Source organism: Haliotis rubra, unplaced genomic scaffold, assembly GCF_003918875.1.
Source record: "Haliotis rubra isolate DU_JTF1 unplaced genomic scaffold, ASM391887v1 Scf3, whole genome shotgun sequence".
NCBI lineage: Eukaryota > Metazoa > Mollusca > Gastropoda > Lepetellida > Haliotidae > Haliotis > Haliotis rubra.
Window position 1 is genome coordinate 105,710 of NW_025766968.1, and position 72,089 is coordinate 177,798.

At 39.8% G+C, this 72,089-nt stretch overlaps 2 protein-coding genes and 1 pseudogene across 2 annotated transcripts; 1 reads left to right on the forward strand and 2 right to left on the reverse strand.

The window, feature by feature from the left end:
- Positions 1 to 18,616: 18,616 nt before the first annotated feature.
- Positions 18,617 to 38,802, reverse strand: LOC124282499 (annotated as a pseudogene).
- An 11,429-nt stretch (positions 38,803 to 50,231) lies between these two features.
- Positions 50,232 to 56,291, reverse strand: LOC124282387. Its single transcript, XM_046718361.1, has 7 exons — positions 56,223 to 56,291; positions 54,881 to 55,114; positions 54,601 to 54,708; positions 54,235 to 54,362; positions 53,168 to 53,253; positions 52,685 to 52,765; positions 50,232 to 52,136 (listed from the first exon to the last, which is right to left on the reverse strand). The coding sequence occupies exons 2-7, from the start codon at positions 55,083 to 55,085 to the stop codon at positions 50,858 to 50,860; spliced, it is 1,887 nt and encodes a 628-aa protein (XP_046574317.1). The 5' UTR covers positions 55,086 to 55,114; positions 56,223 to 56,291; the 3' UTR covers positions 50,232 to 50,857.
- Positions 56,292 to 56,449: 158 nt separating this feature from the next.
- Positions 56,450 to 70,793, forward strand: LOC124282388 (DNA-directed RNA polymerase III subunit RPC3-like). The gene is made up of 15 exons (XM_046718362.1): positions 56,450 to 56,670; positions 57,430 to 57,691; positions 59,479 to 59,649; positions 60,105 to 60,181; positions 60,838 to 60,942; positions 62,215 to 62,307; positions 62,632 to 62,712; positions 63,156 to 63,207; positions 63,756 to 63,816; positions 64,451 to 64,517; positions 65,887 to 65,970; positions 66,528 to 66,629; positions 67,346 to 67,395; positions 67,968 to 68,117; positions 70,644 to 70,793. Exons 1-15 carry the CDS (start codon positions 56,524 to 56,526, stop codon positions 70,750 to 70,752), a joined length of 1,611 nt encoding a protein of 536 aa, XP_046574318.1. The 5' UTR covers positions 56,450 to 56,523; the 3' UTR covers positions 70,753 to 70,793.
- The last annotated feature ends 1,296 nt before the right edge of the window (positions 70,794 to 72,089 follow it).

Sequence of the window (72,089 nt, forward strand, 5' to 3'; positions counted from 1 at the left end):
ATGAAGGCTACATAAGATGTTTTGGTTTCCTCAAATATTTCTGACATAGTGCCTGTAAAATAAATATGTTATCCACTGTAGAATAATTACTTCTAAAGCCAGCCGGCGATTCATAAATAATACCATTTATTTCGATCCACTTCCTGACTCTATCTTCCACAATTGAAGTAAAAACTTTTCCTAAAATATTTAAAAAAGATATGCCACGATAATTATTAGGATCCGAAGCGTTATTAGGATCCGAAGCTGCTCCCTTTTTAAATATAGTGACAACCATACCAATATTCCAACTATCTGGGAAAACCCCACTATCCAAAACTGAATTTAAATAAAATTTCAAAATATGGAACAAAGACTACTGCCTTTTTGACGAACTCAGGAGGGATGCCATCTACGCCAGCAGAGCTTTCATAATCTCGCCTTGTGAAATTGGATCAGATAATAAAAAGGTATTATCACAACTAACACAGCACTCAATGTTATGATTGGTTATGAAGTTTACAACAGATTCATTGTGAACAAAATGGTATCCCCCCCCCTCCCTTAAAGCTTAAAGCCGTCATCACACACACACATGCACACACACACACACACACACACACACACACGTGTATCCAATGGCCTTTATGCTTTACAGTGTATACTCTAGAACAGGACCTTCTGTTTTCCTTCCTTCCTGATCACTGTAATACTTTCAAACCATCCACCTTACCTCTAAATTCTACTACGCTCGAGTTTCATGAAAAAAACGCGCGCGATTATTGCAGGGTCTCAGTATTACAGCAACATCCCTCAGTCTGGAGCTTGTCCCAACTAAACAGAGGTCTACCATCTCTGTAGTATGCAGTGGGGTCTGGTCGGTCTCCATGGTGCTGTATGCTGTATTTGCCTACCTCACCAGGGACGTAAGCTGGAGGATTCATCAGTTAGCAGTGGGACTCTCGGCCTCTTACTTTGTATTTCTACCCTGGTAAGTATATCTTGCCTTGGTTTATTTCGTAGCATTGCGTTTCAGCAATGTGACCATTTTTAGTGTTGCTCTATTAAAAATAATTAACCCCCAAAGAGAGTGAGTGAGTTTAGTTTTACGCCGCTCTTAGCAATATTCCAGCAATATCACGGCGGGGGACACAAGAAATGGGCTTCACACATTGTGCCCATGTGGGAAATCGAACCCGGGTCTTGGCGTGACGAGAGGACGCTTTGACCACTAGGTTACCCCACCGCCCCGATTGTTGCTGATTGAAGACAAATTGATCTGATCGTAGCTGATGTCAAGATTGGTATTCAGTTGCTTTGGCGTTAACGGCACTTTGAAGGGTGTTAAAGGTCACATGCAACGTAAAACACAACTTTGCAGATTCTGATACCTTTCGGTATGGACTTACCGAAACAAATCATCAAAAATGCAAATTCAACTTATAAAGTTGAAAAATAACGCGATGAAAAAAAACGCGCGAAATCGGAGTTCAAACGTTTCACTAATTTTCCCCCGACTTTTCTGGGGAAAACGGGTTTCAACAGCTGGGCTGCGCTTATAGCACGTGCGCAGTGAAGTAGGTTCGCGCAGCTTGGAAGCGGTTGTCCGGTGAATACTCGGTGAAGGCTTTGGTCTGAGCTATTTTTCTAATGTTTTGTTGATATCTCACAGGCGCGAGCTTTTTATATGTTATGACAGTAAATTAACTGTTTATATAATTTCATTTGTCTATTTCACCACACGTTCTTCTTACCGAGTAACTTTCTCAGTTCGATACTTAAAAGCAATGCCATTATTTAGCGTTGACAGAATTTCCAACTGTGATATAGATATGTCGTTGTCACAGACTAAACTCAATGTCTTGTTTTATTGACACCTATGTGTCTGCCTGCCTGTCTGCTAATGACAATATTCTATAATACACAGCTGCTATCACTGACCACATGCAATTTGAACTTAACACCAGTCAGGCTATACACCATAAACAAAATGCATTGATTTATGGCCCGAGTTCGGTCTCTGTCACATTATGTAATACACAGACAGGCAGGTGTGATACTTGAACACATGACATGTTATGATGTCTGTTGATTGCAAAATGTTATACACAAAAAATGAGCATGTATTTACAAAACCCAACATCTCTATACATACACACACAATGACCCGTGAGGGCATCTGCAAATGAACCAGCCGTTACACTTGAGTGCACACCCACCCGCTCTGACTGGGTTCGGTATCCCGGCTGCTTCGTTTCTTGGGAAGTAAACCGAAGTACACAATATTGCACTTTTGATTTACGATTGTACGCTTATAATTTTGTTTATATGTTTTTTCATAACCAGCAATGTATATTATATGTCATGAATAAGTGATATTTGTGTTTTAATTATGTTTGATTTTTTGGTTGCATGTGACCTTTAAGTTCCACCACTGCTTGTCAGCACGATCTTGGAGGGAACCTTGGTGCAGGTATCAGACGTTTAGCACTTTGGTGCAACCAGGAGCACGGGTATGCAGCTGATAAACCAAGAAGAAAATACAGGTCAAAACGGGATTCGTCGTCATAGGTTCATGGCGAGCAGAATAGACTCAACTGCAAACCAAAACATGAGTCTCATTCACCATTTCAGACAATGATCTACTTTTCAGCCGATCCGAATTTTCTCATGTGAAAGTGAAAAGAGACACTACAAACAATTGTGGTTACACTAAATTCCAATTCCTTGTTTCATAATAAATGGTATTTACAAATTAATTTTAATTCTAAAGTTTAAAAATATCGTATTTCTATATTTTATGTCGAGGTTTAGGCAACATGTAACAGACTGCCCCTGTTTGAAGAGGTCGTACAATGATTCACAATTCACTTTGCTTACTGGTTACACCTGTTATGTGTTCTTTCCGCTTAGTTCAAAAAATGTTGTAACGTACAATGTGATTGATATAACATCAAGTTCGTACCAGACCGCCAAACTTTTCTAGCGGCCGAGCCTCGTTTTGAGATTTCCACGATTTCCAGATTTCCGTTTGTCAGAGCACGCTACACGACGTGTTTGCAAGGATTAGGAGCGGAGTGTTGCAAGTGATTAGATGTATCAAATAATACTGATTAATATTTATGTATCCAGTTGAATGATTTGGTCTCAAAATTCTGGACTGGTTATTGTACTAAGCTGCGCAATAGGACGGAACCCAGTCAGCAGGAAACGAGACTGTCATGTAACTATTGTTTTGGCTTGGTACAATGAGTGAGTGGGTTTAGGTTTACGTCGCACTCAGCAATATTCCAGCTATATGGCGGCGGTCTGTAAATAATCGAGTCTGGACCAGACAATCCATTGATCAAAAGCAGGAGCATCGATCTACGCAATTGGGATACGATGATATGTGTCAACCAAACCAGCGAGCCTGACCACCCGATCATGTTAGTCGCCTCTTACGACAAGCATGGGTTACTGAAGATCATTTCACCGGTCCGCACGTATGACTGTATGCAGCTGACAATTCAAGAAAGAAAATCCAAAACGGGATTCGAACCTGTCGTCATAGGTTCCTGGAGTGCCCAATAAACTCCAGTATGTACTGCGAATTGACGACTTGGCCGGCCATACAACTCTGGAGTTTGACTTCAAGATTTAAATCTGGTTTGTCTAATCTTGTCTGATAACAGGGGGGTTGGCATACTGACAATTACAATTTTACCTTGCTATTTCAGAATCTTACATTCTGATTTGTCCTCAAATCGACGTCAGGGCCAGTATTTTCTTGTTGGCAGAAACCTCGGTTACTTTAGATAGTTTAAACAATTCTAATGTCAATAACATATAACCAAAACACATCACTTGTTAGTGATATCGAGACACGTTGAATTTGTTTCAAAATCGGAGTATGTTCAGTGAATAAATGAGTGAGTGAGTGAGTAGGGTTTTACGCCAGAAATGGGCTTCACACATTAAACCCATGTGGGGAATCGAACCCGGGCCTTCGACGTGACGAGCGAACGCTTTAACCACTAGGCTACCACACCGCCCCGGAATATGTTCAGTGTCAAATATATATTGCATCCGTTGGGTATATAATGGTATCTCGCTGATCAATACAGGACGCAGTATGACTGTTATTGACCGAGTGTAGTGATTTGCGGAAGATATTATAAACATTTTAAGGGTAGACAAGGTTAGGAATTATATCAAATAGACAGAATTATATGATGTTGTTGCATAACAATGAGTATTGATCGGTTAGTTTCTGAGGCGCTGGTATTCACTGCGTCTTTCTAATTCCAAACTCTATTAATAGTGGGTTCCAATTCAACCTTCGATCCCAACACCTGATGAGTTGTAAACATCTATGATATATATTGGATGGACTAACATTTAGACCCAGAAAGTAATGCTTCGCATTTATAAGCATATATCTATAAAATGCAAAATGAGTGAGTGAGTGAGTTTAGTTTTACGCCACACTCAGCAATATTCCAGCTATATGGCGGCGGTCTGTAAATAATCGAGTCTGGACCAGACAAGCCACTGATCAACATCATCAACATCGATCTGTGCAACTGGGATGTGTCAACCAAGTCAGCGAACCTGACAACCCGACCCCGTTAGTCGCCTCTTACGACAAGCATAGTCGCCTTTTGTGGCAAGCATGGGTTGCTGAAGACCTATTCTACCCCGGATCTTCACGGGTCAAATACAAAATGAAATCCAAAGGAGTCCTGAACAGTGCTAAGGCAAAACTAAATCTGAGGAAATCTAGACCCATCACATCTTTCTAGACATTAGCTGCATTAATTTCTTGACTCATTCTCAGTGACCGGGTTATCCTCTCATTTACAGTACACACGTGTGTTAGCAATGCAATTCTGTTCAACGCGTTTTCAACCCAGACTACTCCCTCATCAATCACTGTTCTATGCTACAGGATATTGGACGAAAGCAACAGGTGGCTAGCAGCAAAAAGGAAATACCATCTCATTGAGCGCAATTTGAAGAAGGCTTGCCGAATTAACCGTGTGGATGAGAATGTTATCATAGCTCTCTTCAGAGAGAAAGTGATGCCGCACAATGTACAGGAACATCACTCACTCCTTGATAAAGACTCCAACCGTGGTCTTGACAAGTCTGCAAACAACGGAAACATTCAATGTGAAAGAACGGAAGAGAAGCTAATTCTGCAGATCTTCAAGGATAGACAGCTACTTCTGGTGTCCGCGATCACGTGGTTTATGTGGTAGGCTACTAATCAGTCATTTTATTTTGGGGATGAAATTGGGTTTTTCGAGGGGTATACTTTTTATCTGTGAAATACAAGCGACAAACACCATTTCAGAATCACGAGAAAGTTCTGCTAAAAGCAGAATCCCTTGCACTATTTCGACTCTATATGAATCGCTATCAAGTAATGATGATACCAGATCCTCGCAACAAGTTCAGTGTCCTAACAACAACACCTGGAGACGAAACGGTGTCCCTTTGGCTGAATCCCTCTACAAGTATACACAGTGAGTGAGTGAGTTTAGTTTTACGCCACTCTCAGCAATATTCCAGCAATATGGCGGCGGTCTGTAAATAATCGAGTCTGGACCAGACAATCCAGCGATCAACAGCATGAGCATCGATCTACGCAATTGGGAACCGATGACATGTGTCAACCAAGTCAGCGAACGGTAATATCTGACATAACCACAGCATTATTTATGTGCATTTAATTATATATATTTATTATATTTATTTTGTATACATATTTGATTTTTAAATGTATTTTTATATTTTATGCTATATGTTATATACCTCAGCATTAATTATGTTTATATCATATTTATATTATGATATTCATATTATGGCATTTATATTTATTATTTCTATCTATATGTATTTATCTTTATGTTATGTTTCATGAATATTATTTGAAATCATTCACCATTATTATTGACACATTGCTGTATACATAAGGGTACATTTGGCCGTGCCTTGTAAGAGTTATGCCCCGTGGTAGTACAAGGATTTTGTTATCTGATCCATCACATCCTGTGGATTTCAAATCAGTGATGACGTCTACGACTGGCATTCCTTCGCATTACGCCAATTGGTCATAGTATAACAGAAACATTGTCAACCATTCTGCATTATTCAGAAATTGAATATTTTCACGAAACCGCGTAGATATCCGGAAACACTTTCTTTGCATTGACTAATATGGAGAGGTCTGTTCACCATCTTAAAATGTTTTGAACAGCGTTTCTGTCATATCAGGGGCGGTGGGGTAGCCTAGTGGTTAAAGCGTTGGCTCGTCACGCCGAAGACCCGGGTTCGATTCCCCACATGGGCACAATGTGTTAAGCCCATTTCTGGTGTCCCCCGCCGTGATATTGCTGGAATATTGCTAAAAGCGGCGTAAAACTAAACTCAGTCAGTCAGTCAGTCTGTCATATCACGAAAACTCTTGCTTTAAAGGGAGCCAACCCAGTAAGATTTTAAGCAACCTCCACTGGGTGTAAGTTATTTACATTTTACGGCGCTTTAAACATTATTGTCAGCTTAGTTTAGGAGGAAAGGGGCGTAACTCGCACAGCAACGGACAGCGTGAGGACTGTGGCGGCTGACCACATTGAAATGAATTAAGTAAAGATCTTTTGGATGTTGAATTTTCATGGATACCTGCTCATGTTGGACTACTTGGAAATGGGAAGGCTGATAAATTGACGAAAGCTGCATTAGACTTTGATGGATCAGAACAGGATGAGACGATATTGGCCTCTCCTGCAGAACTAAGCACCGTCAGTAAGATCCATGCTCATACGAAAAGGCAACAGATGGACTTCATTCTTAAAAGAACGCCATCTCTATGGCATCGAGCATTTTGTGACTAAATCAAAATTGTCTCGAAACAATCGTACAGAAGAGGCTCTTTTAACCAGACGTTGTCTTGAGCATTGTGGTGTTGGTGCATGTCTTAATATTAGTAATAGAGATATTTCTGCACATTGTACAGTGTGTAATCAGCTAGATAATGTGGCTCAGTATTTACTGCATTGCCAAAAATATCTAAATCAACCTACTTGGCGATGGCGGAATCTCTAACAGCTCTCAATATTTACATCTCATTGGCTGGACTATCGCGCTTAAGGAACACCGTTCGCCATGAAGTTCAGAATATCATTCTTAATTATATTAAAGCGTGTGGCAGATTTACTACATTATAAAGGTTTAGAAAATTAGCAAACCTTTATGAAGGGCAAGGTGTAAATGGGCCTAGTTGTTCGAACACCTATAAATGTTTTAATAATCAATTATCAATCATCAATAACGGCGAAAGGTAGGTAAGGCTTCGTGATTTGTTGATTGCATGCCATCATGCCCGAACTGCGTAGATTGTTCCTCCAACTATCACTCATAATTCCCCCTTGTATTGCTGGAATAGTGCTCTGTTCGACGTTAACCCAACACACAAAATGAATGTGTTTCTATTATTTCTCTGTTTTGTATTTTAGGTTAACTGACAGCCTCACTTACTATGGACTTTATCTGAACTCAACAACCTTCCACAGTGACAAATACATCGGTTTCGGCTTGAACTGCATCACGGATGTTTTAAGCGTAATCGCATTTTGGCTCACAGTTGACCGGTAATGATATGGTTCACTCTCAATCTCAATAAATCGCTTCTTATACCACCATGATATGCAGTGTAAAACATTTAGAAAACAGTGGACACATGGCCATGTAGGTCTCGTTAGACTGTGTTTGTTGTTTGACGCAGTATTCAGCATTATTCCAACTATATGACGGCGGTTTGTAAATAATCGAGTCTGGTTTAGACAATCCAGTGATCGACATCACGAGCATGATGATATTATGATGTCGAAGCTGATGTCAAGATTGGTATTCAGTTCCTTTGGCGTTATCGGCACTTTGAAGGGTGTTAAGTTCCACCACTGCTTGTCGGCACGACGTTGGAGGGAACCTTGGTGCAGGTCTCGGACGTTTAGCAGTTTGGTGCAACCCTCGAGCACGGGTATGCAGCTGATAAACCAAGAAAGAAAATACAGGTCAAAACGGGATTCGTCGTCATAGGTTCCTGACTTGCAGAATAGACTCAAGTGAGTGAGTTTAGTTGTACGTTGCCCTCAGCAATATTCCAGCTATATGGCGGCGGTCTGTAAATAATCGAATCTGGACCAGACAATCCAGTGATCAACAGCAGAAGCATCGATCTACGCAATTGGGATACAAGTCAGCGAGCCTGACCACCCGATCACGTTAGTCGCCTCTTACAAAAGGTATGGGCTGCTGAAGACCAGTTATAACCTAGAATTTTACGGGTTGCTCCCATCAATGCAATCTGTTTGATAAAGTGTTTGGGTTTTTTTCTCAGATTTGGACATGCCAGGCCTTTCATCTAATAGCAGGCTTATCGTTGATAGCCTCAGTGCTGTTTGACAACTTGAAAGGTAGGTTAGGGACCGTTCATAATTTATAGGTAGGGGGTGATCTGTGGGTGGGGTGATGATGCCTTGTTCTAGGGAGGTAGTGGGGTCATGATTTTTTTGATTTTTAAAAGGAATGGGGGGGGGGGCTTTCAGCAATTTTGTACGTACAAATATTATGCAATACATATCATTGGAAGGGGGGGGGGGTATTTTGTACATGACATGCAGGTGGAGGTCACTTACTTTGTACAAAGATGTGTATATAGCAAACCCACCCCCCCCCCAGCCATAAATAATGAACGGTCGCTTAATACAAATTAGCTGCTTAAGCATTCTGTCTCTGGTTTGACTATTGCAGACTCGATCTTCTCCTGCTGCTCTGTTATTCAGTTATCTGTCTACACTGTAGTTGGGATACTAGTATTGAGAAATGCGGCGGTAAAAACCGTAAAGGTCAGATCTATCTGCCATGGTCGACAACAGATATGGTTCCTGTACTTTAGTACCGCCTCTCTATGTACAGTCAAACATATTCAGTATACTTTGACCTAATAAAATTACTTTGAAACTGACGTTTCCCTTGGGAAGTTGTGTGGGTAAACTGCACTTTACGGGTCCCCGGAAGTTTCGCTACAGACATGCGCAGAAGCCATATTTACATCGAAGCGAGCACTAACGCTGACGCCATTTTTTGTTTGCTCCAGCGAATAACAACATCGCTGTTTTGGCCTTGTTTGGGCCCATTAAATTACCCTTGGATACTTATCGATAATGTTCTCTAGCCCTTCGTTCCTCAACAATGTATTTTTTTCTGGGTTTGTCAATTGCAATGTTTATTCATATTTTAAAAAGACGCTGACATAAAAATACCCCGTTAATGTATTGTTTCGTTGAAATGAAACATTTTAGCCCTTAGATGCTTCAATGTATCCTTCTTTTTCCATTTTCATTTACAATAAACAAAACAGGTAAGTTTACATGATGTGTAGCACAGCAAGAAAACAAATATCGAAACGCTTCACTTACCTTATATTACAAGAACAAATCTGCGCCTGAATTGAATTGACTTACCTCACAAGAACAAATCCGCACTTGAATTAAATTCATCATCTGTGCTTTCATTTTGGATGGCATTTTCTTTATTTTCAGTTTCAACCATTTTAAAATATTGATGGGGTTTGGGGGGGTCAAATACACGGCGGATAAAAGTAAGAAATGTAACGAAAGGATCATCAGAACAACGTAAATATTTCTTCCTCACAATGTACTCCACAAAATAACTATCATACAATCCTTTCGTAGTTCCATACCTGGGCAGGGACGCTTTCACCGCTCTCCACGTACTCTCAATTTTATTAGTGCACGCACCATTCTCTGCATTCACAAATTCCTTACTATGATTCACTGTCACATGCTCGTATCCCATCTCATTCAGCCTAGCATACGCCTTCCAACAATCAGAATGAATTATCGATCCCGGTCTCACCCACTTTCTCAGCACACTCAAAAGGGTATCTGCATCACGCTTCTCCACAACTTCCAAAAACATCCTGTTACTTTCTTTCTCGATACCCCCAAACACCCACACACCATCCACTCGCCTTCCTCGGTGAAACTTACGCTTCCCAAACTTACTCTCATCAATCTCAACTTCAATCCCTGGCCCACCTATCATCTCATTCTCCTCTTCCATCACAAACAAACACACATCTCTACAATAATTAAACCAGTCAACCAAAGTGTGATCAGACCCCAGACGCAACTGCACTCTCACAAAATTCTCTCTCACTTGATAAACCCAATAAAATGTCAATTTCATAATTTCACTAACGGACAAATGAGACTTAAAAACCAAGAATCACGCCTTGCTACAATTTTATGATTGCATTTTTTATTTGAACAACGCCACACATAACCCTCACTCCGACTCGAATCCTTTCGCTTTCCTATACTCCCACTGTCACACTTCACACTTCCCACTGAAATTTCCAATCAAACCAAACGCTTCCAACCAATCCATCAACTTTCTCTCATCTCTACACAGCTCATACAAATCATCATACACCATTCTCCTTACAGCCATAGCTAAGCAAGTCAAATAAACAAGATTGAAATCAAGCGACAAGCAAAATACAACTCACCAACCGTGCGCGTTAAAGTTGTGGCAGTCGTAGTAACCCACTACCTTATTTGGAACATTCGACACGTGCGTCCACAATTGACCAATCAAATAAAAGGAACGTCATCGGGATTTCCCCTTGATTACTAACGATTGGATTGATGTTTTGGAGCATTACTAAAATTCGTGTTTAAAACTATCGTCTTTCAAATTAAACTTTTGCCAGTAAACACGAAAATGACCTCTAATTTCGTCTAAAATGTCTCCTAACGGAGATCAGCCCGCTCTCGCGTGCTTCTCTATATATAAGACGCGCTGCGCGCGTCACTTACTGCCGAAGGCAGCAAATGCGCCTTCGGCGCGTGCTCGCGCAAAATGCGAGCTATAAAGAATACATTTCTACTTCCGGGTTTGGGGACCCGTAAACTGCAGGTGCGCCAATTGTGAGAATAATTGACCAACAGAAGACTGTATCTGCACATAATATACATTGAATACCTTACTGCAGCTAGCAGAAAGCTTAGGAACTCAAATATGTCCAACAAACTTTCAAAAGACCAGAGGTGTGATAGCAATGATACGCTTCGATAAACGAAGATTCGTAATGGCCGGGCTTGAACTTGGCAACTGTTACCTTAGCAACACCGGAAAAGATGTTTATTCTTTTAAAATACATCTTAAGTAAATGAGTGAAATATTCAAGATAATAATCCGCCTAACAAAATAATTTCCCTGAAATTCACACGTTAAATATAGAAAACTTTTTCTAACGTTAATTCCTAGAAGGGAGCCTACTCTTAACGTTATTCAAAATAATCTCCCTTTGCAAAACCGCTAAAAACGAAAACCATACACTTGTTTCAGCTAAAAAACCATTGGCGCAAATGGGCTGGTCCGTTTTTACATTGCTAAAGTATAATTGGATGTAATTGCTGATATTTATTTCAAGTAAACAATTATTTCCCTCCCGATGGAAAAATAAAACGACAAATAAAATTTCTTTTACGCGGCTGCACTCGGACCAACTGTGTGATATCATCATGTCGAGTTCACTGAGACACCTCTCCTCCAAGTGAATATTTTCATATGGCCATAGAGAACCACCCTTCGCTTGCATGTTGCGCCATCATCTTGAGGGAAACGTGTCAATAACTAATATCAAATCTCGTTTCCGCAAGACTTTGGTTTAAATAGGCGTAAGAGGAAGAGGAAAGTGATTTATTTGCAGATGTATGGAATCGTATTAGTGCCATAGTCTAAAATATACCATCTACGAAGACCATACAATCACATGTGTAGAAGTGAGGGAGGGAGTATTGTTTTAGGCCATTTTTAGCAATATTCCAGCAATATGAGGGCAGGGGACATCAGAAGCGGGCTTCACACATTGTACCCATGTGGTGAAGCGAACCGGGCCTTCGGCGTGACGAGCGAACGCTTTAACCACTAGGCTACCCCACTAGGCTATTTGTGTAGAAGATACTTCACCTACCCACAAGGTACTTCTGTCTACGTAGATGATACACTTACTCATATGACTAAGGAGAAAGAGAAAGTAACATCTACTTTCGAATTATCGACTTAAGCAAACATATTTTCTCGAGTAATTGACAATATTTCCGGGTCTTTTCTATGTGGCCTCTAACTTGACTGATCTTTTTCACTTTTAAACTTGACCTTGTCTTTATTGAGGTACAATCAGAACGTCGAACACAATAACTCTTCATTTACTTGAATCAATTTATTTGAGGTTTATATGTTAACGCTGATAGTTTGACGATTTGAAACGATTACAGTAAGTTGTTAAAATACGTAAAACGCCAAATGGGCTACCAACATGCTACTTAACATGAAATTCATGTTCATAAAATATATCGTACTAGGGTCGCAAGTTCAGAAGACAATATCACAGCCAGAGTAACGATAAACACGATTACAATATCATGAAAGGATATGTAAGGATCATTTACGTAGAAGTCAGTATCTTTTATATAGATGTGAGTAACATCTACATAGTTGAAGGAATCTTCTACGTAAATGTAAGTATCAAACCTACATCTACTTTTAGGATGAAGCAAATAAGCTGTGGCTCTAATGTGCACCCATACAAATCATAATGCATTTGTTACGTTTGTAATACTGAACAGGGATATTTTTATTATGGTGATTGATACCAGTTTTATGTCCATTGTTTTAGCAGACCGTGTTTCATTGCAACTTCCACGTATTTTGCACAAGCCGAGGCTGGCATATAACAAACGTGTAAATACAAAAAAACGTGAAACCTCTGGGTTATTCTCCTTCAGAACTGCTGTTTGTTTATTTGTTGTATAACGTCGCCAATATTCAATCTATGTCCCAGCAACCTGATACAACACAGCCTGGACCAGACAATCTTGTGTTCGATATTATGAGCAACGACGTTAGGGTAAGACGTCCATCTGGTCTTTCAGGATGACACCATATTGCGTCCTGAATTGCAAGAGACTAACGAAGTTACTTTGTCCTCTGTGTGCCCCCTAATTGCAATATTTTGTTTTCCACACGAGTGTTTTCAGAAGTGAATGGTTTTTAGCAACAGTTGCTTTGTGGCTACTTGACAGTTGCGTACAAATATCGTCTTGAACGTGAGAAGCAACCTTTTTGTATGATGTCTTTCAGTGGCATTTAGAAGTTGTACAGTGATGTCCAAGATATTTTATGGATTAAACTTCTTTTTAATTTCTCTCACAACGTTTCGAGACCATCAGTTCACCTGATGAAGGGACCTGGAATGGTCTCGAAACGTTGTGAAAAATTTTGGAAGTTTAATCAACCTTTTGGAGACCTTGTTGTAGTTGCTGCATTTTTCGAAGCAATTTTGGTGAGATTCAAGATTTGTGTGCCGCTTTATCAATGTACCAATATGATTTTTATCATTTATTGAACTCATGACAATAATCCTTTCAACGTTACGAATTTGTTTTACAATACATCGGTTCATGTGTAAACAGTATGGACTATTTTGCCAAATTTAGTTTAGACCAGTTCCCTGAAGAAAGTGGCTATATTTACACTAGTGAGTCGAATATATTGAGTCAAAATAAAAACTTCACAATTCATATTTGTAAATGACCAGGTGCTAGCCTTGGACTTATTCCATTCATGGCAGCACATGGTCAAGGTCTGCACTTTCAACATGACAATGCCAGACCCCATACAGTCAACTTGACCAGGAATTACCTGCAGAACGCAGGGATCAATCTTCTTGACTGGCCATCAAGGTCACCTGATCTCAATCCAATCGAGCACATCTTGGATGCTCTTGGTAGAGGTCTGAGCACTCTCAGGAACCAACCCCAGAATCGCAGGATGATGGCGCTGCTTTGCAGGAACAATGGCGCCGACTCCCCAAGAATGTGTTTACACGCATCAGACAGTCCATGAAGAGGCGTTGCTTGGCAATTGTGAACGGACGGGGTGGCCGTACACGCTACTGAACGTTTGAAACATTAGAGTTAGTTTCTTGTGACTTGACACTTTGTTTACGCCTTTTATTGATAAATTCTGTAACCGGTTTTTGGCAATGTGATTATCCTCAGTTCATCCTATCGACCTTAACAAATAAAGGATAACCTCTATACCACATTCTTGTGTCTTGTCTTTAATATATTATATACGATTGTGAAGTTTCTACTTTGACTCAGTATATAACTGTAATTAAATATTTCAATTATTTTTGGGGGATATTTGTATAAAAGACATTTCCGGTGTTGCTGAGATAACGGTTGCCAAGTTCAAAGCCCCGTTCCCACGATTCCTCGTTTGCAGAAACGCAGCATTGCAATCATATCTTTGCTCTTTTGAACGTTTCTTCAATATATTTGAGTTCCTGTGATTTATTCTTACTGCAGTAAGGTAATTAAACTTATTTACTGTCTGGACATGGTCTTCTAGAGTGCGGGTGGGTGTGCACTCAAGTGCAACGAGGACTTTCATTGGCTGGTTCGTTTGCCGATACGGTGAGGGCTTAGCGTGTGTGTGCATATAGAGATGTTGGGTTTTGTAAATACATGCTCATTTTTCGATCCAATCAACAAATATTGAGATGGTGTACTACTGCGTGGCTGGAAACTGTCGTACAAAGTACAAAGCAAGTACAAAGCAGGACTTGAAACCGACTATCTGCGTTTGCACCGGTTTCCGTCCGATCCAGTCATCCGAGAAAAATGGATGCAGTTTGTTTGCAACCCACAGACATAGTAACATGTCATGTGTACAAGTATCACACCTGCCTATCTCTGTAATTACATTATGTGACAGAGACAGAACTCAGGTGCATGAGCCATAAATCAATGTATTTTGTTTATGGTGTATAGCCTGATACGTTTCAAGTTCAAATTGCATGTGGTCAATGATTGAAGTTGTGTATTGCATATTGTCATTAGCAGACACGCAGTTAGACACATAGGTGTCAATAGAACAGACATTGAGTTTTGTCTGACAGAGACTGCTTTTCACAATCAACATATTTTTCTATGTTTCCAGAGACATGTATTAAAACATTTCAGTTTTCAAGCTAAGCATTTTTTAACAATGAAATTAGTATTTCTAATGCTACACTTTCTTGAAAACTTGGTTTGCAAATCTGCCAACCCCTAAAAAGAAAGATGTGAAAACATACAAGAAAAAGTATGGGACCAGTGTATTTTCATTACTGCAGACCAAATCCTTGCAATCACAAGAAACATCTTTTGTTGTCCAACTTCGACCACAGCGATAATCATTGCACGCATCACTTGCTGAGTCGCCTTCCTGGTTCAAGCCGAGCGAACCTAATCACAGCTGTTGTAACCACTTTTCACCTCAGCGCTGGGGTGAAATTGGTGAATCGTTTGAACTCCGATTTCGCGAGGTTTTATTCATCGCGTTATTTTTCAACTTTATAAGTTGAATTTGCATTTTTGATAATTTGTTACTGTACGAGGGGGTATCAAAAAGTTCCAATTATTGAGCAATCAGGATAAAATTTTGACTGTAACATCAGTGATCCTTATCTAGTTACTGGACCAAGTACTATCTACTTCCCTATATTCAGTCTTGTGTTAGTTGATCATACACACCAGTACTCCCAAGTATGGAGAATATTGAGGTTCTTGCACTTGATGGGCTGCACTGCATGACAAATTCACGATGAGATAAAATCTGTTTAAGGTGATGATAGCCCATCCTATGACACTGTTGTGACATCGAAAAGGAATTTCCAAACTGGTCACATGTCCCTCACAGATGAGCCAAGAAGTGGACGCCCCTCACTTACTGATGATTTGGACACCGTGAACAAAGTCGAGGCGCTGGTTCAGGAAGATCGCCGTGTAACAATACAAATGGCTATGCATGAGACCGACTTGAGTTATGGCAGTGTATGAAACATCATTCATAACCAACTGCACATGTCCAAAGTGTCCGCACGCTGGGTCCCTCGCTTACTGACTCATCTTCAAAGACAGACTCGACGGGACATGTCACGACAGCCATTGGAGCTTCTGTAGCAGGGTGAAGAGGATTTCTTCAGATGTCTTGTAACCATGGACGAATGTTGGGACTATTTGTGTGATCCTGAGACAAAAGAGATGAGTAAAGAGTGGAAACATGCCACGTCATCACCTCCGAAAAAGGCCAAGGTGCATGAAATCAGGGCACTTCTATTCAGCCGGTCTGCGCAAGGTCAAGAAACGGTGGCAGAAATGTGTAACTCGGGATAGTGACTATGTAGAGAAATCATATGGACAAGAAAGCAAAATAAAGTTTGTTCCCTGAATAAGTCTTGGTGATAATTATAACTTGTTTATATCCCCTCGTAAGTCCATACCGAAATGGTATCAGAATCTGCAAAGTTGTGTTTTACGTTGCATGTGACCTGTAAGCATTCTCAGGTGTACTTTTGTTGGCAATTTAAACAGGAGAGATCCTCCATGACAACAGACATTTTTTAATGTCCTCCTTTCTAAATCCCCAGAAGTCTTCACTGTAGTGACGAAGTATCCAGATTGTGTTAACGTACACAGCTATCCTCTATGGTAAGGGACACGCCAACAGTTTGATACAAATATGAATCTACGACCTAGACATTGTTCAAAGTAGTAATCCACTATCATGTATTCACCAAGGACTTCCTGGAGAGAATGTACTTTTTTCCGTCCTTTCCCATTCGGGAAGATTGTCATGATAAACAAGATTCGGTCATTCTCAAAACTCTTTGTCTTGGGTGTGAACTCATGTTTTTTTAGGTGTTTGCTACTATCTGTAAACCATTGCCTCACAAGGTATCGTTAGTGAACAGGAATGTAAGAATAAGAATAAGTCCCCTTACAAAAGGTCTATGGTCGGAGGGGGCGGTGGGGTAGCCTAGTGGTTAAAGCGTTCGCTCGTCACGCCGAAGACCCGGTTCGATTCCCTACATGGGTAAAATGTGTGAAGCCCATTTCTGGTGTCCCCCGCCGTAATATTGCTGGAATATTGCTAAAAGCGGCGTAAAACTAGACTCACTCACTCACTCACTATGGTCGGAGTACATCAGTTACAGTTATCAGTGTCAACAGATACACCGGATAGGCTACTTTTGCTTGGCTTTTGGGGCTTGGTTTGGATAATTTTACACTTGTTGAGTTTCCTGTTTTCAAGTGCTACATTGAGACACAGAACAGAAATAACTAGGTGGATATAAATGTTTTGTCCAAAATATCCAGATTGTTTCATTTAACACGGAGTCATTGCCTGAATGTATATACACTTCATGCATGATCATACGTGTACTACTTCTTACAGATTTCTCCTGTGAGACTTGAGTCTGGAGTTTCATTCACTGGAATATTCTCGAGTTGGAAGACAGATGCACTGTTCAACATAGCGATTCTTAAAATTTGTAACTTAAGGCATGAACATTCACAAACATTAAGATGAAGTGTATATAAACACTATCCATTAAATTAAAAAGCATGTTTTAATACAAGTCTTTTGATGTCTCTTGAATTGTACTTTTCAGAACCACAAAATGTTGTGTCCCAACGAGAGTTGGGTGAGCCTGGATGACTTTCAGCCTCGCTGTACTTGTCTCTACCCCCACACAACTTGGACCGATGCTGCCATCCCCTCCAACACCACTAGGTCCATCAGCCCCACTAGCCCTATCCCTAGATCACCCATGTTTGGCAGTAACACCCCAGACAGTCCCATCAGCAAGTATCTAGAAAACCAGGACTCCTTCCTTTATCCAGAATGTCCCAGATTTAATTCATTCTATGACACCAGTCATCTAACACCAACATTTCTATCAGTCAATCCAGATATCTGGTCTGTCAGCCCAAGTGATGAGTCTCTCCCAGCCAGCACCAGCTCCAGCCTGACCAGCCTGAGCTCCACCAGTCTTAATGACCCCTTCCCCAGCTCTTCTACCCTTTTCTAGAATTTGGAGGAATTACAATGATCTTCTTCCCTCTGGGCTCTGTACAATCCTTTACTTCTTGCAGCCAATCAAACATATACAGACTAATGTTTTAGTGATGAATTACTACAGTACCGCCATCAAATTGCATCACACTGTTTGCAGGCAACGTGAATTCTACTAATGTACAATTATGAGTAAGTGAGTGAGTGAGTGAGTATGATTTTACGCTGCTTTTAGCAATATTACAGCAATATCACGACGGGGAACACCAGAAATGGGCTTCACACATTGTACCCATGTGGGGAATCGAACCTGGGTCTTCAGCGTGACGAGCGAACGCTTTAACCATTAAGCTACCCCAGTGCCCCCTACAATTATGAAGAATGATTTGAGACGATTAAGAGAGTATCCCCCTTGTGTGTGTGTTTTCATACCAAATATTCATCAAACCTTGTCTACAGAACTTAGGTATTTTACAAGCCTCCATGTGGTGGGATGCTATTTACCAGAGACCTTCAGTTTCTATCAATCAGTGTTGATATCAAAAGACATAAGGGTGCGATTCTCTACAGCTCATTTCAATAAAATGAGTCTATGAAGGAACTACTTGCAGTCTGTTTCAGTAAGATCTGTAAGAAAATGCAAAACAAATGGAACATTTACCATTTCTTATCAAGGAAAACATTTATCTCATCTCCTGAAATTGAAAAGTTGGCAGTTTCACACATGATAATGTCTATTTTGTCTTTTGACAAGAAAAGTCTCACATCCTCTATCGTCTACAGAGTTCCTCTAAAATGGATTTCATGCCATGACACAAAAAAGTAGCATGTAAAACAGTGTCTTTAGTTTATCTGAAACAAGACAAAAATCACTGACTGGCACATACATATATCCTGCTTTTGTGTAATTGTAAATTTCAGGCACAGGTCACAAAATATTTGTCAAAATCAAGGTGCCCATTCCACAAAGTGTTCATAGCACTTTGATATTCATAAACCTACAATGAAATATTATACTTAAGATAACGCTACGAATCCTTTGTGGATTGGGACCAGGGACATATATTTTGGAAGCTTCCATGAAAAGCGCACTGAATAATATCGCTAGGTCCGTATAATAATAGTTAATTCCATTACCTTAAGAAAGACTCAGATTGATTTTTGTTTACTCCCTTGATAATACAATAATAATAATAATAATAAGCTATGTGCTTGAACATATCCCTCATCAATATTGAGATGATGCTATGAATGGACAATCATTAATTACAATATAAAAATGGACAGACATTGTGGATCGGTTCTTGATTACAGTAAGTATCTTTTGGATAGAAGATGAAGAAGTAAACTGACTACTCCAGATATAAACTGATAACAAAGCACAGTGTTCGCATGAAAACACAGATAGTAACAACTAATAACAATATTCCTTTGACTTTACACCTGGAGTTTACTTATGTCATAATACTGAGGATATAAGGTTCCCCTGGTCAGTTACAAGGCAACAGTGGTTCATGGTACAGGTGCTGACACCTACAATTTGGACTGGCTACCCCTGCCACAGCTACAACTTGGATGTGGTCAAGATTCGGGAGTATGTGTCCTGTTTTAAGGGAATGTAGGACTTAGTGACCTGGTCAGCAAAATAGAGAGGATCGTCCACAAGGTTGATGTCAAATCCCTCCTTGACCAGCTCAACCTTCCTCTGTTTGAATGTAGCTGTCAGCGTAGCCTCCTTTTGAAGACGCAGAAACATTGGACGGGCATATATAGCTAGATTTTCCTCACAGTGTTTCCAGATTTTTCGCAGGAGCTCGGGGGTCAAGGGTTTATCATCGTAGAGTGTCAGGGCTGCCATGCCGGCTCGACCATCTTGCCCTGAAATACACAAGATGCTCAACTAATCAGCTGATAACAAAACTAGCTGGCACAAGACATAAACATCATCATCATTTTGTGAAGTAAACAATAACAATACACAGATTTTTTTACATTTTTCCTCAATATATCACTTTTATGTGAAAGTGTTTAGGCAGTCCAGTTGAGTGAAAACAGTCAAAACTTCTTAGTACAAGCAAGTGAATTATTTGAGCAGAACAGCAGACATCTGAATTTCAGCACACAAAAATGGTTGTTATGAATCTAAATATTTAAAAGTTGCAGTACGTGGCACCATGGCATGTACATACAAAAGGGAACACAATGAAATATTTGTGTCATTGTGAGTTTCTATTGTTAGGATCAAAATAGCCGAAATGGTACACAAATGAAACTATTACTTTACAGAGGTAACATTTGATTGGCTCAACACATTGGTCATCTTGACAGGTCAGGACCTCTGATGGAGTCTCGTCAGATCATAATGCAGGAAGTTATGCTGGTGTAACAGATCTGATCTTCATGAAAGTGCAGGAGCCTACTGCAAGTCTCAGATCAAAATGAAATAAGCATCCTAAACAGAAAAACACCCTCAGGTTTTCCATCAATTTACAGCAAATGTCTTCCACAGACATGAAAACACCACCTGGAATAGTGACGCCATAGACATTGGCATCATGGATGAAATCTAGGGAAGTCAAAATGTTGGCCACCTCCGTTGTTGATACGTTCTCACCCTTCCATCTAGAAACCAACAGCAGAGTTGACAGTATTAGTTGGTGTAATAACATAACAGTGAGAACTACAACAACATATATTTTAGATACATTCTGAGGCACTGAACATTTTGAATGGTAATTGCTGCAGGACAAGCCATCAAACCAGTGATGAAAAGAGGATATCTTTGCTCTGATAAATATTGCAGAAACTCATTAAATCTAGTTAAATGTTTTTGTTTTATTTTAAGAATCAAACACAATCTTGTTAAAGAATCAGAACTTCCATGATTTAACTGCATGCCTGTCAAGATTTGACAACACTTCCATAGAAATGAGTGAGTGAGTTTAGTTTTACACTGCTTTTAGCAATATTCCAGCAATATCACTGCAGGGTACACCAGAAATGGGCTTCACACATTGTACCCATGTGGGGAATCAAACCCATGTCTTCAGCGTGATGAGTGAGTGCATTAACCACTGGGCTAGCCCACTGCCTCCATAGAAGGCCCACAAACTTTGACCAGTCAATTAAAATAAAGGATGTGTGGGTGCAAATTTCAAAAACAAGATGGCTTAAATTCTTTAACACCTTGAATCGGAAATTTTCAATCTCTGCCAAAGAAACCACCACACAACAAATACCACCCTGGAAAGCCTTTCAGTTAGTAAATGTCACAAACTCACAAACAACAGTATATACAACATATCATAGCAATATTATTGTTTATTACTATTTTTTCAAATTCAAATTTCCTTGATTAAATTCAGAAATTATTCATTAGAAGCCTAATGTGATTGGTTGATTTGAAAGTTGACCTGCCATGACCCCTACGATGTCCCTACCTGTAAAGAGGTATTGCATCCGGTTACACAATCTGATATTTAAGAAAATGCTTCAGACTTAGTTTTATCACATTTGGCTACCAACCTGAAAGTATCACCAATTCTATCAACAAAGTACACAAAGTAGTCTCGGTCGAGGTAGAAGAGGTCACTGTAGTTGAAGTAAGAGTCGCCTTTCTTGAAAACATTACGGACACGCTTCTTTTCATTGGCTTCCTGTGATGCCTTATAGAAGTTGACTTCTTTCAACTCAGGAGCAAAGGCCGAAATGAACAGGCCCTTCTCTCCTACATAAAACACACAAAGTACTCAATAAAAATGTTCAAATCTGCGCTCGAAATAGCTACTGGCCCGCTAGCCAAATGCTAGCTGATTGTGAATCAGGTCAGTAAAGTTGTTAAAGCTACCTGATTAGCTGAAAATCTCAGATAATTTGTTCTTTATTTAATGCAAATGGATATAATGATGTCAATTATTAAGGTGTTAAAAGTCTGCCCACAAAAGTTTCATGACATTTGTTATCTCTCGTCACACAAAGATCGCTATATACAAAATGTTAATAGCCTTGCACAAGAGGTGAGGAACCATTACAATACAAATGTAACGTTTAACATCTTCAATTACCAAACATCACACCATATATGGGCTAGCAACATTTTCACTTAACTCGCCCTCCTGGCGAGTGACTTTCAAAATTAATTCATACACTGGTTATAATCACAGTTGGCATCTTCATCAGAAGAATATATTTTGTTTTCAGTAGTGACAGTTCAGTCTCAATAAAGAAATTACAAGTGATTTCATGGCAATCGACTGGCTACATATACAATTTATTAGCTGAGAGAGTGAGCGGTGCTTGTGTTGCATTACTGCACAGTGAGACAATTTTTATATGGTAGTCTTCTGGGCTGTTTATTTTGCACTGTCAATTCTTAAATATGGAGAATTTATTATTGATGACTTATTTAGGACATGGGATTTTGGATAATTTTTTCATCATTTGGGACAGGACTGTGGCCTAGCGGTTTGAAAGTGTACGAACATGGATTACAAGCAATAATAGTCTTGTAGGAAAGCGGCAAAATGCAGAATTCTGGTGGTTCAATTTTTGACATGTACTTATTTAACAACACAACAGGTCACGTGGGAGTATGAGTTGCATAAATTTGGGGGGTTCACCTGACCCAACACTCACAAAGTTCTGCATAAAATTGTCAAAGGTGTGATGCCAGTTGTTTAGTGCTTTAACTTCCTGGATATCTCATGTTGAGTAAACCATTATAAATAGACACAAAATTACCATGTACCAGGTAGACAAATCTTACTAATGTTTTGCATACATATAGATGTATTTTTTAAAGGCTTTCTGGTAAGTTAAACATTGTTTGTTTATGGCTGAGCCTATATATTGACATCAGCCATGTTGGGGGGCCAAGTGGAAGTAGTGCGACACTGCTGTATACATACTCAGTGAAGCAGTCATAAAATCAGACACATTCGTTCAATCTAAATTGAGAGTGCCTAATTTTATTGATTGTCAATCAAACTAAGTATTTCACGTTGTCATGGTAGAATTATTTATAAGAACCAGGCTTGCTATTCTCGAATGTTCGTAGCCCTACGAACTTCATAAGCCCATTCATAACACATTGGCTACGATCAAAGCTAAGAATTCTTAGGGCTACGAACATTTTGAGAATAAGGGCCCAAGTTTTGATATTACCAACATAAACACAAGCATACACACTGTGCAAATCCTCATAGATTCGTAATACTTGTTTACTGACAACAAAACCCCAAATCATGCAAGTTCAACAAGTGTGAGTCATCCACTGTATGCTAACTCAAAATTATTGATGTTTTCCCAACCTCAGTGTTTGATATTCATTCTTGTTAGTTATTTTCAAGACCAAACTGCCACCAAGTTCACAAGACTGATAACAAATGAAGGCAGAAATACAAACAGAAAGGCATAAACACAATGTACAATTGGGTGAAATGAAAAAGACCCCCATCACACACAGGATTTTAACACTGGTGTTTGTAGGAAATGGCTAATGATATAAATAGAAATCTATAATCTAATGAAAAAACTGATTCCTTTGTCTCTCAGGGTAATTTTTATGCCATTACCAGAATACCAACAAAAAAGAGCTAATTCACTGAATGGATAGACATATATTGGTATATTGAATGTGGAAGTAAAGCTAACCTGGTTTAACTTCTATACAATGTCCGTTACTGTCTCTGATTGGTTCCGCCGTTGCAATGTCATATTTGACCAAGGTTTGGTAATTTGGATTCAACCTCTGCTGTTAAAATAATATCAATAAATAATTAGGACAAAAGAAAATTTGAAACAACATTATTTGTATAATCATTTAATGTGTACAGGAATCATAGTCACTGCCATAACAAGTTAGCCACTTCTGGATAATGTTTCAATCATCGTCAAAAAACAAGAACAAATGGTCAAGGGCAATGACTGAATGTTGTGTGATGCTGTTGTCAGTTTTCAGCCCTGTCGAAGTCCAGACTGTATTTATTGTTAGTAGTTCTTTCTAAAAATATTTATGAAAGTGGGACTGTGACCATCAAAACTGTCCACGTACTGAACTCACCAACAATGGAGAGAGTCTTCCAATAGCCCCAGGTTTGTTACTCAGGTTGAACAATATTGTGTTTCCTTCTGTTGCCCCAAAGAACTCAATTATTTGGGGTATTCTAAATCTCGCCTGCACCTGCTCCCAAATGTCTCTGCGCAGACCATTGCCAAATGCTGCTCGAATTTGATGACTCTTCTCTTCAGGGCTCTGAAAGGAAAACAGTACTACCATGCAGTGAAGTAGTCAATGAGTCCAGAGTCGTCTGTCCTATTTCTGAATATTGGATGAGGTGAACCAGTTGTTTACAGTTAAGAGAGAGAGTCTGTAGCCAAAACAAGAGCATGTTGGGAGGTATATATGAGGGAACTACCAATATGCTGTAAGACACTCACTTCTGGTTGTGAAAGAAGGTACCGGAACAGTTCACCAATATACTGTATAATGGTGACCCTGTAGCGACAGCAGTCCTCCCAGAAGTGAGATGCTGAAAATTTCCTTCGCAGAACCATAGTTGCACCTACAAAGTTGGACAGCCATATTCTTTAAATCTTTGTTGATATGATTGAATTACCTTGCTTTTCCTTACTGCACATGTTCTACCCATATGTGTTTCTTTAGATAATTCAAATCCATTAATGGTTCTCTTTTTTCTCAAAGAAAAAATCAGATAAAAAAACAAAATAATAATATCAAAATGAATTTTTGGATAAAAATCATATTTTATACTTATACTGACTCATATTATTTGCTTCTCTCTCTTTCAGCCCGATATACAGTGGAAACCTCTGTGTCTATGTTCCCCAAGAACAGTAAAAACATCTAACCCGAACGCACCACCTCCTGCACATATGCATCAGCAACCCCGTGACCATGCAATGACTCATCACTCTATTTTCCCCCAAGGACCGTTGGGATAAAATTACTCTGTTGTCTCAATCCAAAGTCAGACCTCTCAGGAGGTAATGCGCTTGGGTGAGATTGTACTTGGGAACGCAGAGACAGATGTTTCCACTGTATATCAGGCTGAGTGAGTGAGTGAGTGAGTGAGTGAGTGAGTGAGTGAGTGAGTGAGTGAGTGAGTGAGTGAGTGAGTGAGTGAGTGAGTGAGTGAGTGAGTGAGTGAGTGAGTGAGTGAGTGAGTGAGTGAGTGACCGAGTGAGTGAGTGAGTGAGTGAGTCAGTGAGAGAGAGAGAGATATCATACACATTACTATGTATTGCAATGTGCAATGATCTAGAACACAATGTTTACCAGTAACCGGATTTGATTTAAACATAGAGAGAGAGAGAGAGACAAGTAATATAAGTCAGGATACGGAAAAATAACAAAAATATTTAGAGTGACACTCTTGAAGCTAAATGACTTCTGATTAATAACTCATAGCAACACAACAGCTTACAATCTTAGGTCCTTCAGTCTGTTTTACACAGCTAGCATGTAAAGTAATTGTTCTAATTGTTCATGTAGATGTCACATACACTACAAACAGACACAACATTGCAAAGATGCATGCAGTACAAAGTCTCCTCCACCAGTGTTACAAAATGACTGCAGTCAGCCATGACATACAAGAAGCAACACAGTGCAAAGTATCAAGACCGCTCTCAGAACTTTGGATACAAACTTTAGCTTCATAAACTTTCATATCAAACAATTTACTAGCAACTGTGTCTTATCCGAGTGGAAAAACATTACAACAGGATATATATATTAACTTCTAACGACTTTTCAGGACTACGTCATCAGTTAAATACGAAGGAAGAGTATTTGAGTTGTAACTGAGAAAATTTTGTTGTTGTTTATTTTACGATTAGGTCATTTGCACTTTAATGTGCAAAGGTGAGGTGAGGTGAAATTGGGTTTAACGTCGTGCTTGAGAATATTTCGCTCATATGATGACGTGCATGCGTGTGTATGTTATGTGCGGCTGCTTGTACTAGCCCAGACTGAAGCTGGTTTTATAGTGCTAGCTCACTGAGATACCATGTCGCAGTGAAGCATGAATACCCCACTCAGACACATTATACTGACTCCGAGCCGACCAGTCCTTGTTGTACCCATTAATGCCGAGCGTCACACAGGGACCAACAAGTACCATATTTTAACGTTGTTTGGTATGACGCGGTCGGGGATCGAACCTGCGACCTTCCGCTCTCCGGGTGGACGCTCTAACCACTACACCACGGAGGCGGTCTTTAATGTGCAAAGAAATTACTGAGTTGTTGTATGCTTGAATAGATAAAACACATCAGGGGAGCCCTTAAGGTTTAACAAACAAGACAGGCATTTGACATCATACCAGCACGTATAGACCCGTAGAGGCCCAGCCCACCACGTTCGCTGTGGTACAGCGGCAACGTCAGGTACAACACGTTATCCTTCTTGAAGTCCACCAACAAGAAACCACCACTGAGTGATGTGAGTTTGATTATGCCTTATAAACACTGGTTTGGACACCTCTGAATTAAGTATAAAAGCATTTCTTAAAATGGATTAGAAATGTATTGCATCCTCGACATACCAGGTTTGATTGCACCCATCAATCCCAGGTCTCCTGAGCTGTGAAAAAGTGGGAGTACGTGTACACGATGTCACTGCTGGTGACGTTGGCAATTGCAAGGCCGATGTTCATTGCCCTCAAGTGAATAATAGGTGCTGGTTTGGGCATTCCTGAGAGCCAAATGAGGATGATAAGATTACATTTACAGCATAGCATATATTCAAATCAATAGCAGATTATCAGATTTGTGGCATGCTGGAAATATATAGCAGGAATATCTTATTTATACATCTACTGTGACATGACAAAGTCTTATATCATGTTATAGATCACCCTCTTTTATCAAAAACAAAACAAACAGGACATTACATTATGTGGTATGGATAAGACAGTATAAGGTGTCATATGAAACAACCCAAATAATATAAAGATCGCCAGACTTCCACAGGGTTCATACTCATCTCTGGAAGGTCCTGAGATATCTCGGTGCCATTACAGATGTGGTCCATGACATGACACTTGAGAGCTGGGCAACATTCATGAGTATTGTGGCTAAGCATGTTAGCTTAGACAATTCAACATGGATATTATATTTGTGAAATTATGTCACACACCATGTAAATACAGTTCTTTGCGTTTCACCTCATGTCTGCCAACTCTGTTGAACTTATTTATATATCTACTGCCATTTGAGATTGACAAGTAATGTAATGACATTGCATGTACTCTCCAATTCATAGGCATCCTCAATAATCTCCAGGGTATACATTACGATCACTCTCCACTATACCCTGGATGCATCCACGGCTTGGCCCCATAATTATATTACTCCCTTTGCTGGCTCTGCATTGTCACAGTAGCCAATCAGCTAAGCCACCGTTACATCCGAACTTGCCAGTGTCAACAAAGATTGTGGGCGCAGTCGCGAAGGTTTGTTCGCAGTACCACTCAGATGTTTGGAGAAATAATACAGACAAATTGACAAATTTGAAACTTTCAAAAAATATATAAAAGAACTCCTTCCACATCTTTCAGAGTACCCTCTGCATCAATTGTGTGAACGGTTAGATAATTTAAGTAGCGAAAGTGAGTTGTGATTGGTTCGCTCAACTTCCCAGCATAGACACCTGATTGGATAAAAGCCAGCCAAGAGAGGTAATAAAATTATCGAGCCAAGCCGTGGATGCATCCAGGGTATAGTGGAGAGTGATCGTAACGTATACCCTGTAGATTATCAATGATGATTCATAGGGGGACCTGAAGAGTATTCATTCATTCATTCATTCATAAACAGACAAATACTAACAAATTTGGTCAATAAATGTTTGAAATATGAGCTAAAACATGCTTCAGGAAACAAAATAGAGCACTATACACAAGAAAATATGGAAATCCTTTTCAAGTTGCAGGCAACAGGAAGTCAACACACTGAAACTCAGATGACAATAATCTTCATTAGATATTTTGACATTAAGACTAATTGTATTCACATTCAAGTCCTTTTCAAGAACTGTGAATAAGATTCCTGCACTTTCAGGCCTACCAAAGAAAACTTTCCCACTGTGCAGAAAAACGCAGAGAAGCCCACATTAATCGTGGAAATAGCAACATAATCACATTACCTCGCTACTGAAACAGTAAAAACGGCAACGAAAAACTATGAAACTGCAACATTTTTATATCAGCGAACTTTGACCTCTACTGCGCATGCGCATTACGATCCGGGCTTCTTTCCAATTTCCGAGCAACCGTGAATCAACTCGCGTAGAAAAAGTATTAAATATGTCGAAATAGACACTGTCAATCGTTTCATACGAATGGAAGGTAAACTAAACAAGTGTACACACAAGTATCATGATGATAAATGCCAAATAACACAACAGAAATACATAAAAAGGAATGTAACTTTTGTCCAAGCTGGAAAATGTCAACATGCGGTCGAGACTTCCTCTTCCATGTGCGCACACGCAAAATCGGAGTTGCGGGCTCCTCGTTTTATGATGCAGTGATAGCGATTTAAAGTTGCCGTTTCTACTGTTTCAGTAGCGAGGTATTATGTTTATGTTGCTATTTCCACGACTTAATGTGGGCTTTTCTGCATTTTTCTGCACAGTGGGAAAGTTTTCTTTGGTAGGCCTGACTTTTCCACCAATGTGCTGGTAAAACTGAAAAATTGCTTGACATTGTTAACTTTGGGCATTGTTATCAGATCTGTGTGAATCCTCTCTTGTCAATAAAGAATTCATATCTATTCATAAACAAACCCAGAAGGTATGACTGTAGTACCTGTAGTTCCAGATGTGTAAATATAACAAGATGGGCACATTGGAGTTAAACCTGCACGGACGCTGGCGTCAACTCCAGCAGGAGACGATGCTGCCATGAGATCATCGAATGAGACGTAGCCAGTAGGCATCTGATTGGCTGAACATCCTTGGGATATATATTGGCATGCCGCCAAACTCTCCTTCCTTGGCATGGACTGCATCAAAGAGTTCCGCTCCTGCAGGAATTTAGATAACATTGTGTTTATGACACTAGGGAACAATTTCATTAGCTGGAAGAGTGAGTGAGTGAGTTCATTTTTACGCCACTTTTAGCAATATTCCAGCAATATCGCAGCAGGGGACACCAGAAATTAGGGGTTCCACGGGTACTCGAGTACTCGAGGACGAGTCGGGTTTAGCTGGACTCGAGTCCATTTTCCAGGACTCGAAGACTCGAAAAGGGGAGATAACTCGAATTATTGGGTTACGTTGAGAGATAGTCTGTCTGCCATGTGCAAAGCATGAGCGGCCGTTAACGTCTGATATTAGATAAGATATAACTTTATTATCCCGAAGGAATACTGTCTCAAAATGAATATGTACACAGTTCACAAAAATATACACAATAATTACATGCACAAAACGAAGCTATTTACACAATTAAACTGACATGATATAATTCAATTAACCATAAAGGTAAAGAGGCTGAATAATTCTAGTTGTAATCACATAATGACAATTAAAAATATTTGTTGCATTCACGAATACTTGATAGTATGAAAGACTGTCGAGCTCTGTTCTGAGGGAAGGTAATCGACAGCAGCGTCCAGAAAGAAGTAGTTCAAAATGGTGAGATAAAATGTGTTAACTATCAAATCTAATTTTAGTTGCGTTTTGACAATCTGGCGCTCATAGATAAAGGGAATATACCGAAAGACACTCAAGCAATTTTGCTGGCAGTATTAACAATTTTGAAAAATTTGTTTTTGTTGCGATCAGACAGACCCCCATACCAACATAGAAAATTGTAGCACAACACACTTTGAATAAAGATTTGATAAAAAACTGTCATTACGGTTTTGCCAATGCCTTGACGATAATAATGTTCAGAATGGGAAATTAGGCCAGTAACAGTGGTGTGATCTGCGAATTTCACTGTAAACAAGTCATTTATTGACAAGTAACAATCATTGGTATACAAAACGAAAAGTACGGATGAAGGAACACAGCCCTGTGGAGTTCTAGTAGACGTTGAGAGAAAAGTAGATTGATAGCCATTGACACTGACATACTGAGTTCTATGTACCCTGAATTCTTTAACCCATATGATAATGTTTTTATTAACACCTAGATTAAATAGTTTACCCCTCATAAGGTGTGGCTGTATGGTATTAGTTGTTACAAGTCTGCAGATGAGAGTAAATATTATGCATCTTGTTAGATTTCACTTCTTAAAATGATTAGGTAACTATCTTAACAGACATGGAGAACGTACGATAAAAAATCAAATGTATGGGCGTATCTTGATCTGGACAGTGAAAAGAGAAAATAACCAAATGCCGCCTGTGCGGTATATCACTGCGTTATGCAGCCAGTACAACCAGTACGATGAAAAACAACAACATTTGGCAAGTAAACATCCAAGTACTGATTCTTACCAACAGGAAATTTTAGTCACACGACGATATAGTCGGAATGATGTAAGTGTTCACTTTGTGACCGGGAACACGTGATGCCGGTTACGTTATCGTTTGCTTGAAAGGTATGAATTTCGAGTACTCGAGTCCGAGTCGAGTCGCCCCTCGAGTACTCGAGCCCAAGAAAATGGACTCGTTGAAGCCCTACCAGAAATGGGCTTTACACGTAGGGAATTGACCCAGGTCTTCAGCGTGGTAAGCCATGATATCCCCAGTACTTCATTTTTCTTATTCACTGTCTCAAATACAACAGGCAAACCACTTCCCTTCCACAACTGTAATACACTGGAAACAACTTTTTTCATATGAAGTATAATACAGTCAGACCTCGTTAATATGAACACTTTGGTTTTTAAAAAAAACCGTTCTGATAGTGAAACGTTCGTACTGCTGAAACCACAGTATATGCACCGAGTTACTTCCCCTTGATATCTTTCCTTACTATCGATACGTGAAGAAATCAAAACAAAACATCAAAGACAATCACTGGATTTATTACACATTGTTTCACTCACACATTTTACTTACAAAAGTAGTCTTTAATGGTGGGCTGCTGCAAAGGTTGTTTTTTCACCAATCTGCGATTCTTGACTTGGCAGAATTTCGACATGCTTGAAACAGTTCTTGATCCTCTGACAGGAAACATCTGTCCATGCAGATTTCACGAATCGCAAGGCTTCTCTTAAGTTTATACACTGGGCTTTGTCGTCTTCAGCACATGCGATGAAATGTCTCACTAATTATCTCTTGTAATAAGCTTTGAATGTCCGAATAATACCAGCATCAAGTGGCTGAATCCGGGATGTAGTGTTGGGAGGAAGAAAGTGAACTTTGACATTTGACTGTCTATCAAAAGTTCTCAGCCAATCACAGAACATGTCAGAGGTCATCCACGCCTTCGTGTTGAAACGGTACCGAGCATAGATTTCTGGATTGAAGTCTTTCCCAAAACTGCGTGGTTGTCAAAATTTCCCTATCACTTATGATAAAGGGATCAAAGGGATGAGTCGCTAAGTCGCTAAACAAACAATGTGTCACTTTGAGTGGACCAGTCAGCAGCGCGGTCAACTTCAATCGTTCGGATTAACGCAGCTGTTTACAACTTAATTAGTCCAATCCGTTCCGACTGACCAGCGTTCGGAGGCGGAAACTGAATCATCGGACTAACGAGGTGTCAATTATATACAATATATAGGGAGATGATTTGGTGCCCAGTGAGTAGCGTTGGGAAGTCGGTGGATTCGGATTAACGAGGACCGGATTACCGCGGCCTGACTGTATACCACAATCTTGATTAGATATTTTGAGTGCATTGTCATACTACACTGCAATAATATGGATATTTATACCAAACTCTAGTATAGAAGGTCCATTCAGAATGGTTGTTGATTTTAAGCTCAAGAGTGACAGTAATTCATTAGTAAGAAGAATGGTAATGGTGATATCTCCTACAAAAACAACTTTGTCTGTCTGTCCGGGGTATTTTTAGAAACAGAATGGAGATACAATGCACTTAGTAAGCAAGGTTGGTCTTTCAACAGTAAAACTCCAAACACTCACTCACTCCAGTTGCTTCAAGTGACAACCTTGACATCCCTTAAACAAGATGAAGAAGGCAGCCATTATTGGGCAACAAATGTTAAAACCATAATAAACAGAAGTATATAGCATAATAAGGAAATACTTGAAAGTATCAAATCACCTGGTCCAACGATGAATGCCTTGGCTCCGCTAACATTGACAGAATGACTCAGCTGTTTCTGACGCCAGGTTAAAGTTGATCAGGGCTGCTGCAATTCCTATTTTCTGGAGACCTGTAACATAATATATGGAAGTTACCAAGGTTACCACACTTCTGCTATGGTAGAATTATCATTTGGAACATCAAATGACAAACGACTCAGAACCCTATGACACAGAAAGGGGTCTGAGCTGATGAATGATATCGTTTGCTTTCCTTACAACCACAATTTCAATGTTTTACACAAAACTGATCTCTAAACACACTCAATAGTTTATTTACCATAATGTATCACAAACCCCTGTGTTACTTGTAGCTTGTCATGCTTCACATGGGTACTTCAAGATTATGTGAACATTGTCTTGTTGCGTGTTACACTGATGGGTCATTAATCATGTTAATCTATGTTACTGTAGGAAAACTGGGTTAAATTATAGCGTAAGCATGGGGGCAGGGGCTTCATAACGGGATATTCAAACTATACGTACCACATATAGAATAACTGTCTACCAGATAGTCTTGTAGCACATTGTTTCACTTGCTCTACTACGGGACAACTTCTTGACCGGGGTTACCGTTCATCGTAGCGCTAGATACATTGGGTAGGCCACGTGGTTGGTGCTAAATATGTTGGGTAGGCTCTGATTGGCGGAGACGTCCGTCATCAGTAGGTGAACTTTGACCCATGTCAGAGGTCGTTCTAGAGCACTATATAAGTGACCTGGCTCTCTGGATTCAGTGTCTAGCTTTCGGTCATCCGAGCATCAGGTAATATCTCTGTCCCGAGGTCCTGTTTCAGGATCATTCCCTCCCCGTTTGCAGAGTGGAATGTTAGGTTTTATGTAGGGGGATGCTAAGTTCTGTATATTCGTGTTAGGTCGGGTTGGGGAAAAGTAGAAGTAGGAAACGGAATAGGAATTAGGTTATAGACTTTGGGTAATGTCCAGTTAGACGGGGTTGGTTTCGGGAGGTTCTATTTTGAAGAGGTTATAGGGGTTTGGTGTTTTTCCTCACGAAGCTGGTTTTCTTAAACTTAATTATGTGAGTGAGAGAGAAGTGTAGTTTACAGACTGTTAAGGTTTTGTTTGTCTTTTGTAATAAATTATTATCAGTGTTATTTTGTGTCTGTTATTTCCCAATAGGCTTTATGCCCGATTTACGAACTGGTCACTGAGTTTTGAGTAGAGAACAGATTAACCCGAACGCACACCTATAAAAAGAAAAGTACACAACGCAAAGTCCAAACAAGGTTGATTAAACATCATGTTCCTACACACTACGTAACTTAACTCAGCTGTCACTGGCCGTGATTGTCTACTGAGAACCACGCCTATTACATTACCCTGACAGCATATCAGTCTGTGTTCAACACTGACAAATTCATGGGACCATGGTGTAATGTGGCCCTGTCTGTTGCAACTTGGTTTTCACATCAACATGCACCTTCTACCACTCCTTCACCATGTGAAAATGCTTATCAATATTTCATTGAGCGTTGAGTTAAGGGACCATTCATAATTTATGGCTGGGGGGTGATGATGATTTTTATGGAGAAGCATGTACAATGTGAATGCCTCCCCCCCCCCAAATTTATGTACAAAGTAAGTGAACCCCCCACATGTCTTGTACAAAATCAATGACCCCTCCCTTTCCTTCCCATAATTTCTAAGCATAATTTTAAACATATTTTTATGTACAAAATTGCTGACCCCTCCCAGTATGTGTGTACAAAATTGATAAAGCCCCCTAGCTCCCCAGAACAAAATGGGTGACCCCCCTTAAAATCATCATCACCCACCGTAGCCATAAATTATGAACGGTCCCTAAACAGCAGTGAAAATATCATGTTTAAAACTATCGAAAATGTTTGTGATTGTTATGCTGTGGTTACGTTAACTGTTCTTTTAAATGGTATTGCAGATCTGAACTAATCATAAAAATGAAACAATATTAACAAGAAAAAATTGTGTCCAGGGACACGAATGCCCCCGCTGCTGTAGGAAGAGTTCACACATTCAGGGTCCCACTGAAGTACTTCAAAACACTAAAAACAATGTGTTGAGGGGTTAGAAAACACAACCTATTATCATATAAAGATCAATACTTGAACAAAATTCACGAACAAGTTCAATAAACATCTATGCAACTATGAGATGCACACCTTTCGAGTCCCAATGAAACACACATATAAGCTTAATCAATTCTGTTGAGCAGTTTTTGTGGAGAAGTGGATAGACCTAATCCCCTATTTCACTATCATCAGAGAGAAATTCAACAAAATTTATCTAAGTTCAAATGTCTCTAAACATACAAAAAAATATAAAATACAAAAACAAAATATGAGATGCACACCTTTAGAGTCTCTATAAAAGACATATGTAAGCTAAATGAGTTTTGTGCAGTGGTTTTTGAGGAGAAGTGGAAAAAGTACACCCCCTGTTGTATGGGACGAACAGGATGAATAGAACCAAATTCAAGTAAGTTCAAACATCTGTAGAAGTGACAAAATTAAGAAATTGGATGAACAAGGTATGAGATGCACACCTTTAGAGTTCCAATGAAACACAAGTAGAAGCTCAATCAATTCTGTTGAGCAGCTTTTGTGGAGAAGTGGATAGACTTCATCCCCTATAACACTATATCCAGAGAGAAATTCAACAGAATTTATCTAAGTTCAAACGGCATTAAAATTGGAAAAATAAATAAAATACAAAATCAAAATATGAGATGCACGCCTTTAGAGTCCCTATAAAGCACATGTGTAATCTAAATGAATTCCATAAAGCAGTTTTCGAGGAGAAGTGGATAACGTACACCCCCTGTTGGATGGAACAAACAGGCTGAATAGAACAAAACTCAACTAAGTTCAAACATCTGTAAAAGTGACAAAATTAAGAAATTGCATAAACAAGGTATGAGATGCACACCTTTAGAGTTCCTACAATTAAAATGTACATCTTTATGTAAACAAATAAAAAAGATTCCAGTAGTTTTCTTTCACGGCACCTTTTGTATTATAACATGTCCCCTTTACTGTCAGTCGTCCTGTGTGTCTGTTTCTAATAGTTACTCTTGATGTAATTTGTTACAGTGAATAGTCTAGAAGGGATTTTTATAGATTGTAAGAACTTGTCCCAATCCGTCTCATTTTGTGAATACAGTATGTCTAAACTCTGAAAGTCAGATGGTCATTTGAAGAAAGACTGTAAAATGTTGAAAGGTAATGCAGGTTTGTGCAATTAATTTACTGCAAGGACTACTGCTATGTATTAACTGTCAAACTTTGCACAAATATGGTCTGACATGACTTAATTGGGCAGACTTATACCAGTGACAACCAACAAGTTTCCAAAGAGATATTGGTAGGTATATTTTTGTAAAAGATTTGACGGAGACCAGAGAAACATCTTTGATTATCTGCGTACATTCTTCCAACATTTGATTTTGTTAATCTCTGGCCATAGCAAAACACCAATCAGATTTGTAGATTTGTACAAGAAAGGAAACAAATGCCCCAATAACGCCCCACACTATTCAACATGATCAAACTACATTAATCATTACTCTGACATCTGTATTAATGGATAGTAAACTCAACCCACATCTCTTCCCGTTTGGGTAATAATACTGGTAAGATACTTAGATTGTGTGACATTTTCTTAACTTTTCAGCCATGAATGTTTCGATAAGTTCACGTTTTGAAGAAAAATGTGATTTGACAAGGCAAATGAACAAAACGCATTATCATTTTGTCACTAAACGTGACTGAAATAAATGATGATCATGGTCATAAAGTGTTATATCACTAAAGTTCAGACAAGGATAGTATTTTATCACTACATACATTGTAAATGTTCATACCCTTCTGTTTCAAATAAAACACTGTATAAGGCATTAGTACACAAAATATTACAGCAAATATTTAAAAAATATCTCACCAAGAAATGTCCACACAAAAGCTGGTTCATTGTAGATCATCATGGCCACTGTGTCCCCCACCGACAGCCCCATGTCCTCACAACATTTGCTACTCTATTGGCTTGCTGGTCAATGTATTCATAAGTGAAAACATTGCCTTCAAAAATAATAAACGGCTTCCTTGGTTGATTGTAGACATGTTTCTCAAATCTGTCTATCAGGAACTCTCCACTTTCCAAATCTTTGTCCATTTCAGTTTTGAGGCGCTTCCCGACCTTGATGATCTTGAGGTCATGATTTATCCAAGGAAACATGGTTTTCCAGGCCACAACAGACGCTCCTGCTGCTCCAGCAACACCGTACACAACCTTGTCCAACATGCTGCCAACTGTATCAGTTCACGTCTGCTCTCACATAACAGGTCGCCTGGAAGAAGAAGGAGCACATGGATCATGATGGTGCTTCATGCAGTATTAGATAGGTGTGTATTGTATTGACTCATGCTATGGGACCATGCTGCGATCATGTATCAATACAAACATATTGGTTGAAATTGACTGTAAAACAATACTTCCTGATTGTTTAAAGGGGCACTGATCCAGAGCAAATAATTTTTCGCACCACCAGTCCTATTACGTGATGTAGCTGCCAGGCGGCCAGTTCCTGCTCTATCAACAATGACGGACACGGGGACTGGGCAGCGGTCTACCTTGACAGAATTTCTTCAAGCTAAACAATAGGTTCTAACAATGTGATGTCCATTCACCCATATTGCTAGAAACACACATTTAATTTTTTTTAATCCATAAACAAATTAGCCCCACTTTGCCATTGCAAGAAAAATGAGAAAATTTACTTTTGTAAATAGGTGTATAGACTTTGTACTCGAGGGACCACAACGTATTAATCTTACCGAGGGGATATCACACAATTTTAATCTTTTCTTTTCAAAAGAACTCAAGTACTATATATCCCAACAAAACATTCCATGATCTTACATCAGCTGGGCTAATTTCATGCCTACGTGGCTGGTTATTTTTATTTCAATGTTCCACTGCCAACATTAATTCATGGAGCAGCTAGTGCAGATTAAAGCTCTTGCTGACATATATACAGTGACAATAACATCAGAATGTTGGTCAGAATAGTAATCTTTCAGTATCCTACACTTAGCCATAGAAAGGCAGATTTATGAAATGACACAGGCCGGCACACTCCACTTGTCACATGCACAATGAGCACCTGAGGATATGAATGTTCCTAATCAGCTGATTTTGTTTGTCATTTAACGCCTGATTCCGTGGTGATACAAATCATAGCCTCCAGTAAATAGGAAGGACTAAAATCACCATTATCAAAACTGTACTCCAAGCAAGTGTACATAAATAAACAATACTTTATACATTACTGAGGGATTATGTAATACCATAATGCCAACTTATTTATATCAAAACTATTCTTACAGGGACTGAAATAAGCACAATCAAACTAGCTCAGGCCAGGTTTGTTAATATTGAAGGTATCATAAGCGCATGAAGAATTTCTAAATGTGGTATTGTTACATGTAATCACTAAATTATAATCACCATAATCAAAACTGTACTTCAAGCCAGTGTAGCTTAAAAAAACAATGCATGGAATCAGAAACTTGTTACTTTATACAGATTACTGAGGGATTATGTAATACCATAATGCCTACTTATTTATATCAAAACTATTTTTACAGGGATTGAAATAAACAATCAAGCTAACTCAGACCGGTTTTGTTAATATTGAAGGTATCATAATGGCTAGAAGAATTTCTAAGTGTGGTATAGATACATGTAATCACTATTTAGACTAGTAATTAATGCTCTTGGCTAAATTTATAGCCCTGACAGAACACTGATTTAATTCAGTCAGTTAGTGAACACACTGAAGAATGTACAAGTGGCTCAGTATATTGCTTTCTGTCATGTAAATGTTACACTTCTGTTGGGTTACAATGATACAAGTGAGTGAGTTGGGTTTTATGTCGCTTTTTGCAATATTCCAGCATTATCATACCAGGGGACATTATAAATGGGCTTCAAACATAGAACCCATGTGGGGAATCAACCTCAGTCTCTGGTGTGACGAGCGAATGCTTTAATCCCCGGGCTACCCCATCCCATAAACAACGAATTCTGGCAGACACAAGGTACTGAATGAGTAGTTTCTTAAATTTTGAACGGCCTTATGGGAAATGCAGGAATTAATATCCAATGACAATCCCAGATGGACTGGGGGCTCTGACTAGAAATGAGATAGATGGGATCTGAGAAAATACAACTTAAATAAAGTTCGATGAATGAAACTTCACAAGTGACCGCCCAGCTGCGATCGACAGTCAGTGACCGGCTGATGACAACACCCACAACAGTGACAATGTATGATCGCAAACTACATCTAATAATAGTTACTTCACTACAAGCAAAATCAACAGATACAGACTGACCTTATTCGTACAGCGATAAGTTTGTGCACACGCACGATGTTTTGAAACCGACAGCCGGGCATGACCCTGCTGTCAGTATTGAGGTCATCCGTCGGACGCGAACCCGCGACCTTCGGACTGTTAGCCCGACAGCTAACCGAATGAGCTACGTCCACACTGTTACACAACATGCACAAGGTGCATATCAAGTCATTCTGCGACGTTACGGAAATGAACGGAAACCGTCGAATAGATAACGGACAATTACGAAGGTTACGGGTAGACTTGGTTCTCGTTATTTTAATCTACGGACACATTGACGAATGGCACACTCGTCCCATTCCGTCATCTAAGAGAAGCCGTGTGGTGTGGAATAATACCAAGTACACTGTCGTCAGGCTCCCTTTTGTTCTCGGTGCCCTCAGAGACCATATAATCTATTATATGGTCTCTGGTGCCCTTGGTTTGGTACCTCCTGAGTTTTGGGCGCAGATCAGGAGAGTGCCCGGGTTCTCCACCGGGAGCACAGCCCTTCTGACACTCTGGGTAATGCAGAAGACTCTACATATTCTCCGGAAAGTTCTTGGTGGGCTAGGCAGCGTTTCCTGGGAGAAGTCCCATTCGCTGTCTGGGTAGTCTCTCGTACAGACCCTGAAGCAAATATATCCAAGAAAGCCCACACAAGTCTAGAAAATGTGGCAAGTCTAGATTTCCTCAGCTTCTGAAAATGAAGGAAGTCTCAGGGCTCCTTTTCATTATATATATTTTCTTTTACTATGAACTTTTTTCAGTAAAATATGTTCATTTCAGAGACTAGTTGTTAGTCTACTGTCTGGGCTGCGTGTAGAGGAGGCAAGGGCCCTGTGCTGGTGATGAGCCTAATAACCCTCTCTGCTCCACAAGAATGTTAATCTGTAAAAATTAATGAGAACGTCTATAACGCGCCTTTTCCAGGCTAGATATCCTGCTCAAAGCGCACACGCCCCTTTAAAGATTCTTGGATCCGCCTATGCAGACTAAAACACGGTGTTTATGGTGCTTTCATCCTCAGATGTGGTGGACCTTTGCTCAGGCTATCAACCACTGATTTCCCTATTAAACCCATTGCAGCCACACTGAATTTTGGAAGAAATCTGTTATTTGTTTGTTGTTTAAGGTCACACTTAGTTGTATATCTTAGATAGTGAGACTCCATGGTTGCTACATCCTTATAGTTCCAGTATTAAAGTTGTATATCTTAGACAGTGAGACTCCATGGTTGCTACATCCTTATAGTTCCAGTATTAAAGTTGTATATCTCAGACAGTGAGACTCCATGGTTGCTACATCCTTATAGTTCCAGTATTAAAGTTGTATATCTTAGATAGTGAGACTCCATGGTTGCTACATCCTTATAGTTCCAGTATTAAAGTTGTATATCTTAGACAGTGAGACTCCATGGTTGCTACATCCTTATAGTTCCAGTATTAAAGTTGTATATCTTAGACAGTGAGACTCCATGGTTGCTACATCCTTATAGTTCCAGTATTAAAGTTGTATATCTCAGATAGTGAGACTCCATGGTTGCTACATCCTTATAGTTCCAGTATTAAAGTTGTATATCTTAGATAGTGAGACTCCATGGTTGCTACATCCTTATAGTCCAGTATTAAAGTTGTATATCTTAGACAGTGAGACTCCATGGTTGCTACATCCTTATAGTTCCAGTATTAAAGTTGTATATCTTAGACAGTGAGACTCCATGGTTGCTACATCCTTATAGTTCCAGTATTAAAGTTGTATATCTTAGACAGTGAGACTCCATGGTTGCTACATCCTTATAGCTCCAGTATTAAAGTTAGTAGTTTTTACGGCAGCTATCGTTTATAATGAAGCTAAGTCTAATTTCAAAATAGGCATTTAAAAAGTGTCCTTTGTAATACAATATTATCGCACACTAATTTGCATGAAGCCATGGTATGTTCCAAATAAGTCGCTATAAGTTCCATTAAAACCGCATTGCCCATTTTTGCACTAATCTCTCCTCAGTAACGGCCTAACAGATATTTCACACATTCACATATTAACTACATAAATTGTTGACATAAATGTGAAAAAAATCCAGTTTTTTTTGTTATGAACGACAGTACTTTAAAGCATTCACAGAGAAAATGACAAAATGCACTTAACAATATAGCTGTGTAGAACATAAAGAACATGTCGGAAATAGAAAAAAACTGTTTTGAGGCTGTTGCTCTGTATCCCTAAAATTGACACAATTGCAAATAGCATATGTCGAAATAACCCACTTCGGCCTAACTGTGCGTTCAGTGGGATGCGTAATACGATATCCAGAAAAGCATGTTTACTCGTAAAATCGGGCAAAACTTAGGAAAAATACGAATAGCTGCTGAAAACAATAGATCAGACGATAGATGGCAATTAGGTCGTTCAGCCAGGTATGACGACGGACCGTCGACTCACCTGGCATGAAATGCACGTGCTGCCTACAGGCACAAGGGGTCATCTCAAAGATATTTTGTGCTTTTTCATGTGTGTTGACTATGTCTCATCTACTGATTAACATCTTACGTGTCCTTCTTTCATAAAAATATGTTGAGATATGTAAGAGAGTATGATACCCGAAAACCATAGAAACGCATCGTAGTATATAGGTGGCATGACCACCCGAAGATCGACAGGACTGGATATTATTTGTAAATTGTTATGACGTGCCGTGTACCTCCCCAGTATAATTGCCCTAAAGGATTATCTTATCTTAGCTGATATCTCTATCCCCAAGCCCGACCCCAGGTTTTGCTTTTGAGGCGACCCTTCCTATCTGTTTCTTTTTATAGTGACAGTGAGACTACATGGTAGCTACATCCTTAATAGTTTCGGCATAAAAGTTATTATTTTTTACGTCAGCTATCGTTAATAATGAATCTACGTCTAATTTCAAATTGGGCATTTAAAAAGTGTCCTTTGTAATACAATATCGTCGCACACTAATTTGCATAAAGCCATGGTCTGTTCCAAATAAGTCTTTTTGGACTTACAAAAAAATTGCATTGCTCATTTCTGCACTAATTTCCCTCAGTAAAGTCCTTTTTCTCCGTTTCCTATCTCTCTACCACTGAGACTGTAGTTAGGCCGAACTTAGTTTAACAGATATTTCACACTGTCACATATCAACTACATAAATTGTAGAGATAAATGAGAAAATACAGTTTTTTTTCTATTTCCGACAGTACTATAGTACTAGACATCATTTGTGTAGGATATCATGCCGTATGGCGGAATTTAAGGGTGTTACAGGGTGGACTGGAGACCAGCGATCATCGATAACAGTAATGTGCCAACTCAGCGTTACCTGGGTGACATCGTTGGTCCAGTTGTCCAGCCATTTCTACAACTGCCACGTGGTGTCCCTTATCAGAATGACAACGCCAGGCACCCATAGCGCCAGAATTATACAGGACGTCCTTGTCTGTCTCACAGTCCCTGAACCACATTATTTTCCCAACTGCCCATTCCTCCCTGCAATGCTAAATGACTCAATGAAGCAAATATAGATTTCCCCAGGTTCTCCCATCTCACTAGGCTGCTTTTCAGTTTAAATGGGTTTGTTTGTTTCTATCGAAATCATATACTGACTTTCCTCGTTCAATTAGATCTCACTTAAAAACAACAACAACAAATCGAAGTTTGCAATTTATAATTTGTGAAGCAATGTCATATAGGCACGTGCTAAGTACAAACGTTCGATATTTAACAAGGCTGATAGCTTATTGAACAGGTTATGGTCGACATGGGGTCAAACTAGAGAATTCACGATCAGTGGGTCCATTCGGGAAACATATCAAAGCGTGAACAGAAGTCTCTAATAGCGAATTTATCCATCTCTGGATAGAATACATGCAAACACACGTCTTCTGACTGAAGTTGTGAGGCGTCTGATGACGTCAGCTGGGATTCGCCTCCATTCTTCGACAAGGGGTTGAGTCATATGCTGTACTATAACTGGTGGATTCTGTCTCCGTTGAATAACTCTATCAAGGTGGTCCCATACGTGCTCGATTGGCGACATGTCAGGAGAGCGTGCAGGCCATGGCAGGACGTTGACGTTGTTGGCGTGAAAGAAGTTCTGGACAACTCGAGCGGCCATGTCTGTCTGTCAGCAGCGTTCCTCGGTACGGTCGGTAGGCCCTGATACCATAGGCCCGTAGTCTCCTTGACACTATCCTTCGACTCACTGGGTGACTGAATGCTGTTGACGCTGATGACGTTACCGTCAGAAAGCGGTAACTAAGGTGTATACAACGTCCTCAGGTGGCGGTCTTCCTGCGCAGTTGTCACCCGGGGTCTGCCTGTCTGGGGCCTGTCTGAGGTCTGACCAGTCTGTTGGTAACGCCGACGAAGGTTCCAGACGGTCACAACGGAATAATAGAAGGTTCTTGCAACGTGACCCGTTGTAGCGCCCATTTGCAGCATTCCGATGGCCCTCTCTCGCTCTGCGTCAGTTAACCCCGGCATTGTAAAGTGGTTTCTGCTGAATTACGATCTGCTCTGTGCTGTGAGGTGGTTTTATACCATGCATGCACGGGCATTTTACCTTTACTTGCAAAACACGTGCACTTTGCAGTTTCCAATGCAAAGTTGTCAAGAGGTGCGTTTGAGCGCTGATGTTGGTCAGAATCGAACCCTTGTTGTTGGCAATAACTATGGGGCAATTTGCATTTGATTATATTTTCTTATGTTAATATTATGAAACCTTTTGCAAGAGAAAGTTTCTTTTGCCCATCAGTATATATTCAGAGACGAAGCGTTTGTCTAAGAGTGAGCGAGTTGGGTTTTACGCCGCTTTTTAGCAATATCGCGGCGGGGGACACCAGAAATGGGCTTCACACATAGTACCCATACTGGGAATCGAACCCGGGTATTTAGCGTGACGAGCGAACGCTTTAAACCACAAGGCTACCCCACCCGCCCCGCTAGTGTCAGAACGCCCATGTAGCAAACAACGTACGTGTTGGCGTGGCCTACAGGCTACCCAGACATGTCCCCCGTGTTCGACAGCCACGACAATCTCTAGCCAACTGAAAAGATCTGACCCAACCATCAGTTTCAAACAATGTTGTGCTGGGCTAGACTTGCACAACTCTTTATGGTAATAATTAATAGTTTAAATGACAATTTATAAAATGACTGGCGTCTGGCGTCCTGTCCGCTTATCTCCACTTGACCCTTTAGAGGATATAATTACTATGCATCCATGGGCTTAGCATTCAATACAGCCTTAACGCAAGACTAGTTCTAAACGTCTACATGGCTTTGGTATCTTTACGTTTTGCAAAGGGCGATAACTACAAACACCTTTCAGAGTTGGCTCCCTTTTAACAATTGCCGTAAGGAAAAGTACTTTTTCCATGTAAGTTAATTTGTTGGGAAAGTTATTTTTTGTGATATCTAATGTTTCAGTCATTCATCTAAGATGTATTTTTTTAAAATAAGCATGTTTACCTGTGTTGCTAAGGTAACGGTTGCCAAGTTCAAGCCCGGCCATTACGAATCTTCGTTTACCGAAGCGTATCATTGCTATCACACTTCTGCTGTTTTGACAGTTTGTTCGACGACATATTTGAGCTCCTTCGCTTTCTGCCTACTGCAGTAAGGTAATTAAACTTATTTCCTGTACAGATAGAGCTTGTTGTTGCTGAAATATTCTCAGATTAACTTTTGTTAGCAATTAAACATGAGAGGTCATTCTTGACAACAGACAAAATGTTCGCCTTTCCAGATCTAACATGACCATACAGTGTAACGATTATAGTGTAAACCTCCACAGATAATGTACAATATGTACGGTAAGGGATAGGCCAAGTTTATGACCGTATCGCTACGCCCGGGTGTTTAATCTACATCAGAGAAATATGAATCTGGGCCTAGATTTTCGAAGCTCTCTTAGCACTAAGATAGTCGTAAGGGCCGTACATTAACACTAACATACGACTATCTTAGCGCTAGAGAGCTTCGAAAATCTAGGTACCAAAACAGAATTCAGAAAGAATGTTATTTAGTTTTGCCAGTTGTATAATGAAAGGAAAAAACGTGTCTAGGGCCTCCTGTTACATATCTATATCACTAGAGTGTTTGATGTCTCTATCATTATCTGTCTTTGATTAATGATATATATCATTTATATCATTCTTTCACAATTGCTGTACACAGAATATGACTGTTTGGGGCAGCTTCGAATGGTCAGGGTTTTTGGTTTGGAGACTGTTTAATAAAATGCTCTATTCGAAGTCTAATTTAATACATCTGGTTCTAATTTAAGTCATTATATTACATCTTTATATCACCTGCCATGACATGAGTTAATATCATAAGTTTATAACTATTTCTGGCCCAGGTTCCAGTTTATATATATATACTCTCTGTCCATAAAAGGCGTCTCAAAACTACTTCATAAGGGCATTGTTGGTGTAATTTTAGACTTACAGTTACTAACTTACACCAACACACACCAGTTGTGAGTCCCTTTTCAAAATGTTCATGGTATCATGTTCATGGTAAGTTTAATTGCCAGACAGTACAGGCGATATGCAGGTTAAATGTTAAATGTTGCTGTTGTGGAAACAATTTTTGTTGGTAGAATCAAAATTTAGAGTTGCGTTTCCTGTGTACATTATGCATACTATAATGATACACATCACAATGAATGTTGTTCTTGAGCAGTGGGCTTTATTCAGGTTCTGATTTGTTCATCTGGTTTATTCAATGACTAATTTATGGAATCCATAAGTCCATGTATTGTATTTTACAGATTTCTCTTGTGAGACTTGAGTCTGGAGTTGATGCTCTAGTATAATCTTGAGTTGGTCCAAGAGAGCTAAACTGTGAAGGTAACTGAAGTAAACTAGTCATTAGTATTAGGCATTGTACATCTATAAAACTGACAATGTCATTCATCTGATGTTTCTTTAAAAGAAAATATATGATAACAAATATCATGTGTAAATTATGCATAGAATTTACACCTTATTCCCTAACACACTTCAGAGCCACAAGATGTTATGTCCCAATGAGAGTTGGGTGAGCCTGGATGACTTTCAGCCTCGCTGTACCTGTCTCTACCCCCACACAACTTGGACCGATGCTGCCATCCCCTCCAACACCACTCGGCCCATCAACACCACTAGCCCTACCCCTAGATCACCCATGTTTGGCAGTAACACCCCAGACAGCCCCATCAGCAAGTATCTAGAAAACCAGGAATCCTTCCTTTATCCAGAATGTCCCAGATTTAATTCATTCTTTGACACCAGTGATCTAACACCAACATTTCTATCAGTCAATCCAGATATCTGGTCTGTCAGCCCCAGTGATGAGTCTCTCCCAGCCAGCACCAGCTCCAGCCTGAGTTCCACCAGCCTTACTGACCCCTTCCCCAGCTCTTCTACCCTTTTCCAGAATTCGGAGGAATTCTACAATGATCTTTTTCCCTCCCCATCTTCCAGCACCACCTCCTTGAACTATGGTTCCACACTTAGCAGATCCATGGAATCAGACATGTCAGGTTTGCCAGATGATATCAACCTCTCAGATATAGTTTACAAAGACATCTGGTTCTGTAACACCTATGACCTTTTTCAGGATGGACCACTACTGTCCTCAAGCTCCATGTCTCTTCCTGTCAGCCCAGTGAGCAGCTTCAACAACCTGAGTGAGTGCAATGTGTCCTGCAGTCTGACCAGCCTGTGCCACCAAGGAGTGTCACTTCCAGTCCCCAGCAGGAGACCTGGACCCCTGAACAAGATGGTGGATAGGAAGAGAAAGAGAGATGAGGATGATGAGGTGGAGGTGAAGGTTTGTAAGAGGGCCAGGCAATAAGTATGGTAGTCAAATATTTGTTAATGTCTGATGTATCTGTTTTACTAACATTAACTGCTCACTTTCAGTTTTCTATATTTTGCTCTGAATGGATGTGTCTTATATTTGAACCCTTTGTTCTACTTTGATCCTACAATACCTTGTCATATTACATCTTATTGTCCTTGTAAGGTTATTTAACTCCTCAAAATAGGTGGATTCATCATAATATATTGTCTGAAACTGACTGGATGGAATACAATCCGTGCAATGAAAATAACTCTTATGCTTCATTTGACAAAAAGTTATATACCAATTTCTGTTTGACACCAGATGTCTTCTCTATCCAACACTTATGTGATATCAAAATAAGTAGAACAGGTGTTTAGCTGTGACTCGATGGGGAGGTGGAGGACACTGTTTGGATAGGCTTGTAGTTTGTATACAGTGTACAAGATGTAATGTTAAAGTCATGGTTTGTACAGGTGGTGTAGGTGTGGCTAGATGGGGAGGTGGAGGCCACTGTTTGGATAGGCTTGTAGTTTGTATACAGTGTACAAGATGTAATGTTAAAGTCATGGTTAGTACAGGTGGTGTAGGTGTGGCTAGATGGGGTAGCTAGATGGGAGGGAGGCCACTGTTTGGATAGGCTTGTAGTTTGTATACAGTGTACAAGATGTAATGTTAAAGTCATGGTTAGTACAGGTGGTGTAGGTGTGTGGCTAGATGGGGAGGTGGAGGTCACTGTTTGATAGGCTTGTAGTTTGTATACAGTGTTGTAGTTTGTATACAGTGTACAAGATGTAATGTTAAAGTCATGGTTAGTACAGGTGGTGTAGGTGTGGCTAGATGGGGAGGTGGAGGCCACTGTTTGGATAGGCTTGTAGTTTGTATACAGTGTACAAGATGTAATGTTAAAGTCATGGTTAGTACAGGTGGTGTAGGTGTAGCTAGATGGGGAGGTGGAGGCCACTGTTTGGATAGGCTTGTAGTTTGTATACAGTGTACAAGATGTAATGTTAAAGTCATGGTTAGTACAGGTGGTGTAGGTGTGGCTAGATGGGGAGGTGGAGGCCACTGTTTGGATAGGCTTGTAGTTTGCATACAGTGTACAAGATGTAATGTTAAAGTCATGGTTAGTACAGGTGGTGTAGGTGTAGCTAGATGGGAGATGGAGGCCACAGTTTGATAGGCTTGTAGTTTGTATACAGTGTACAAGATGTAATGGTAAAAGTCATGGTTAGTACAGGTGGTGTAGGTGTGCTAGATGGGAGAGTGGAGGCCACAGTTTGGATAGGCTTGTAGTTTGTATACAGTGTACAAGATGTAATGTTAAAAGTCATGGTTAGTACAGGTGGTGTAGGTGTGTCTAGATGGGGAGGTGGAGGCCACAGTTTGGATAGCAGGCTTGTAGTTTGTATACAGTGTACAAGATGTAATGTTCAAAGTTAAAGTCATGGTTAGTACAGGTGGTGTAGGTGTGGCTAGATGGGAAGGTGGAGGCCACTGTTTGGATAGGCTTGTAGTTTGTATACAGTGTACAAGATGTAATGTTAAAGTCATGGTTAGTACAGGTGGTGTAGGTGTTAAAGCTAGATGGGGGGAGGTGGAGGCCACAGTTTGGATAGGCTTGTAGTTTGTATACAGTGTACAAGATGTAATGTTAAAGTCATGGTTAGTACAGGTGGTGTGTAGGTGTGGCTAGATGGGGAAGTGGAGGCCACTGTTTGGATAGAGCTTGTAGTTTGTATACAGTGTACAGGATGTAATGTTAAAGTCATGGTTAGTACAGGTGGTGTAGGTGTGGCTAGATGGGGAGGTGGAGGCCACAGTTTGGATAGGCTTGTAGTTTGTATACAGTGTACAAGATGTAATGTTAAAGTCATGGTTAGTACAGGTGGTGTAGGTGTGGCTAGATGGGGAGGTGGAGGCCACTGTTTGGATAGGCTTGTAGTTTGTATACAGTGTACAAGATGTAATGTTAAAGTCATGGTTAGTACAGGTGGTGTAGGTGTATGTAGATGGGGAGGTGGAGGTCACTGTTTGGATAGGCTTGTAGTTTGTATACAGTGTACAAGATGTAATGTTAAAGTCATGGTTAGTACAGGTGGTGTAGGTGTGGCTAGATGGGGAGGTGGAGGCCACTGTTTAGGATAGGGAGGCCACAGTGTTTAGAGGCTTGTAGTTTGTATGCACAATAGATGTAATGTTAAAGTCAAGGTTAGTACAGGTGGTGTAGGATGTGGTTAGACAGGAGAGTGGAGGCCACAGTTTGATAGGCTTATAGTAGGTATGGAGTGTACAAGATGTAATGTAAAAGTCATGGTTAGTACAGGTGGAGGTGGCTAGATGGGAAGATGGAGGCAGAAGACAAGATGTACACACAAGGAAGGTATGGAGGTGGAGGCAGACATGGAGGAAGACAAGGACACAGTGACAGCCAAGGAACAGGTGGAGGCACACACACACACACAGATGGACACAGCCAGGAAGAAAAAGGACACATGGTGGACACAGGACACACAGCAGGATGGAGGCCACCAGTAATGCAAATGGAAGGACCACAGAGGTGGAGGACCAACCGAACACAGGTGGTGGATGGAGGCCAAGAAATGGAGGAGAATGGAGCACAGGTGGTGGAAACGGAGATGGAGGACACAAGGCCTGAGTACAGACCCAGGAGGAGAAGGTGATGGGAGGTGGAGGCCAAGGAGGAACACAGGCCAAGACAGCCAAGGAATAAAGGAAGTATGGACAAAGATGGACACAAACATGATACAAGGCTTGAAGGAGACACAAGGAAATGAGAACAAATTTGAAATGAAGCCACGAATGCAACGGCAGGAGGAGCCATAAGAAGAAGAACGAGCCCAATGGATGGATGAGACATGAGGAAAATGAGAGAAGAGAAAATGAAATATGGAAGAAGAGAGCCTGACAGATGACGGAATGGACACGAGGGAAGGAACGGAAAGGAAAGAAACGGAAAGAAGAAGACAGTACATATATAATAGTGGACACCAGAAAGATGGACAGAGGAAGGTGGAACTGGAATTGCCCTTTCTAGTGGATAATGAGCCAATGACAATAGAAGAAATGGTAGAGACGGCAATGGTGGCAGAGATGGACACGGATGAAGGAATTATGAGACCTCCAAATCTAAATTTGTTCTGTTCCACATTTGGGGAATAGCCAAGTGTCTGCAACCTGGTCGTTTCATAGTGCCAAACAATGTCTGCCATTATGAAAAGTTACTAAACCACTTATCTTCCATTCACCTTCCATCCACAAATCAATGGAGACACTTGAGTGAGTCTACAGGCTGTTGGGTGAGGAGCTTGAGTGAGTGAGTCTACAGGCTGGTGGGTGAGGAGCTTGAGTGAGTGAGTCTACAGGCTGGTGGGTGAGGAGCTTGAGTGAGTGAGTCTACAGGCTGGTGGGTGAGGAGCTTGGAGTGAGTGAGTCTACAGGCTGGTGGGTGAGGAGCTTGAGTGAGTGAGTCTACAGGCTGCTGGGTGAGGAGCTTTAGTGAGTGAGTGAACATGATGAGGAAAAGTTATTTTATGCTGCTGTTGTCAATATGACATCATAAGGCCACATAAGTAAAGTCTGGACCAGTAATATCTGTGGTAATTATGTGAAACAGGCATGATTGTAATGTAGCTAAATGTGGAATAGATTGTCTCCTACAATATTTCCACTGATGAAGTACTGAACGACATTTATACATATGCTTCACACAAAGTGAGTGAGTGAAGGCAACACTCCATGACGAGACAAAAACAAGGAAAGTACTGATAGTTTATCATGTTTAAAGTAATTATACAATTATGCATTATGTTTACGAGTACAGGATTACATCAGGGGTGATATTCTCAGTGCTGCATCAGATGGGATCTCCCTACTATGTGGTAACATAGCAACACTGATTCTGAACACTTCAAACCCAACTGGGCATATTGTACAAATAAAAATAACTTGATACATACTGAAATGTAGAAATAACACAACACCTGGTCGCCCAACAACATACATCCTACATGAAAACTATTTGACCTTTAATTTTAAACAACCAAAATGAATCTGACATATAAACATGACCAGCATGGTGGAGTGAGTGAGTATGTATGGTTTTATGCCCCCTTTTCCACCAGAATTACCGGGGTAGGGACTCAGAAAGTGGTTCACACATTGTACCCATGTGGGGAATTGGGCATCATGAGCAAACACCACAACCACTAGACTAGTCCGCCACCCTGACCAAGATAGATGGCAGCAGTGTTACGCCAAGCTGTACCAAGATGTCTGTTGTGCTGGGTCTTGCTGCTCCTTGTACCTGGGACCAGCTTTGTTGTTACTCAGATCAGTTTCATCAGATCGTTACTAATGGATCAGAGGTTCCCATTAGTTCAATCTTAGAGGCTAATGTAAGTCTTTTCATTCATCCTGCGAGTCTTGGCACTAGGTTCCCCTGCATCTGGTGAGTGAAACTGGTCATCCTGACTGTTGTGAAATCCAGGGATCCCTGATCCCAAACTGACAGCTTGATCTACATGATGCTGTGCTGTATTGGAGGTCAAGGTCAAGTTGTGTGAACTGTGACCTTGATGCGTGTGAGTCTGTGAGCTGAGCACCTGAACCTGTGCAGCTTGCACCTCAGAGTGTGTCCCATGCAGCTGTCCGTGTCCACCCTGTGTCTGTACAGCAGGGAGAGATGCAGAAACCTGCATGTGTGGCTGCAGATGGGGCTGCTGTGGCGGCATCTGCAGCTGCGCCTGCTGTGTGGTGTGCACCAGGGGCTGATGGACTCCCTGTAAGGCTTGTGGAGCCTGCATCGATGGGTGGACCGTCGGCACAGTGATGCTACTCTGTCCATAACCCAAAGGCACTGTTTGTTGATACTGTACACTGTCCAGTGGTAACTCTCCAAACCGTTTGTGGGTGTATGTCATTTCTGGTTGAACAGGTGGCGGAGTATTTGTCCAGTTCTGTGTCACAGGAGGATAAACCACTTGTTGATTGGGTAATGAGCTGGGGTTAGGTTGTAACACCTGTCCTGATTGGTCAACTACTGCTATAGTCTGCTGTGAAGTTCCTTCATCCAATATCTGCTGCTCTATCAGTTTCTGCACAACCCGTTCCCGGCTGAAATCTTTGAGAGGTTGTGGATCCTGGCTTGGTTTTGTTGTGGAAGGCTTAGGGGGAGATACCTCAGGCCGGACAGTAAGTTTAGAACCAGATGATTTAAAATCCTTCACCTCACTGTCCTTGCCAGTCAAATCACCTTTCACTGACTTTTTATTCTCTGTCACCTCTGTTTGTTCCTTGCTACCATTATCATTGCTTTGTTCTGAACCTTGATCAGACCACCCTTTGATGTAGCCTTTGTAATCTGGAAACAGTTCTTTGTCCAGAATAACATAGTTTGATATTTTTTTGCTTTTCGAGTGTTCTGAACTTAATGTAACCACCGGACGTTCAAATTCTGGAATATCCACATTGAGAATCTTGCACACTCTGGTCATGACTTCATCCACATATGCCCATATTCTTAGCTTGGCATATTTGTCATGTTTAGTGGGCTGAAGATTGATGATAGCTAGCTTCCCTCCACTACCCACTGTCATCATAGGTAGGTTCCCACTCGGGACAATCTGTAATGATGTGCCCAAACACAAGCTGAGGTCTGCCTTCCTATGATGAGAAACAAAAGTAACATTAACAATCTCAATAAAATCAGGTATTATTTTGCATTACTGCTATACACTCTTTCGTGGACCACTCATTATGGGTAATGCCAACCATCCAACCAATAACAGCATCGCTTACCAGATTGGGATGTCTGTTGCAATGTGTTTCCTTGAAAAAGACAAACCAGGGTACCTGCACAACAGTTATGGCCTGTACATGAGACTCTGTCAAAACCATCCTCCATCTGTCACATCAATAAACACATGCTTAGCCGGTGTAGCAGGCCATTTCTTCCCCGGTCTAAACTTTCTCCGGGCCTATGACAAGCACGCACAAGAGTTGGCCTAGAAACCCCATGCCATAACGCTGAAAATATTTGCTATCGGAGTCACAAAAGCATCAACTCTAAATGAGAGAAAGATGGAAAGAACACAGTATGATTGTTCAATCTTAGCGATCTTACCAATAATTTGGAGTGGGTAGCATGAGACAAACAATTAGGAAGGATATCCTAAATACAAAGATATGTGTACAAACTGTTGACTGCTTACTTGGATTCTATCTCTGCCTGTTTGAGGTCCTGCTCTGGGAGTGAATCCTCCCAATCCAAGATGGTATCCGTCAGCTTACCCCTATACAGGAATACGAAATATGACTGTTACCATCAAATCATTACACAGGAAAATTAAGTCTTACCAGAACAAGCAGCCATTGCCTCCTACCAGAGCTTTGTTGAACTATTTAGTAAATTCAGGGTAATGATATTAATAACTATGTTTTAAGAATTTTATTCCACTTCAGACAACACATCTATACTTAGAAACTGAAATATGACAGCTGTAGACACATGCGGTGAGAATTGTTTTACACCGCTTTTAGGCATCAGACATATCACAGTGGGAGTGGGACATTAGAAATAGGCCTCATGCATTGCCTAACATGAAGGACTGAACCCTGGCCTTTTCTTTGATGAGTGAACACTTAGCCATAGGGCTATAATACCACCCTCAAGCATGAAGATGTTTATAATTTACCTGCAGCGCCCCCTGGTTTTAGACTGAGTACAGCTCCTCCCAGTCAGCTTCAGCCCCATGGTTGGCGTACAGGTGCTCAATATGTACTGCAAACAATCGGGGATCAGATCATATAGATAGGTCACCATGGTACAACTTTCAATACAATGTGAAAAATGTGGCAATTTTTGTCAACCATCAATGATAATTTTGTAACTGGGTGGAAATTCAGAACACCTGACACATTTTCATTGTTTTGTTTTGTGTATTTGTTGTTTGTTTAATGCCACAATCAGCAATATTCCTGTTGTATGACTGTATTCTGGAAATAACTTGGAACTTGACCAGACAATACAGTGACTGACACAATGTGCCTTGATCTATGCAAAGGGGATACAATCGCATACATCAACCAAGCCAGCCAGCCAGACCACCCGATCCCATTAGACCCCTTATACAACAAACATGGGTTGTCATGGGAACATTGTGCACATAATGCAAAAAAAGCAAACAAGCTTATCCAACATCTTATAATGATATACTATCTGTAGGTTCCACAAACTCTGGGCACTGGTCCACTTCTTTATTCAGGTCCATTACAGTTACAACTCCTATTTACTATGCAAAACGGTGTAACACATGTAAAACGGTTGAAAACCATGTGACCCTATCCTGTAATGCTGCTAACCATGCCATGGTCTCAGCTGACATCTCTCTCTCCATGCACGAGCCCCACTCACTACATGCATGAGCCTCGCCTCGCCATCACATGACCGTGTCACATGACCCATACTGTCATTCTCAAAATAACTTACCGCTGTCAGTGAGTTTTCCTTTTGCCACTTTTCTCAATAAGTACACTTTGGTCACTCTAAGTGTACTCTTAAGTCTGAAGAAGCTCTTAAGTCTGAACTATGTCTTAAGAAAATTATCAGACTTAAGAGTAACTCTTGCATAATTCTTAATAATTTCTACACTTAAGAGTAACTATTAATTAACGCAACACCTGTATATGATCATGATGATAAAGAGATTGGTGTCAGTGACAAAGACTGCAAGAGGAGTGCCATGTAATTTTGTATAGTCACCTGAGTGCCACATTTATTACACACTTCCACAAACATGTTGCCATGGAGTTCGGAGAGTCGATTAACAGGATACCCCGAGCGGATCTGTAGTCCATCCACATTCTGGCTCACTGTGTACTTCAGTATATCTGAAGGAAAATATCAACAAATGTAAAGTTCAAGCCACATGATCAAAACATGATTTTCTTCAAAAACAAAATACATTGTTCTCAAGTTTTTTGTTTATTATTCATGTACATTGACATTGAGAAGGGAAAAGTGCAATACAAAGTGACTATTATTATTGTTATTACTATAGCTTTCAGACTTTTCTTCTTGAGATTTGTTTTAAGTTTACTTGGTTATTTAGGGAAAAATGTGTCTCACTCTTTTTCTCCAAACCAACAAGTGCCATGTGTGTAGTAGTGGGACGAGCTGATTCAAATGTCACATTAAAGTGTGGTTGTTCACCTTTCTTCTCAAGTGTCCAAACACCTGGAATAAATAGAATGATATATTAAACATAACTGACTTAATACAAATGTCACAGAATCAGGCTGCCAACATCTGGATTGTATAAAAGTACAAGTCAGCACTTGTGGTTAGGTATTCATTCAACATTCTTACAGAAGATTTGGAAATGAAGCAAAAAACAAATTCATATTACCTTTGGGGCCTCTAAAGTCTGGGATTCCAGCTGAAGTGCTAATACCAGCTCCTGTGTGAGCGACAAAATGACGACTTGTCCTTATCATGTCAGCTAACTCTCTGATTTTGGATTCTAAGATGTCTGGTGGGTCATACTTCTCTGGCATCCCACACTTGCCCTTATTGTCGTATGGAGACAAGCCAGCAGCATAATTCACAGACATTGCCCTATTGTGGTTTTCTCCAACAAAATCTGAAACACATTTTATTTAGCATGGTTACAAATTTTTATTTTTTGTTTTAAGTTTTACATCATGGTACTTTGCATATAATTTAGACTTGCCAAAACAAACAGGTGGTTGATATTATCAACATAACACACTTTTGGTGTAAAATAACAATTCATCAACCCGACCACCTGATCTAAGATGAGTAAGATGAAATCCGTAAGTCACTCCTATCTCCACTGACTCTACAGCTTCCAAAATCCAACTCTTAGATGAGACTGTTACAAACAAAACATTTCTGTGTGCCTATTCCAGTCTGGCATCTAATCCATCCTGGGGCTCGGAACTAGGACAGAGATATGTAGGACTAGTCAGACCAGTTGAAGGATTATGTCATCAATGTTAGACTGACTGACTGACTGAGTTTGGTTTTACGCCGCTTTTAGCAATATTCCAGCAATATCACGGCGGGGGACACCAGAAATGGGCTTAACACATTGTGCCATCAACCTGTTTCAGCTGAAGCCACCGCTTTAACCACTAGGCTACCCCAACGCCCCCATCATCAATGTTAGAAATTGGCAAAGGCATTTTAACAATGCATTTGAATTAGGAGTGAGTGAGTTTAGCTTTATTTTATGCTGCACTCAGCAATATTCCAGCTATATGGAGGAGAATTAAGAAAGGTAGGATACCTTATGGATGACAACTTCTTTATTATAATATGATATGATATTTTGATACAGTCTTGCATCACAACAGTATAAGCATCTGTACCGAAATAGCACATCACAATACATGTTTAATAAAGAAGCTACCATCCATAAAATATCCTAACTTTTTCATTACTCATAAACTTCTAAACTGCCAATCAACAAACCCTTAAGAATTATTGACTTAATCATACAATTTCCAACTTATTGACCCAAAGAGACACTATGTACCCTCGTTTCAATAGTTTATTCGCTGTACTTTTTGCGATTGTCACCCTGTTAAACACTGTAAATTGAATGTGTTGTTGTCACTTCGCCAAGAATGAATCGCCACTCACTGACTCTGATCGTTTGTGATGAAAGCTATCCTGCATCGCCCATTGAAACACCAGTGGCAAGTTCAAACTACGGAAATACTTACTGCAAATGTGATAAATATTATTGTTCAAGGTTTCCTATTTATTGCATACAGAAACACACACGAAATGATGCCCTTTTAGAACGGCCGTCGCTATATTTCAGAACAATACACAGGAACATGTCGGAAGTTTCACGCGTTTGACGCGAGTATCTGCAAACTCTGCTTCGATGCACTATCGTCATACAATAGGAGAGATACCGTAGAGTGGGCGTCGCTACTTTACTGTTAGGAGTTCTTGCAAGACGAAAACTTCCGGTTCCAAATTGCACGGTGTGGCGTGAGACACCGAGAAACTTGCAAAATGTCTCGCAGTAAAAATGATTTATGTGCTCGCATATTGAAAGACCTTTATGGAGAACTTCCTTACAAAATAGGAAAATATCTAATGGCCAAGGGAGCGTGCCCCCTCCGTTTAATAACTACAGACACTAAAATTCCTCACAACAGTGTAAGTGCAAAATCGGAGGTGATACAGGTTCAGTAGCATGGCTCTAACAGCAATGTCACTATTCATGGCAGTTGAAGCAACTCTCCCATAGGTTCTGAATTTGCCATATCACTGGGCTCCTTTTTATTTAAGTGTTAATTTAGCCTAGACGTTTTGGCAACAATCCCAGATTCGTTGTCACTATGCTTTTGGTTTGCCAAACGCAAGTGGCCATATAGATTGGAACAAAACATCTAAGAACTGCATTTTGATTTCCCGCCTCATGTACACTATCATGAATTGGAAATTGTATTAAATGTTGGTATGTTTACTGGTGCTTTTAATTAGTTATATCCCCATATTATGGGCTTTCAGACTCTAAAGACGCTCTGTTTTCTTGATTATGGCATTTGTAAAACATGTCACTAAAACAATAGCACTAAAATACAAAAATACGTACATTAATGTACCATAAATATATCTATCTATTTCTAACGTCAGTGTGATGCCCTATCTGAAAGCATGCATATAATCTGATCATGCTAATAATACATTTATCAACATTTTCAAGTATCAAAGAATTATACATGTGGAGTTTTGTAAAGAAATACAGTGTTCTAAAGTTCAAAATGTTTACATGCAGTTATCTGGCTTTTATGTGCTGATACATGGTTACCTACAATTGTTTGTGGATGAATGTACTTATGCCGATAGAAATTGAGTAAACCTGTTGAAAGATAATGATTCAGAGTTGTAATGATTTGTATTTTTTGTCTGCAGGTAAAGAGAGTCCTGTGGGTGCTGAGTCATCAAAATATAGTTAACTTTGAGCAAAACAAAAAATCTGTCATTGAATATGGGATATCTTGTGATAGAATTTTGTGGCATGTTAGATACCCTAAGTACATATACTGTGCAAAGACTCTGTATGGAGATGCTGCAGAACTCATGGTGGAGGAACTACTACAGGGAGGTCAAGGTCTCATGAGTGGGGTCGTTTCTAAGGTAACAGAGCGTCTCAATGAAGCACTGGAAGCATCAGGTGCGTAGAGACATTTGTTTTATTTGGTTGTTATCATCTTGATCATAATGATATGTAGCTATTAGTTTGGGCTGATGGTATTTTAATGCCACACTCCATCAATATTCCAGCTACAGTGAGACCTCGGATATCCGGACACATTCGTTTTTTACGTAAATCGTCCAGATAATTGAATATCCAGATATCTGGATTTTTGGTTTTCATACACCTCAAGGAAAATCTAAAATATTTATGATCATCAAGCGTTTATTATACATGTAAAGACATTCAAAAACAGCATCACAACATAACTGGCTTGAATATTGACACACTGCACTTTTATTGCTTTGACTGAATAAACAACATCGTATCACTTCGCGTGAACAAACAACAGAAGACGACTTTGTCAGTAGAGACGTCAAATTTACTATTAAACATCACTAGACAAGATTATTTATCTACGGTTAGCGGTAGATCAAAGCTTCGTGCGGATAGGTGAGTCAACTTTGTGTTGATTTAGCCGGTTTGTTTGTAAAATGTACCGTCCGGAAACGGAAACCGAATATCCATTATAGACAGTCACTTTTATAACGTAAGAGATTGGTTTTTTCTAAAAATTGACCGGAAGGCGAGGTTTCCGGATATCTGGTGTCCGGGTATCCGAGGTCTCACTGTATATGACTGTGGCTTGCAATTTATTCTGTCTGGAACAGACAATCCAGTCTATTTATTTGCTTCTTATGACCAAAACAGCCCAGGATGATGGAAATCAGTTTTAATTAGGAACCTCCATTGGGATAACTGTTACTACAGAAGTATTTGTTTTACTTTGTATAATTAGTGAAAACATCAGATTTTAGAGGGAATATTTGGAGGACTAGGTTCAGCAAAATGGTTCGATTGTTTACGTATTGTTTAATCATGTGAACTCTTAACATTATATCTCTCAGTTACACTGTGTAGTAGATCTACACTGAAAATGAGCAACAGACAGTGGGTCATAGTCCCTAGTAAGCATGTTTTACAATGGAACGATCGCCTCTGTGGTGTAGTGGTTAGAGCGTCCGCCAGGAGAGCGGAAGGTTGCAGGTTAGATCCCTGTCCGTGTCATACCAAAAGACGTTAAAATATGGTACTTGTTTGTCTCTGCCTGGTGCTCGGCATTAATGGGTAAAACAAGGACTGGTTGACTCGGAGTCAGTATAATGTGTCTGAGAGGGGTATTCATGCTTAACTGCGTCATGGTATCTCAGTGAGCTAGCACTATAAAACCAACCACAGACTGTTTTTACATCCCAAGAATGACACAAAGTCAGTTGAATTACGAATGTTTGAATCTTTTCCAGTATCTGCAGCCACTGATAGACAGATCAGATTCTGGAGAGTATATTAAATAAAGTAAAGCTATGCATTTATTTGGACTTGGTGATGGTAAGGTCATGCTAGCCCAAGTAATTATCAAACAATTATCAGATCCTTTCGGAAGCCTGAAATATATCTTTCAAGAAAACAGTGCAGCTGTTAAAAATATATCGATAAATGCATGTCTCATGTTGTCAGGTGTGAATTTGGGATGCATAATTAAAATAATTGGTTAATCTTGCCATTCCTAATAGTGAGGTAATAATCATGATGAACATATTGATATTTACCTGTCTCTGTGCCCTGTTTCTGTGTCAAGGGATAGTCTTACATGCTGATGCTGTGTCAACTAAAACATGGTAAAGACTGTGCAAAAAGAATTCAGTCATGATTGGTTTTTGTTCCTATTTGTGTTTTATAACAAAAATTATATCTCATTTCCATAGGTCATCCTAAGATCAACATGTCTTTGGTTAAGGACAAGTTTTCAAGTTTGGTGAGAACTCACTTTCTGCAAAGAAGCTTGGAGCCTGTGAAGGGTGATAATGACAGAGTTATCTCCCTTCAGTCGCCACAGAACAGAGAGGACTTGTTCCAAACCCCAACAGAGGCAGATGGTTAGTTGACCTCACAAGACCTGAACCTTATTATTTTGCCATTTATCTTACATAAATGCCAAATGATTAATGGTCTAGATTTTCCACAGATTTTGAATATGCTCTGTCACTACCGCTTCTTTTCAATTGAAATGAAATTGTTTGTTTCTGTGAAAATAATTTTGTTTCAGAGAATAATCATTTGTCAGGCAGGTGGTATTAATGCCTTCTTGCCAAAAAGGTTCATGGTCAATTTTATTTAAATGTTTAAAATGCCAACAGAAAGACGTTTTGATTGGATACATAATGGTTTGCTCTAACCAAAATGCAGCAGAAAAATATTAAGGAATGATGTTAATGAAAGTATGCTAAGATAACTGAAACAGATTTTATTATTAATGTTATTATCTTCACATTTCCATTATAACATGGCATTATTGGTGACATGAATAGAAGAAATGGCGGTGCAATTTCAGGTCCCAAGAGGAAGCGGTCAGTTGACGACCACTCCAACCCAACCAAGAAACTCAGAACTGAAGAAGGAGAGAAAGAGGTCATTTTCTTAATCATTTTGATTGGTTATACCAAGTATTCAATTTCTTTTATTAAAACCCCAAAGGACATGGTGAGATGAAATTTCATAATATTATTCTGCTCTCCAATAACCATCAGTTGTTTGTATATTAGTTTGTGTAGTTTTACTTCACATGTTTACTGATACCGGGATCTCAGTTTTAGTGCTCAGTGTGCGGCAACCAACAAACCTATCCATTTCACTTAGTTTTTTCACTTTTTGTCCAGACGAAGTGTATGTTGGAAATATATGTATACAGTATTGCAATGTAAACAACCCGTGAAGATCTGGGTTAGAACTGGTCTTCAGCAACCCATCCTTGTCGTAAGATGCGACTAACAGGATCCAGTGGTCAGGCTTGCTGACTTGGTTGACACATGTCATTGATATTGTATCCCAATTGCACAGATGCTCATGCTGTTGATCATTGGATTGTCTGGTCCAGACTCAATTATTTACAGACCGCCATATAGCTGGAATATTGCAGAGTGCGGTGTTAACAACATTCTAAATCACAGCATGTGTTAGCAGACTGTAAGGCCATCTGTGATAGAATGTAATGTTTTTGTCAAGTCAGTGGAGAGTGTTTTCTGAAAAAGTGTGTGTGGTAATATAAAGGCATCCTCTAATTTCAGGTTCCATTTGATGATGGTCTGTACTGGCAGGTGAACTTCGACCGCTTCCACCAGCACTTCCGGGACCAGGCCATCATTGATGCTGTTTGTAACAAGATAGATAAGGTTGGGGATACAAACTTATAACAATTCTCTCTTTCCTAAATTCTACAGTTCTTTTATATGTTGCATATCGATAGAAGGCACAGTGATCTAAGGTACTGCAACTTTTGTGCAGAGCTTCATCCATTAGCAGAGCCAGTGATTAGCAAGTCAATGACTTGATAGTCTGATCCATACTTGATAATTTACTTAAATAAGTTGATTATTTACAGACTGCTAGTGGAAAATTGGAGGGTTGCATTACAGAATACTCTTGCTTCTGTAAATATATTAGTTGAATACATGCTTTTCAGCATTTCGTCTCAGCCTCTTGTTATCAAAATAGAATAGAAATATAATACACTAGATAATCAACAATTCACTTTGCAAACAGATCAGATGAACGGCTTTGTCTATGAGGTAGCTTCCTGGAGTAAAGGTTTCAGGAGTTAGATCAGCAGAAATGAATGGTTTATGGTGCTGTAAACAAATAGAATTTGTATGCCAACTTTTAGGTGATTGTGAAATGATAGAAATTCATATATAATGGCAAATTTGTGAGAAATGTGTCATGAAATGAATGTCATCTTATTTTCCACAGGATTATATGTCCTGATACAAAATGTGAACCCACTGTTTATTCAGTCAAAGTAAACTTAGGCTCAGTATTATTCGTTACACTGCTATACTGAGTCTAACAAAATCTTATAGAAGGTCATGTCAGCTAACCTTTGAGCGACCTATGACCGTCCAATCAAACGCGAGACGGCCGAACAGATTTAACCAATCAGACAACGACTACTTGTTAGGGTTCGGCGGGACTTACAAAACTCTTTTCTCTTTCTTGGTTGCTGACACTGATCTATCAACAGACGAAAATCCACATAAAACACATATATTTGACCTGCAGTATATACGCTTATGGGTTTTCTTAATGACATGGTTACTTTTTGCTTATATTTTCGCAAGATGACATTCTAGAATATTGACAAAAACGCTATTTTCAGCGACTGTTTACTCATTGCGTGTATCACTGGGAAGCGATCGTGCGGAAAATAGCATTCGAAATCGTTCGAGGTTTTGAGGTAAAGGTTCAAACAGTATGCGAATGTTAACTATCGCGATTTAGTAAGCTGTGTTCTGATTGGTCAGTCCAAAAGGTTAGCTGATGCGACCTTCTATAAGGTTTTGTTAGACTCAGTATAGCAGTGTAACGAATCATACTGAGCCTAAGTTTACTTTGGCTGCTGTTTATTGTAATGAATATGGAAATACCTTGACTTCTGCCATTTTCAGAAAGCTGGTGAGATTGTACGGACCATGCTTCGTCTCAGTGAAGTGAGGACGGAGCAGTCAGCCCCTGTTACCATGCCGATGTCAATCAACGAGGTAATGATAACCTGAGAGGAGTACATTCTTCAGCCGAATGATAGCACCAATGTTTGTAGAACTCTAAGTATGAGTGTTCCAGTTGTCTATGGCACTGCAATTTGGTGCAGAGTTGTGTCCCTTGGGCATGCAGAAACCTCTGATTGTGAGTTTGAATCCAAGTTCTGCCTGATTTCTTGGTTTGACAGCACCAACCAATGCTTGTCAGTTTTACAAAGGAAGAACTGATTTGGTAAAGGAACAATATAATGGATGCGTTCATAGTCAATGATTGTTTTGCAATAAGACATAAATGAATGCTCCCTATCTCTGTTTATGTTTCAGATTTCCCAAGCTCTGCCCAAAGACCAGGGGATGACTTTGAGAGTGTTAGAACAGTACCTGTCCATTATCGCTGATGATTCTGTATGTATGCACTTATATGCACACATTATTGTATGAAACTAAATTGTTTCCTCTTTGTCTTTGGAAAGAATTTTTTAAACTGATGTCACCCAAATATATTCTTGTGACAAACGTAAGGAATTTTCTTCTTGATCCTGTGATTTGTGCTGTTTCTGCCAATGAAAGAGAACACTGAAAATGCCCAGCAAATTTGCTCACAATGAAACCTTATCAGCTCATCAGTGCTGACCGTCTGAGTCAGGAAAGCCCCCTGAACAGTTATACTCACACAATAGTGTACAGTACTGTCCAGATCAGCAGTGTTTCACTGTAATTGTCTTGAAGATACATGCATGATAATTTGTCATTATTGTCATAATGAATGTGATTTTGAACATGCTGCAGGCACTGGTTTGTTGACACTTGGTTGTCAGTACTCCTAAGAAGTTCCATGTCTGTTTCAGTGTGACTTTGTCAGCAAAGTGGGTGACAGTGGAGGGGGAATGTATGTCGTCAGTATCCTTCACTTGTTGCCATGGTTAAAGATCATTATACTTGGTACCATGGTTACAGATCGTTACTTGTTACCATGGTTACGGAAAAGAATGTATCCCTTAACATATCTAACCTTCATTGTTACAGATCCTTCACTTATTACCAATATTTTCAAAGATAAATGAGTAATATACACCAAAAAAAGCACAAGGATTAATATGACTTCTTTTACCATTGTTGACTTTATAATAAGGATGCCCAACTGATGGTTGACATCAGACTGACACATCTAACTAAGTGTAAACTTCTTGGGTGAGTTTTTGGAATAGAATTCACAGGTTCTTTGAAGTAGCTGATCCTCTTGGGCAAAATCAATATTCAGTGTAATAAATGGTTTGAACATTGAATACATTTATCTGATGGTATGCTTCCTATTGGTCTTACAAATGGTTTGTCAGAATTCATGATTAAGATTCTGACACTCACTTGAAGTTAGCACATAAATGTTATAATCACTACAATGACCCATTATTGAAGCACGGTCCTTACAGTCCTTAACCCATTGCAAGACATCTTCAAGTCTCTCACAGCTCTCTGCAAGGCACACATTGAATCTTTGGTGCAGGAAAGGTGAGAACTGTAGCTTTGTTCTGGGGTTTGTTTGATGTCATCTTCACTCAAAAGGGGGGCGGTGGGGTAGCCTAGTGGTTTAAACGTCAGCTCGTCACGCTGAAGACCCGGGTTCTATTCCCCACAAGGGTACAATGTGTGAAGCCCATGTCTGGTGTACCCTGCTGTGATATTGGTAAAAGCGGCGTGAGACTGAACCCTCTCACTCTCCCGTCATATTGTTTTGTTCACTTGTATGTTGAGTTGTCATCTTCTTCAGTCAGAAATAAAGCCTTATGTATATAAGTCTTCTTTGAGCATCGTCTTGTCCTTGAAGGGAACAAATGTAATCGGCTACAACAAAACATCAGTTGATAAGGTATGTGAATGAAACAGTGTATTATCTGTGAACAGATGAGAAGAGCAGGGTAAGACTACAGAATACTGGATACCTTCCACCATCTTTGAAAGCATGTGAGTTTACTTTTGGTTAGGGTTGTTAGGGTAAGTTTAGGGTTAGGTTTAGGGTGATGTGACACTAAACAATATGGCGGGTAGGTATTCTGTATTCTGTAGGTGTATCAAGAGCAGTACCATGAATTATATTCTATGCAGATATGCTATTATAGATACAGTTTCTCACATTCATCTGTAGGTTTGGCTCCAAGTGTTTGAGACTGTTTCGAGTTCTCCTTCTGAAGAAACACGTGGAGCAGAAGCAGGTGAGAATTCCTTCAACTGTTGTATTTCCATCTCTGTCTGAAAATGAATAACCCCTACATGTTTTTTCACATTGTAAAATATTTGACGAGTCCAGGGGTTCAAAAATCCCATCGCCCGACGCCCGGGACAAGTCAGCTTTCATTTCGGGCAATCAAATAATAGTATCTTACTTGTCCGTGGGCTACTAGATAATTTCCACTTATGGTTTCAAACTGCAAATAAATTTTGATTTAATTTCATATCTGCTCAAAATGTAGCTATTAAATTTCGCAATGATAATAAAGTAGAGTTATCTTTCTTTGCTATTTATCATTTTTCAATAAATAGTCCAGTAAACATTAACATCAAATACCATGTTGATTTCTTCTTTCATAATTACATCATCATAATCATGGCATAAAATCAGGGCAAGTGGAAAATTAGTCAGGACAAGTTACTTTCTTAAAGTCACTTGCCCTGTGGCAAGTGGCTTTTTAAAAAAATATTGAACCCCTGGAGTCAAGCAATTATCAATTGGTGGTATGATCGTTGTGATGGACATGATGAAGCAAGTCATAATGGAGTTTCAAGTGACCATCCAACAATGTACTGTCTATACTCGGTAGCCATGCGACCAAATGATCACCACTGAAGTCAGTCCTGAGCCCAAGCATTGGGTATTTGGATCTACTCTGTCATCGGGTAATGCATGTAGAAATTTGGTTGAGAATGGGGAGATTGTTACACGTAGTATACCCATGTTGGTTTTGAACCACGATCATCATTGGGGTACAGTGCCACCGCTGGGCCTTCATTCTGCACTACAGTGGTATGACATGTAGAGTAGCAGTAGAATAACCATGGAGGTTCAAGGACGTATGGTTATTCTGTCACAATTTGTAAGGAATTTGCCAGATTCATGAAGGTCAGATAACCCCTAATTATGGGGTTCGAGGTGGCTGTTCTGTGTATTATTCATTGTCAATTTCAGAATAGTGTTACAGAAAGAGGTATGAAACTGGCTAAACTGCTAAAGTCAGCCTATTGTTCAGATGACATAATGTTCCTTTATGGGACATCCAGAATAATGGATGACATCAACAATAATGGATGACATCAACAATAATGGATGACATCAACAATAATGGATGACATCAACAATAATGGATGACATCAACAATAATGGATGACATCAACAATAATGGATTACTGGTATATCAGAATTTACTGTTCTCAAACAAGGTATCAGTGTAAGGTCATGTCGTTTCAACTGACCAATCGGCTTTGAGAACAATTAAAGTGCATATTTGCAAATGTGGGGATTTATGGCACTTTGCACCCTTCTAGTTGTATTGAAGGATGTTCAAGTTGAATGCATGCTAACTTCAGATAGAGGAGTGTGCTATGATCCCTGCGAAGGAAGCCAAGGAGCTGCTGTACAGCATGTTCGCTGAGAACTTTGTGTCCATCACGGTAAGTGCTGCCTTCAGTACGCTTGTCTGTCACATTCAAAACATGATGCACACGAAACATGACAGAAGCAGGAATCTACCTAACAAGGAAGAAACTAATGATTAACAGTTGGAATTGTTTTTCCATTTAATTTTGATAGATACAGAACTTAATGCTCAAGATCTAAGAACAAATACCTTTTTGCTATGTCACTAAACAACTACTGGTGTATATCTCATATTATAGTGGATATTTTGATATAACTATTGATGAATAGTATTGATGAAAATGTTTTATTGGTGGACTAGCAAGTTTTTCGTTTTCTTTTCCAGTTTCTTACCATTCTTTGAAAACAGCTCTTTAAATATATGTCAAATCTGATTTCATCACTTAATGCCTGATAATGTTCTTGTGCACTATGTTAAACCTGTAACCTGAACATCCAAAATGTGAAACCAAAGAAGCAAATTTTGTCATATGTAAACTACATGGTTTATGTACCATCGTGAATATAAATGTTTCACCTTTCACTGTGAGAGAAGGTAGGCTTTTGAGCAAGTCTTTATTTATTTCATCAGGAGATCTCAAAGACTCCTGACCATGCCCCATCCAGGACATTCTACCTGTTTAAGGTGGACATCGACCAGGTGGCTCGCATGTTGCTGGAGAGATGCTACAAGGTTTGTACGAGATAAAAAGTGGGCTAAATCTGGACCTGAAGGTTAATAGTGGGGTAGACACAAGATGAATAGTGGAGTACACATTGACCATAAGATAAATAGGAAGGTAGACTTGTACAACAACATGAATAGTAGAACAGGCAATGACCACAAGATGGCTGGTGGGGTAGACATGGACCTGAAGGTTAATAGTGGGGTAGACATAAGATGAATAGTGGAGTACACATTGACCATAAGATAAATAGGAAGGTAGACTTGTAGCACAACATGAATAGTAGAACAGGCAATGACCACAAGATGGCTAGTGGGGTAGACATGGACCATGCTCAAAGATGAACAGTTGAGTACAGCTTCTTAGTAGTAAAATGTGAAATACTAATTATTAGTGTTATTAGCTAAATTTCATATCTATAAATGTAAACTTACAAATCGAATACCACATTTAGCACACATTGACAATACGAATTAATTTATGTTCTGCATTTTTGTTTTGTTTTGTTTTTGTATGGATATGTGAGCGAATGTTGTATCTATGTGTTAAAAAATAACAAAAAAACTCGGTGATTCCAGTCTCTGTATATATATTGTATACATTTATACATATATTGTATACTGCTTTCTCGAGAATATAAAAAAAAAAATTATTAGTGTTATTATATTTAAATGGTTGAGAGAGTTTGTTGTCTTATCAGTGACATGCTGCAACACTATTTCAGGCCCTCGCTAATGCAATGATGAGAAGAGAAATGGAGGTAGCTGATCACAAGTAAGTCATGTTTGTTTGTTTTGGTCATCACAGTATTCTTACTTTCATGATAGAAAGCCCTTTTTCTTGTACAACTTTGAAAGTGTACTGATCTGTTCCCTTGACATTTGTTTTGTCAGTTGTCATAGCACTCTCACGCTTGTGTCTAGCATATATCTGTTGTGCAGATACACAACAATGGGGAGCCTGGTCCTAAATAACCTATCCTTGTTATAAGAGTCAACTATCACACTGTGTTGTTAAGTTGCTCAAAACATCGCTGATATGTCTGGTTCAAACTTGATTGTGTACAGGCTATCATGTTGTGCATCAACAAGTCAATGTTGTGCACCACCCACCAACTGTTGTTTATCACCCGCTCAATGTAGTTTATCATCCGCTCAATGATGTGCATCAACAACTCAAAGTTGTGCACCACCCACCATCACCCACCCACTGCTGTTTATCATCCACTCAATGTAGTGCACCACCCACCCACTGTTGTACATCACCCCTCAATGTTGTTGTACATCACCCCTCAATGTTGTACGTCACCCCCTCAATGTTGTGCTCATCCATTTACTGTTGTGCAGACGTCTGCTGGACAAGCAGGAGCGTGTGGAGGCCATCATTGCATCTCTGGAGCAGGAGGGAGGAGAGGCAGCCCAGAAAGAAGAGATTGAACAGATGATCACACCACCAGAGCGGGCCCAGCTTGATAAAGTCAAGAAAACTGTCAACATGTATGTAGATTGCTTCATGAACATGTCCTTTACAGTTCAGCACTCTCTGCTGTTCACCGCCCAGTTACTGTTTGTGTATTAGCCACAGGTAATGTAGCCAAAGAGACTGAGTGTGACAGTATCTGCTGTTTTTCTATCCATATTTAATATTCTAATTTTGAAAACAAGTTCATATAGGCAAGAAAGGACTTGATTCAGGTGTTTCATTTTAAAAGGTCATAAGATTGTTTGGTTAGATGTTTAATGCCGCACTCAGCAATATTCCAGCCATGTGGTGGTCTGTAAATAATTGAATCTGGACCAGACAATCCAGTGATCAACAGCATGAGCATCGATCTACGCAATTGGGATACGATGACATGTATCAACCAAGCCAGTGAGTCTGACCACCTGATCACGTTATTCGCCTCTTACGACAAGCATGGGTTGCTGAAGACCAATTCTAACAGAGTTCTTCGTGGGTCCAAGTTCATAAGACAAATGAGTAGCTTTAGAGTTTTATACTTTGAATACTTTACAAGGAGGTGCATCTGGAAGAGCATTAATATGTATTATTCATGGGGATTCTGGGTTAGCTGTGGTCCCCAGTAACATAAGCTTGGTGGAAGGTGACTCAGCAGCTTGTAACACAGTAGTGACATGACAGGTGGTAGAGTTACTGACTGACTGAGTTTGGTTTTACGCCGCTTTTAGCAATATTCCAGCAATATGACGGCGGGGGACACCAGAAATGGGCTTCACTCATTGTACCCATGTGGGGATTCGAACCCGGGTCTTCGACGTGACGAGCCAACGCTTTAACCACTAGGCTACCCAACCGCCCGACAGGTGGTAGAGTTACTGTACCAGTGCCATGGTACAAGGAAAGGGATGTAACTACATGCCTAGTCAGTATGAATACAGGATGCTAACTGTAAATAGCCCTATTAAACTACACACACATCTCAAGATATAAAACCACACAGATGAAAACAATTGAAGCTGTACTTTGGGAACTATAATCTATGGCAAGCTTCAAGCATTGTGTCTCATATTGAGTTAAAAAATCAAGGGCCAAGTATGGTTCTTCTATAAAAAAACCCACTGAAACAAAGGCAAGGATCTGTAGAAATGTATGATTTATGCATATAATGGCATTTATCATAGTTTAGACGCTTGATGTGACAAAATCTGTGGGAATTTCTCAACACTGGAATTTGTCCCGTTAATTTACTGAATATATTGTTTGTATTGAATCTGTGGTTTACCTACATTTAATCATATTATTCATATCTTGACAAATGCTGCCAAATTTGCACCAATTAAGTAGCAAACATGTAGACGAGAAACAATGTTGCATATATATCAGTTTATAGCCTATCGCTTCCTCTTTACTGGTCAGGAAATCAAGGGGACAGTGTTTTTTATTATGTACCTATGTTTCTTAGCTTGAGATGATTGTATAGTTTTTATTGGGGTATTAACACCCAACGTTGTTGAACTCGTCCCGGAATGAACTGTAAATGTTGACTATGTCACATTGTATGTAGTTCAATGACACTGGTATCTTACAGCTGCTAAATTTTGCATTAGAAGCCTTTGTGTAAGGCACTTAGCATGAACCTAAATCAGGCAGCAGACCATGAAAACTAGTCTACCATTACGTGTAAAGAAACCATGCAGTATTCACATGTACAGGTCAGCCTGGAGGCCTGGCAGATCAATGTGGTCAGTGTTGTTGTGGGGTAGCCTAGTGGTTATAGCGTTTGCTCCTCTCTGCCGAAGGCCCGGGTTTGATCCCCCACATGGGTACAATGTGTCAGTCTAAGTAAACTTAGCCTCAGTATTATTCGTTACACTGCTATACTGAGTCTAACAAAACCTTGTGGAAGGTTGTGTCAGGTAACCTTTTCAATTGACCAATCAGAACACAGCTTACCAAATCGCAAAAGTTCACATTCGCACATACCTTCTGAACTTTTACCTCGAAAAAGTTTTGTACCCGAACGATTCCGAATGCTATTTTCCGTACGATCGCTTCCGAGTGATGCACATGGAGCACGCCGCAACAGTGAGTAAACAGTCGCTGAAAATAGCGTTTTGTCAGTATTCAAGGATGCCAGCTTGCGGAAATATTAGCTAATGATAACCATGTCAACAGAAACCCAAAAGCATATATTCTGCAGGTCATATATCTCTGTTTTATGCGGGTTTTCATTTGTTGTGAGATCAGTGTTGGCGACCGGGGAAGAGTAAATCCATTTTGTAAGTCCCGCCGAACCCTAAGTAGTAGCCGTTGTCTGATTGGTTAAATCCGTTCTGTTGTCTCGCGTTTGATTGGACGGTCATAGGTCGCTCAAAGGTTACCTGACGCGACCTTCCACAAGGTTTTGTTAGACTCAGTATAGTAGTGTAACGAATAATACTGAGGCTAAGTTGACAATGTGTGAATCCCATTTCTTGTGCACACCGCCATGATATTGCTGTTATATTGCTAAACGCGGCGTAAACCCCAACCCACTCACTCAGTGTCGATGTTTGTTTCAGGCTGGATAGCTGTGAAGTTCAGCTGGACAACACCATGTTTCTCCTGGAGACCTATTTGGAATACACCAAGATACCTCTACCTGTCGTGAAGAAAAAACAAGCACTCTAGAAGCCACTGTAAATAAATCTATTAAACATATTGTAATATGCTGAGATGTGTTGTTTATCTCAGTCAGTAATGCTGCACTATCATAGTGGATAGTACATGCATGTGTCACTTGTCATTGTCAAATGTAACATGGTACTTCAGCAAATAGGTACTTCAGTGTTCACATGAAGACATCCTTAGTAGTGTTGGGAATTGGTTGAAATCTCACAATTGATGAGTGCTTCATTACCAACGAACGATCATCGAAAAAAATTGGTTAGCATCATTTTTCAGATTTTCCTATCCAGTTTGTTATTGCAGATAAGTATAACATGATGCAACTTGCTACTTTAAAGTGATGACTAATATATTATGAACATAAACTTTCCGGAGTCTTCAAGTAATATTCAGTCATGACTTTTCAGTTAGTGAAGTGAGTTTTCTAAGAATTAAACAAGTTTGCAGGCCCTGACAACTTCAAAGATATGTTCCATCGTCAAGTGTTTCAAAGATGAAAACGGCAGTTCCAAAATCGTTTGTGTTCAATTATGAGAAAATGTGATCGATTGCTTGGCCGTTTGGTCACTGCGACCAATCTTCGATTATTTCAATTAATCGGAACACCACTAATCCTTAGCGCAGCAGAATCTATACAACTAAAAAAACAGTTAAGTCCCATCTGATTCTTTCATGTTACGATATTTACTCTTTCATTGATAATTTTAATAAGAGAGAATCAGGATGTGTAGTGTCACATTGTCAGTGTAGCCATTATCACTTCCAGATGCTATGACTGATGTCACTAGTGGGGTAGTCTAGTGGTTAAAGTGTTTGCTTGTCACACTGGAGACCCGGGTTCAATTCCCAACTTGGTTACAATGTGTGAAGCCCTCTGCTGGAAACTTACTAAAGTGGCGTAAAACTAAACTCGCTCACTCACCCTGACCTGCCCTTACAACAAACTCAATGTAGGTGTAAATTCAGTTTATTGTCAAGTGCCATACATATTCAATCTATTTATCAGATTATATATACTACCCATCAAAAGTTTAGACTCACTAGTGTAAATGTAGCCACTTACTTGTCCACTGTTCTAAACTAGCTTTTTGCAAAATATTCCATACTGTTTAAAGGTACTGTTTAGTTATGAACTGGTGTATTGTAAAACATATTCGTAACATTGAAAAGATTATTGTCATGAGTTCAGTAAATGATTAAAATCTGTGAAAATTGGCGAATTCTTAACAAAACTTTACACCAAAACGAATCTGTTCACATGCACGACATTTGCTCATGCCTTTCGCAATTTGAAGCATCATCCTTGTGCAATTCATCTGCATAAGGTTTTCAGTTGGTTC

Excerpts from the sequence above, each read along its gene's own strand:
- LOC124282387 (XM_046718361.1), bottom strand. The coding sequence starts at position 55,085 with ATGTCTGTGAATTATGCTGCTGGCTTGTCTCCATACGACAATAAGGGC. Across the intron at positions 54,363-54,600 it reads TGTTGGTTTGGAGAAAAAGA|ATATACTGAAGTACACAGTG; the intron begins GTGAGACACATT and ends ATTTTCCTTCAG. Across the intron at positions 52,766-53,167 it reads AAAACCAGGGGGCGCTGCAG|GGGTAAGCTGACGGATACCA; the intron begins GTAAATTATAAA and ends ATTCCTGTATAG.
- LOC124282388 (XM_046718362.1), top strand. The coding sequence starts at position 56,524 with ATGTCTCGCAGTAAAAATGATTTATGTGCTCGCATATTGAAAGACCTT. Across the intron at positions 56,671-57,429 it reads CTAAAATTCCTCACAACAGT|GTAAAGAGAGTCCTGTGGGT; the intron begins GTAAGTGCAAAA and ends TTTTGTCTGCAG. Across the intron at positions 62,713-63,155 it reads CCATTATCGCTGATGATTCT|TGTGACTTTGTCAGCAAAGT; the intron begins GTATGTATGCAC and ends TGTCTGTTTCAG.